This window comes from Anabrus simplex, chromosome 7 (assembly GCF_040414725.1).
Source record: "Anabrus simplex isolate iqAnaSimp1 chromosome 7, ASM4041472v1, whole genome shotgun sequence".
Taxonomy (NCBI): domain Eukaryota; kingdom Metazoa; phylum Arthropoda; class Insecta; order Orthoptera; family Tettigoniidae; genus Anabrus; species Anabrus simplex.
The window spans coordinates 19,483,375-19,555,463 of NC_090271.1; the positions used below are offsets into that span (position 1 = coordinate 19,483,375).

Sequence of the window (72,089 nt, forward strand, 5' to 3'; positions counted from 1 at the left end):
TACAATATTTTTTTGTTGTAACGAGGCTAGTTTGTAAGAATTCCGAAATGTGATATGTCTAGTTTGTGATACTACTATTATAAAATTTTTCGCATACATGAAATGAAATTCAAAGATAAATCATGTCTCAAACAATCAATTATCTTATTTCACACCCGATTGCTGCAATGTACATAAGACCCTTGCGGCCGTGTCGCGATGCAGCCCACAACAGCTCTCTTTGTTGTTGTTGTTGTTGTTGTTGTATTTTGTGTGCAGAACATTGTCATACATTTTGGGCACTTGGAGGTCACAATTCACAGAAATATCTTGTGTACTTTCTTCCTGATTAAAAAGTAATGAAATGTGTTTTAAAACTGATTTTCCAGTTTGAAATATCCTCTGATCCTGTCGAGAAGATCAGGCAATTGGACGTGGAACAGGGAGTTAAATACATTCTGGCCACTCTTTCGGGTAAGTCACGTCACTCGAAATTGCTTACTGTAATGTGTTGCAATAGATTATAACTAGGACGTTTTGTATAATATTTCATCGACTCACAAGTGGCGCTCGTGTTCTCTAAGAGAGTGAACGCCACACACATGTACCATGTTCAAAGTGGAAGAAAAGTGGGTACTTTACTGAACCCTTGAATCTACCGTTCCGTGGTCGGGTGTATACCTCGGCTGTTTCTTAGATATTGGGCTGTGTAGGACATTTTCTTGTCACTTCATCGACCAATTTTTTATGAAACTCACACCAGAGACTGCGCTTATTTTCCCGATCAAATGGTGTTGTTCGTTAATTTCTTCTGCTTCTTTCACGGGCATAATTAATTAATGAATTAATTCCGTGGGTGACCTTCCCGCTTCTTCCGGATGTATGACGCTGTCTCGTGTCGTTTCCACAGGGGAACTCCCCTCTAAGCGTTATAAATTATATTTCTCCCTGTGAAGCGAACTTTATCAAATGTTTCCAAAAATTCTAATTAATTATTTCTTCTGTAATGACCTTGCCGAAATCTCTCTCAATAGGGGTTATTAGCCACAAATTTAGTAACCAATTTTCGAAATCTTCCGAAATGATCCGTTGTTGCTCGATGCTTTGGCAACCTCCCGCCGGAACATCAGGATGGCTATTTACCCCACGATTTCTCCTCTAGCAGCTGTCGGTACATAGCCGTGTGTCGGTTCTGCTGTAACGTAGAATTATTATCTGAATATGGAAGGTGCTATATGTGTTCTTTATTTAGTAGTATTGTTCATAACGACCTGTTATTTAATTGTATACTTTATGACGGACTGTTATACGGTTGTTTTGTTCATGACGACTTACAGTATTATCATTCTAAGTTATGTTGTTCATGATGACCTCCAGTATTATTAAGTTGTGCTATTCACGTTGCTCTATTATTCAGTTATGTTGTTCATGACGACGACCAGTATTATTAGTGAGTTGTGTTGTTCATGGTGATCTGTTATTCAGTTTTATGTTCCACATGACGGTCTGTTATTGAGTTGTGTTGTTCTTGGCGATCTGTTATTTGGTCATGTTATTCATGAGATCTGTTCATGACCACGTGCTCCTGTTTGTAAACAAAGCCACGTGCTTTTAGACAGCTGTCAAACGGAATCTAACCTCATTTTTTTAAGGACAACAGAACATCGCTAACTTCAGTGCTGCTATCTTGACGGGGCTATACCTCACTCTTGCCACCTTATGCACGTGGGGGCGGGCAATGTAAAATCCACGTACTTTTTGACAGCTGTTAAACGGACACTAGCCTCACTTTGAATGACAACAGAGATTAGCGATGTTCAGGGCTGTCAACAGTATGGTTCGAACCCACTATCTCCCGGATGCGAGCTTACAGCTGTGCGCACCTAACCGCACGGCCAACATGTCCGGTTATTTAAAATATAACCTTTAAATCTTTGAATATAACGCAAAAACAAATATTGTAAAAAGAGGCTCCGTGATTGATTTTGTGACTATTATCATACTATGGATTTATTTTTGTCATTTCGACAAAATAATAATAATAATAATAATAATAATAATAATAATAATAATAATAATAATAATAATAATAATAATAATAATAATAATAATATTAATAATAATAATCATGGAATAGTTAATGTCGCATAGCCAGAACTAATGTTGCATCGACACAGTAAAGTCTTATAACAGTAAACGCGGACATTGTGTACAAGATAGGGAAACTGCATTATTTTATTGCATTATAAATCTATAATAATGCTACTAGCAATGTTATATCGGCTAGCCGTGTGGTTATAAGCGTGCAGCTGTAACTTTCTATCCGGGGGGATGGTATGTGCGATGTCTGCAGATAAATTAATACCTTGTTTCCTGTTGAACACTTCCATACTCCTCCCTAGCATTTGTCTAGAGTGATAATAGGAAACTATCTTCAGGGATGTGAACACAGAATGTTTGTTTGTACAGCCCGACTGACTCATAGATACAGCCACGAAGTGCCTTGTCCTACTGATGCTTATCCTCGACACATCCCTAACTACATAGCCAAGTTGTTAACAGGCAGGGGATACCGTGAGTGTTTACAAGTTGTAAGCCCATGGATGTACTTTTCAGTTACCATGTACGACAGCTAATTGGTTATCGTGTAAGATAATAAGATAACAGTGAGTTGAACGTGCCGTTAGGGGCGTGGTGTTCAAGATAGGGAAACTGTAACATTTCAAATCATATTTTCTTTAATTATAGATCTCAATCGTGGGGCCAGTCGTGTCGATATGTGCTGTAAGCTTCCATCCAGGAGATAGCCGTGTAAAAGGTCACCCGTTGATATGAGTGAAATTAGATATTTCGCTTCCATTGTACACTGCCGGTTGTCCAGCGAGCCAGCCACGCAGTTTACTTCCAACATATAAATTGTTAAAAGTAGATTTCTGCTGTGCCGAACCCCCTCCCCTACATATCTAACGGGATGTAAATAGATGCACATATCGGGAGAATTGAGGTGCGGACCCCGATTAGGAAGGAAGAGAGACAGCCCTGAACTGAAGATGGCCCCGTTATTAATGAACAATGATGATTATCCAAGACTAATATAAATGAAACGCTGAATAAACACATACATACATGCATACATACATACATACATACATACATACATACATACATACATACATACATACATTATCATTATAGACTGTTATGCCTTTCAGCGTTCAGTCTGCAAGCCTCTATGAATTTACTAAACGTCGCCACAATCTTCGATTTGCAACTAGTGTTGTGGCCTCATTTAGTTCTATACCTCTTATCTTTAAATCGTTAGAAACCGAGTCTAACCATCGTCGTCTTGGTCTACCTCTACTTCTCTTACCCTCCATAGCAGAGTTCATTATTCTCCTAGGTAACCTATCCTCCTCCATTCGCCTCACATGACCCCACCACCGAAGCTGGTTTATGCGTACAGCTTCATCCTCCGAGTTCATTCCTAAATTAGCCTTTATATCCTCATTCCGAGTACCCTCCTGCCATTGTTCCCACCTGTTTGTCCCAGCAATCATTCTTGCTACTTTCATGTCTGTTACTTCTAACTTATGAATAAGGTATCCTGAGTCTACCCAGCTTTCGCTCCCGTAAAGCAAAGTTGGTCTGAAAACAGACCGATGTAAAGATAGTTTCGTTTGGGAGCTCACTTCCTTCTTACAGAATACTGTTGATCGCAACTGCGAGCTCACTGCATTAGCTTTACGACATCTTGATTCATTCTCACTTACTATATAACCATCCTGGGAGAACACACAACCTAAATATTTGAAATTATCGACCTGTTCTTGCTTTGTATCACAAATCTGACATTCAATTCTGTTGAATTTCTTACCTACTGACATCAATTTAGTCTTCGAGAGGCTAATTTTCATACCATACTCATTGCACCTATATTCTAGTTCCAAAATATTAGACTGTATGCTTTCGGCACAATCTGCCATTAAGACCAAATCGCCAGCATAGGCCGGACTGCTTACTACATTTCCACCTAACTGAATCCCTCCCTGCCATTTTATACCTTTCAGCAGATGGTCCACTGAAGCCCAATTGTCCACATAAATGCCTTTGATTGCTTTTAATAATCTACCTTTAATTCCATAGTCCCCCAGTATGGCGAACATCTTTTACCTCGGTACCCTGTCATATGCTTTCTCTAGATCTACAAAACATAAACACAACTGCATATTCCTCTCGTAGCATTTTTCAATTACCTGGCGCATACTGAAAATCTGATCCTGACAGCTCTCTGTGGTCTGAAACCACACTGGTTTTCATCCAGCTTCCTCTCAACGACTGATCGCAGCCTCCCTTCCAAGATGCCAGTGAATACTTTGCCTGGTATACTAATCAATGAGATACCTCGATAGTTATTGCAATCCTTCCTGTTCCCTTGCTTATAGATAGGTGCAATTACTGCTTTTGCCCAATCTGACGGTACCTTACCAACACTCCATACTAATTTTACTACTCTAGGAAGCCATTTCATCCCTGCCTTCCCACTATACTTCACCATTTCAGGTCTATTTTCATCTATTCCTGCTGCCTTATGACAATGGAGTTTATTTACCATCCTTTCCACTTCCTCAAGCATAATTTCACCAACATCATTTTCCTCCTCCCCATGAGCTTGGCTGTTCACAACACCACCAGGATGATTTCATTTTACATTGAGAAGATGTTCAAAATATTCCCTCCACCTCTCCAGTGATTCCCTGGGATCTATTATGAGTTCACCTGAATTACTCCAAAAACTTTCATTTCCTCCCCCCCCCCCCCTTCCTAAGATTCTTCTGATAAGCCTTCTTTTTACGTTTACAGGCTGCTCTCACTTCATCATTCCACCAAGATGTTCGCCTTTTCCCATCTTTACACACAGTTGTTCCTAGGCATTCCCTTGCTGTTTCTACTATTCTACTATAGCATCCCTGTATGCCATCCATTCACTTTCTATATCCTGAGCCTGCTTACTGTCTACTGTTCGAAGCTTCTCACTAATCATATCCATGTACTTCCGTCTAATGTTCTCGTCCTGGAGACTTTCTACCCTTATTCGTTTGCGGACAGATTTCACTTTCTCTACCCTACGCCTGGAGATACTTAGTTCACTACAGATCAGATAGCGGTCTGTATCATCGAAAAATCCCCGGAAAACTCGTACATTCCTAACAGATTTCCTGAATTCGAAGTCTGTTAAGATATAGTCTATTATGGATCTGGTACCCCTAGCCTCCCATGTGTAGCGGTAAATGGCCTTATGCTTGAAGAATGTATGTGTTTCCAAGGAGTCCCTCGCCTGTCAAATGGGAGTGGGACTCCGTTACTTCCATAGGTCCGAGGCTTGCTTAAAATGTTCTGAGCTCGTTAGATTCATGAAGCAGGATGCTACCCTGCTTGCACATAGTCCAAGTGAGGATCTCTCTTCTAACGGGTTATGGACCACCGATGGATTGTATAGTCCTAGCCGCCTGAGCACAAGGAGGGCCAGGACTCAGAATATGTCCGAGATGCCCACTCCCATTCCATAGCAACTGGTATCCCGACTCTCAGGACCACTTACTAGGCCACTCAGCCGTTGCCCATGGTTCACGAACTAGGACGTGACTACAGTAACCCACAAACATAAACACAAGGACAGGGTTTATTAATAAAGTAGTATTTGAATAAAGAAGCAAGGAAAAGAAGCCAATTGTACAAGCCAAACCAATAAATGAAACATGAACATACCTTTCCAAGCGTACCTCTCGTCATCGTGGAGTGAGCTCAACATAATTAATAATGAAACACTAAAAATATATTATTATCAGCTCACTGATTCAGTAACAACCTCATTACAATTAGCATTCCTGTTCAATTGCCATATCCATTTACTAGATTACATTATTCACACCACATATCTTTCCTTTCGCTATCCACGAAACAGCAATAGATGCCTCCCACTCACAGAAATTATGTCAGCCCACACGTCCAGAGAGTTCAACATAAAAACGCAAGAAATTAAAGGAAGGTATCAACAAGGCGCTGAGTACAGCATCTCTGGTCCGGAGATATTAAACAACAGAGGATTACAGGCATGCGCGATGATTAGAAAATAAGAGTATAGACATGGCCAAATAAATAACAATGCTGTACCAAGAAAAGAAAATAAGGTACAGAAACAAGATCAAAAAATTTAAATCAAAATTTAAATAAACTAATCGATAGCCCATCTTTCACTTCATTCAGACACCAGCATTCATTCGAAACATTCACACGAAGTGCCAATACACATCACATGACTCACCTTAACAATGAAGCAGGTCTCGCATATTCAACAAGTAGCGTGCACTATGGGAGCAGAATATAAATGTATATATATATATAATTCATATAATCAGGGAAAACAGGCAGGACCACGTACCAAGGCCCATCAAGCTCGAGTTTCGTAAGGCCCAAATGAAACGTTTAGTCGACACGAAAGTCATGGCTTCATATGGCGAAGTACAACAAAACGAAGTGCACCAAAATTGCGATGAATCGGAGACCAAAATTCCAGATGAACAGTAATCATAATAACAAGCACAGGCACTCGCACAAGTCATTACACACACCGAAGTAAAAAGACGCACATCGACCCGTTATCAAGGATTGTAGAAAAATGTTAGAAACATCGTAATAATAAAGTAACGTTAAAAGCACATACCTGTTATATCCATGCTTAAGTAACGATATGAATGTAGTAAAGGCTCTTTTAAATAAGTTAAAATTCCACCTAAAACAGAGAAAGGCAATTCCGGACCGCCTTGTCTCCATTGTTAAAATATTTCGAGCAAACAAGGCAAAGATATGCGTCAAAAAGATAAAACCTGGTTGTCTCGTAAAAGATAAGATGCAGAGTGCTGCGCTCTGTAGCGCATCGATGGAAATGCATAAGTTTTTCCTTAAACAGAGGACCACACAACTCATTTGCATAGTAAAACATTGTATTTGAGAAACATGCTAATGGAGCATGGTTCACTGCTAAATGCAAATCAATTTTATCTCAGGTAATGTATCCGTGTGTTTTATTATGCAGAGCAATAGCGGTGATTATTGATGTTGTATTGATAATCTGAGGTAAGTGCGTGTGTGTAAATTAATTTTGTACTATGCAGTGCTAATGATTATACGTCAATGCCTTCGAAAACCGAGTGCATCTATAAACCTCTTATCTTGTGTATGCGCGTGTAGTTTTACGATGCAGAGTAAAAGTGGCTAGTGATTACCCCCACTGATGTAGTCGGCAACCTACAGACTCAGCTATGTGCCCTGTAGTCACATGTCTTTAGGACGTCAGTTTAGTAAACAGGTGAAATCTTATCCCATAATAACCTGCAACAACTGCACAGGGCTATGTTTTACGGACAGATAGCCTTTGCGTTACCATTTTAATGCTGTGGCTGTATGAACCACACTCTGAAGATGCGTTTCCGTGGTTTCTTATTTTCGCACCAGGAAAATCATAGATGTTGTATCTTACCGTAGCTGTAATCATGTTTTTTATAATGTAAAGTAACGTTATATGTTAATGCCAATGCAACAGCGAGCCAACTGGCTACACGGTTAGGGCTTGAGTATTAAAAGGTAAGTGAATATATACTTTCTTGAATATAATCTACGATTTAAAATGTGATCTGTGATCATAGTAATTTATTTTATGCTGTGTGCCTTTGTTAAAATTCTAGACAGTCGGGAATCAAACCCGATACTTCTATGACTAAAGACCGTCATGCAAACGGAATTTTTTATTGCAGACGACTGTAGTTGTTGTAAATAGCGGTTGCAAGCTGTAATGCTTTATATTGTGTAGTCAAAAGAGATAGGCCCATTTTCTTAGGCACACAACCTTATCTCTTTTTCGATTCTAGTTATGTAAACATTACAATAGGCTCTAGTGTTTAAATCTATATTCATAAAATGTTTCAATCAGACATTCAGTGTTCTAAACACCTGTTGTAAGTGTCGACTAAAAGGCAACTAGTCGATACCGTCCTACTACGAGGCTGGGGGTTCGATTCTTAGTAGCATACAGCTTGTGCGCGCTAATCACATCAATAGTAGTTGTGGTGATTATTGTTTTACAAGGAAGTACATCTATTCTCTATTTCTATCGTTCCGCTGACTTGGAGTTCCCCTCCTGTCAATGATTACAGCGTTGTAGTTGCACAACTAGTATGCACGTGTTCGATTCCCGGGTTTACAATATTCGTTAGAAGATGGTAAGTATATGTTGTTGGGATGTTTTTAAATTCTATATGAGTATCGACAAAAGATATAGTTGCAGAATAACGTATTGTCTTGCATTAGGGGAAAGTAAGATTAATACTGCAATCTTCATCGACATAAAGCTGTAAAGCATAACCTCGGAATACATTGCGCCGTTCCCACGTACAGGTAGGGTCTCGTAGGGTCCAGACTAGCTCGAACACAACGTCAATTTCCAAATACAGACGAATTTCCGGGCTATGGGTTCCGTATCGAGAGGAAACATCTTCGTGGTAGATTGCAGGATAAACAAAACGTACGCATCTGACGTCTCCTAGTCGCAAATCCGGTTCGTTTCCGAATATCATGGCATAATTCTTAACCTACATTCACTTAAAAACTAAGTACTTATCCTAGAAAGTCATACATACATACATTATCATTATAGATTGTTATTCCTTTCAGCGTTCAGTCTGCAAGCCTCTGAGAATTTACTAAACGTCGCCACAATCCTCGATTTGCAACTAGTGTTGTGGCCTCATTCAGTTCTATACCTCTTATCTTTAAATCGTTAGAAACTGAGTCTAACCATCGTCGTCTTGGTCTCCCTCTACTTCTCTTACCTTCCATAACAGAGTCCATTATTCTCCTAGGTAACCTATCCTCCTCCATTCGCCTCACATGACCCCACCACCGAAGCCGGTTTATGCGTACAGCTTCATCCTCCGAGTTCATTCCTAAATTAGCCTTTATATCCTAATTCCGAGTACCCTCCTGCCATTGTTCCCACCTGTTTGTCCCAGCAATTATTCTTGCTACTTTCATGTCTGTTACTTCTAACTTATGAATAAGGTATCCTGAGACTACCCAGCTTTCGCTCCCGTAAAGCAAAGTTGGTCTGAAAACAGACCGATGTAAAGATAGTTTCGTCTGGGAGCTCACTTCCTTCTTACAGAATACCGTTGATCGCAACTGCGAGCTCACTGCATTAGCTTTACGACATCTTGATTCAATCTCACTTACTATATAACCATCCTGGGAGAACACACAACCTAAATACTTGAAATTATCGACCTGTTCTTGCTTTGTATCACCAATCCGACATTTGATTCTGTTGAATTTCTTACCTACTGACATCAATTTAGTCTTCGAGAGGCTAATTTTCATACCATACTCATTGCACCTATTTTCAAGTTCCAAGATATTAGACTGCAGGCTTTCGGCACAGTCTGCCATTAAGACCAAGTCGTCAGCATAGGCCAAACTGCTTACTACATTTCCACCTAACTGAATCCCATCCTGCCATTTTATACCTTTCAGCAGATGATCCATGTAAACTGCGAACAGCAAAGGTGAAAGTTTACAGCCTTGTCTAACTCCTGTAAGTACCCTGAACCAAGAACTCATTCTACCATCAATTCTCACTGAATCCCAATTGTCAACATAAATGCCTTTCATTGATTTTAATAATCTGCCTTTAATTCCATAGTCCCCCAGTATGGCGAACATCTTTTCCCTCGGTACCCTGTCATATGCTTTCTCTAGATCTACGAAACATAAACACAACTGCCTATTCCTCTCGTAGCATTTTTCAATTACCTGGCGCATACTGAAAATCTGATCCTGACAGCCTCTCTGTGGTCTGAAACCACACTGGTTCTCATCCAACTTCCTCTCAACGAATGATCGCACCCTCCATTCCAGGATGCCAGTGAATACTTTGCCTGGTATACTAATCAATGAGATACCTCGATAGTTATTGCAATCCTTCCTGTTCCCTTGCTTATAGATAGGTGCAATTACTGCTTTTGTCCATTCTGAAGGTACCTTACCAACACTCCACGCTAATTTTACTACTCTATGAAGCCATTTCATCCCTGCCTTCCCACTGTACTTCACCATTTCAGGTCTAATTTCATCTATTCCTGCTGCCTTATGACAATGGAGTTTATTTACTATCCTTTCCACTTCCTCAAGCATAATTTCACCAACATCCTTTTCCTCCTCCCCATGAGCTTGGCTGTCTGCAACACCACCATGATGATTTCCTTTTACATTGAGAAGATGTTCAAAATATTCCCTCTACCTCTCCAGTGATTCCCTGGGATCTATTATGAGTTCACCTGAATTACTCAAAACACTGTTCATTTCCTTTTTCCCTCCTTTCCTAAGATTCTTTATTACTGTCCAGAAAGGTTTCCTTGCTGCTTGACCTAGCCTTTCCAGGTTATTACCAAAATCTTCCCATGACTTCTTTTTGGATTCAACAACTATTTGTTTCGCTCTGTTTATTTCATCTACGTACCAATCCCTATCTGCCTTGGCCCTTGTTTGGAGCCATTTCTGATAAGCCTTCTTTTTACGTTTACAGGCTGCTCTCACTTCATCATTCCACCAAGATGTTCGCCTTTTCCCATCTTTACACACAGTTGTTCCTAGGCATTCCCTTGCTGTTTCTATTACAGCATCCCTGTATGCCACCCATTCACTTTCTATATCCTGAACCTGCTTACTGTCTACTGTTCGAAACTTCTCACTAATCATATCCATGTACTTCTGTCTAATTTCCTCTTCCTGGAGACTTTCTACCTTTATTCGTTTGCAGACAGATTTCACTTTCTCTACCCTAGGCCTAGAGATACTTAGTTTACTACAGATCAGATAGTGGTATGTATCATCGAAAAATCCGCGAAAAACTCGTACTTTCCTAACAGATTTCCTGAATTCAAAGTCTGTTAAGATATAGTCTATTATGGATCTGGTACCCCTAGCCTCCCATGTGTAGCGGTGAATAGCCTTATGCTTGAAGAATGTATTCGTAACAGCTAAACCCATACAAGCACAGAAGTCCAGCAAACGCTTCCCATTCCCATTAGCTTCTATATCTTCCCCACATTTACCAATCACCCTTTCGTATCCTTCAGTTCTATTCCCAACTCTCGCATTGAAATCGCCCATTAGCATTATTCTATCCTTGCTGTTGACCCTGACCACGATGTCACTCAATGCTTCATAAAACTTGTCAACTTCATCCTCATCTGCACCCTCACATGGTGAATACAGGGACACAATTCTTGTCCTAATTCCTCCCACTGACAAATCTACCCACATCATTCGCTCATTTACGTGCCTAACAGAACCTATGTTGCGTGCAGTGGTATTCCTGATAAAGAGCCCTACCTCAGACTTTGCCCTTCCCTTTCTAACACCCGTCAAGTACACTTTATAATCTCCTATCTCTTCCTCCTTATCTCCCCTTACCCGAATATCACTTACTCCTAGCACATCCAGATGCATCCTCTTTGCTGACTCAGCAAGTTCTACCTTCTTTCTTCCATAAGCCCCATGAATATTGATAGCTCCCCATCGAATTCCATTTCGTTCGCCAAGTTGTTTCCAAGGAGGCCCTCGCCTGTCAAATGGGAGTGGGACTCCATTACTCCCATAGGTCCAAGGGTTGCTTAAAATGTTCTGAGCTCGTTAGATTCATGAAGCAGGATGCTGCCCTACTTGCACATAGTCCAACTGAGGATCTCTTTTCTAACGGGTTATGGACCACCGGTGAATTGTATAGTCCTAGCCGCCTGAGCACAAGGAGGGCCACGACTCAGAATATGTCCGCGATGCCCACCCCCATTCCATAGCAACTGGTATCCCGACTCTCAGGACCACTTACTAGGCCACTCAGCCGTTGCCCATGGTTCACGAACTAGGACGTGAATACAGTAACCCACAAACATCAAGTCATGGAAAGACTAATGAAGTTTTATAGAATACTGTTTTATTAAAATAAGAAAATCTTGAAAAAAAATAGTTTAAGTATTTCGAATATCATTAAAGAAATAAATCATTTCAATTTCGTCGCATCTCATCAATCACTTTCCAAGTATTTTAAATGAGAGGTCTCCAACTAAGTTCAACATGTTCAAAACATTTAAAATATTGTTTGGGAGCTATAGAAAATATCAGACGCAATCTATTTACATTGATTCAAAATGTAGGTGAAATGAAAATCACGCTTTTATATCTTTCATTCATTATCACATAATCTGATTCTAATAACTTTCACTTGCTTTAATTAAGTATGCCCTAATCAATTCACATTACGGTAAATTCATTTGCCAGTAGCTAACCACTCAGTCATGAGGAATATTATTTGTTACAATAGCAGACGCCCTCTTTCTGACAGTCACTTGCAAAGTATTTAATAACAATGGCAGACAAACCCTCTGTAGATCGCTAGAAATCGACGTCAATGAAAGAATACAGTCGTCATACTGAAGTATATGGATCTTTACCTTCATTTACAGAATAAATGCTGCTAAACGGTACATCAAATCGAAAAACGGATTGTACGATATGACACACTTTCTAGCCACATTTAGCGATCTAAACACGTGGTCCTATGATATGTTCAAGTATCTCATCTATTTAAAGGTAAGATTGTTTTAGAAAAATTGATTAGGGTGAAATAGGCGTTAGCTTTTCACATATAGAATTAGTTTTCAGATGTGTAACAGCATAAAACATACAAATTTGTACAAATACGGCTACTGGGTGGCCCAATATTCGTGTAGAATTTGATGATCCTATCTTTCCTATAAGTGTGTCAAACAATGAAATAAATTGTAAAAATCACTAAATTTACGAACAATTCAAAATAGGGCCAAATCTAACGTATAAGGGAGAGAGATACGACAAACGTCATAGGAACAAAGTTGTAGATCACTCCGAATTGAAGTGAGACTGTGCCATCCGTTTTGTGATACGACTTACCGTTTAGCCAACAAATAGCTCAAAAGGAATGTCTGCACAGTCATTAAAATTGCCTCCATATTTCGATATCTTTGGGGATAAAAAGTGAAAAATTTGAACATCTTGGAGTTCTTCCGTCGGTTAGGGACCAAAAGCTATAATTTAACAAAATTTCAAATGCTTTTAAATATGTAGTTGACGGATAAGCAAGAGCACGTTGAAAAGTGCTGACTTCCACTTCGAGATTCACAACGCGTAATCGGTGCACGACATTAACAAAAGGCTTGCACCATCAGACGCCCCATTTATGCTCTACATATTTCTTTCTGAACGGTTTCCTCGTATCTCACATATTTAGGGCGTAAATTGTGTTCAACATTTGAATAGGGTGAAATTTCGGTACATTTTTAACGTTTTACATTACTTTTTGCCTACTTATGTATAAGCTAGAATCATGAAATTTCGTCCACATATGGGCCTTGATCATACCATCATGCACACCCAACGTGATGATCCTATTATGCTTATAAGTGTATCAAACAATGAAATATTCTTGTAAAAACACCAAATTAACGAACAATCAAGAAATACGGCCAAATCTAACGTATAAGGGAGAGAGATACGACAAAATGTCATAGGACCAAAGTTGTAGATCACTTTGAATTGAAGTGAGATCGTGTCATCCGTTTTGTGATACGTCTTACCGTTTAGCCAACAAATAGCTCAAAAGGAATATCTGCACAGTCATTAAAATTGCCTCCATATTTCGATATCTTTGTGGGTAAAAAGTGAAATATTTGAACATCTTGAAATTTTTACGTCGGTTAGGGACCCAAAGGTATAATTTCACCAAATTCCAATTTTCTACCTCGTCCGGCAGGTTGTGCCGTCATCTTGATTTGGGGGTCCGGGGGATAAAAATTAGGAAATTCCTGAAAATGTTTAAGCCCACGAAACCTATAGGTTGTCGTTTTGGATAAATTATACGACTGCGTTCTTACGCTGAGCCCAAACTTTGTGGCCCCCAGCGTGCCCCCTTCAGGGAATTTTGAGAATTTTCGATTTTTCTAGGTATCCTGGGGTCAGCAGCTTCTCCCGTACCAAGTTTGAAATTTCTACGATTTCTGGAAGTGCCTCATTAATTCATATCTTTTTCAATTTTTAAATATTTATATGTACATCGCTCCAGACCGATTTGCTTTTATATCTATATATTATATAGATAGATGACGGATAAGCAAGAGCACGTTGAAAAGTGCAGACTTCCACTTCGAGATTCATAACTCCTATATGGTGCATGATATTAACAAACGGTTTGCGCCATCAGACGCCTCATTTATTGCTCTACACATTTGTTTGTGAACCATTTCCTCGTATCTCCCATATTTAGGTGGTAAATTGAGTTCAAACTTTGAATAGGGTGAAATTTGGGTATATTTTTAGCTGTTTTTAAAGGATTTTGGCCGTTTGGACGATTATTTTTTCCCTCTTATTACGGATCTTCATACCAAAGTGTGTTTTCCATTATCTTATTTTTTAATTTTAATTTTGTACCTTTTTGGAATAAGCGTCTCAATTCTGGTCCTTACAGATCCCCAGAGGCCAGAAACCACACTGGGTTTTAGCCAACTTACTCCAACCTCCTCCTTGTGTGGTACACTTATCAATGAAATACCTCATTAGCTGGTGCAATTCTTCCTGTTCCCTTGCTTGTAGTTAGGCGAATTTGCTGCTTTCATTTATTTCTTACTTTCTTTCTTAATATTTTTACAGTCCAGGGTTGGCTTTTCCCTCGTACCTCTATCGCCCCGAGAGCAGTGTCGTTGAGCATGAGACCTTGAGTCGGTGGGATACAACTGCGAACGAGGACCAGTAGTTCGCCCAGGTATGCTCACCTTCTATACTGAACAGGGGCCTTGTGGGGGATGGGACGATTCGAACGGATAGACAAGGAAGAGGGAAAGAAGCGGCCGTGGCCTTAATTTAAGTACCATCCCGTAATTTGCCTGGAAGGGAAGTGGGAAACCATGGAAAACCACTTCGAGGATGGCTGAGGTGGCAATCGAAACACCCTCTACTCAGCTGAGCTCTTGAGGCTGACTGAACCCCGTTCCAGCTCTCGCACCACTTTTGAAATTTCTTGACCGAGAATCGAACTCGGACCTCCGTAAACGGGAGCTAATCACACTAACCACTATACCACAGAGATGGGAAGCTACTTTCGTACAATAAAAATAGCTTAGTAACTTTCTGTGCTAATCTGAATACTCTTAGGAGTAATTTCAACTCAGCGTTGCCATAATACTTCGCCATTTCAGGTATAATTTCATCTTTTGCTGCTGCTTTATGGCAACGTATTTTTATACTATCCTTTCCACTTCCTCGAGTAATCATTTTTTTTCCCCAGGAACTCGGTTGTGCGTGATTTCACCTTTCTCTGACGCTATCGACCATTTAGCCAGCTACAATTTTGTATCTTTCTTATTATTAATTAAGAATAGACTTTGTGAACTGAACTTATACATTTAAGTAAAACACAAATCTCCAGCCCCCGAACCGGAAAAATTAACCAGACGAAGTCAAAATCCCCGACCCGGCCTGGGATCGTACCCGGGGCCCCGCCGCCGGTACGCCGACTACTCTGCCAATAAGGCAATATGACTTCATCAGAAATATCTCTTTTTTCATTCGAATGATTTCCAAAATATTCCATCCATCTGTTCAGTGATTGTCAGGGATCTCTTGTATGAAATTCTTTATAAACTGAGGCAGATAGACTGTATTTCGAAATGGAAGAAGAGGCGAATCTGCTGGTTGTTGTATGTGCAGAAAGAATTAGGTTTGTTCGTGTTGTACGTAGTTTTGAACTGGACTTTGCACACTCTTGAATCCAACTGCATAATTTATCTGATGAACTTCACCTTGACCTTTATATCAGTCAGTCACAGTGCAGACACAGCGTGCGGGGATTCTCTTTCGAAGCTACGGACGTATATTAAAATGAGGCAGCTTGGTCCATGTGTCAATCCAGAGGAAGATAGACGCCAGGTTTGCTTTCGGTAAATCGTCTGGTAAGAACTCGGGTATGTTTTGGTTTATTGAGGGTATGTCATAAGCTGGGTCGTAACGATAGGGCCCCGAGCCTCCAAGGGGCCCCGCCGACTGGTTCCTCTGCAGTTAAATGTTTACAAGATCAGATTACGGCGAAAAAGTTTATTTTACAATTAGTACGTATGGAAATTGACATGTGGATGAAGTAGTTACCATAATTGTGTTGAATGTAACACAGCAACATGCTCGTCAGAAAATTCTTTTCCAAATTATTAAAAAGTAACTAGCAGAAGTACCCGTTCTTCGTACGGGTTATCATAAACTGGCTTTAGTTACTCATACTATCGGTGTGAGTAACTTATATCACTGGTGTATTAATTAAGTACGTAGAAATTATTCGTCATGTTAGAAATTATAGTATAAGTATGCTGCCGCTGGATAGTACCACAAATATAAATATTATTGATTGTAGTTGTTTGATCTGACATTTCGTAACTATTACAAATGTGTACCAATTTTCGGTGGCAAATCTCGCACCTGTATAAATCCTTGAGCTGACGTTGCCATGGTTACGGCTGGTCGTTTCTTCATTGGATTCCTCGAGCAGGGGTAGTGTGCTGCCAATATCTCCAAAACGGTTGATTTTAGGGCCTTAAAACATGGTTTCCGGGCCCGCAGGGCTTACTGAGTTTTGTTCTTTGCGTCAATAGTTTTAAAATGAGCTTTGTCTCGTCCCAGTACGACAAATTTGGTATTTCGCCTATTATATATATATCTCCCCCTCCGTCGCCCCCCTCTAATTGTTTTGAAAATGTTAAAGTAGCCCAAGTTATTGCTTACACTATCAGTTATCTGCCAGCGAAAGTCTCGTCAATATCTCCCCAACAGTTTTGGAGATTAGCCGGAACAAACATACAGAGAGACAGACAAAAGTTGTATGAATTGGTCTTTATTTATAAGTACCTTTTATACTTTAATATAAACCTAGTAAAATGCTGTTATTTTGACATTACGAACAGACACTTCAATTTTATTTATTTGTATAACATATATAGATTACAGCAATTAAAATTGATTCCAAATTTTCATATTTTAGTTAGAAAATGATAATTTCTTGATGTGTACTGTACATGAGATCGTATTATGTACAAATTCGAATTTTTCACACATTTATTCGTTAATAAATCCAACATTATCTTGTTGTGGTTACACTCAGTCAACTCAGCTTCCAACGAGTGTACTTACACCAGGCTTATCAGTTGTGCGGTTTGATATTTTTCACACTTTATCTGAACAGTTTTTCATTTAATTTTCTTCATATATTTTTACTAGCAAATGTACCCGTGCTTCGCTACGGTACTCTACATTGTATACGGATATCGAAGAAAATTAGTGCACATGAAGTGAATAAGATTTTTAAATTGGGTTTGTCTTGGCTTTATCCGAGGATCAGTATTGTGAAATCCACAGACGTTGTTTCCAATGAAAGTGTGATTTGCGGAATTGCGATGATAACGGCAAGTCCACTTGTTTACTGCAATTCACAACGAAGAAAGTAATTTTCATTTAACGGTAGACCCCATTGCCTAGTGCGCGGCCAAAATCGATTTGGGGAGGTTTCATTACAATGGCAGACCCCAATTCCTACTTTGAGATAGATTACAGTTGAGGAACTTTTATTATATTTGCAAGGACCTTCCTTACTGCCAGTCAAAAGTGAGTTGCGTTCTTATCTTTATAATGGCAGACGCATTTTCTAATGCCAGTCAGCTTCCTGCCAGTCAAACCGAGTTGGTGAGATTCCATTATAATAGCAGGCCACTATGCCTATCGTCAGTCACATTTTAGATGGGTCAATTTGTTTATAATGGAATACACCCTTGCCTACTGACAAACAGGATCGGGTAAAATAGCTTTGAAAAAAAAATGCACGCTCCCTAGAGTTCTGCTAGTCGAATCGAGAAGGGAATTATGCATTAAAATAGTGCACAAGAGATGGAGGATGACCCCATTCTTACTGCCTGTCAAAGTCGATGTGGGGAGGACGGAAAATAATAGCAGAAGCCCTCCTTCTGACAGTCACTATCGATTTGCAATGTATTTAATACCAATGGCAGACAAACTCTTTCTAGATAGCTACAAATCGACGTCAATGAAAGAATATAGTCGTCATACGGAAGTATAAGGATGTTAACCATCATTAACAGAATAACTGCTGCTAAACGGTACATCAAATCGAAAAACGGATTGTACGATAAGACGCACTTTCTGGTCATATCTTGGGGTCATCAGGTACTCCCGTACAAGTTTCAAATTTCTGAGATTTCTCGTAGTGCCTCATTAATTCACGTCTTTTTTCATTTTGAAATATTTATACATCGCTCCAGACCGACTTGCTTTTATATATATAGATGACGGATAAGCATGAGCACGTTGAAAAGTGCTAACTTCCACTTCGAGATTCATATCTCCTAAAAGGTGCATGATATTAACAAACGGTTTGAGCCATTAGACGCCTCATTTATCGCTCTACATGTTGCTTTCTATACCATTTATTCGTATCGCCCCTATTTAATGGGTAAATTGAGTTCAAAATTTGAATAGGGTGAAATTTGGGTACATTTGTAACGTTTTACATTACTTTTTGGCCACTTATGTATAAGCTAGAATCATGAAATTTGGTCCACATATGGCCCTTGGTTGTGCCAATGGGCGATCCCAACTTGATGATCCTATCGTTCATATAAGTGTCTCAAACCATGAAATATACTTGTAAAAATCACCAAATTTACGAAGAATCCAGAAATACGTCCAAATCTAACGTATAAGGCAGAGAGATACGACAAAATGTCATAGGACCAAAGTTGTAGATCACTCCGAATTGAAGAAACATTGTGCCATCCCTTTTGTGATACGACTTAACGTTTAGCCAAAAAATAGCTCAAAAAGAATGTCTGCACAGGCATTAAAATTGCCTCCATATTTCGATATCTTTGGGGGTAAAAAGTGAACAATTTGAACATCTTGGAATTTTTCCGTCGGGTAGGGACCAAAAGCTATATTTCTACCTCGTCTGGCAGGTTGTGCCGCCATCTTGATTTCGGGGGACGGGGGATAAAGATTAGGAAATTCCCGAAAATTTTTAAGCCCACGAAACCTATAGGTTGTCGTTTTGGATAAATTAGACTACTGCGTTCTTATGCTGAGCCCAAAATTTGAGGCCCCCAGCGTGCCCCCTTGAGGGAATTTTGAGAATTTTCGAATTTTCTAGGGATCCTGGGGTCATCAGCTTCTCCCATACCAAGTTTGAAATTTCTGAGATTTCTGGAAGTGCCTCATTAATTCACGTCTTTTTTAATTTTTAAATATTTATATATACATTGCTCAGGACCGACTTGCTTTTTATATATATAGACTAGCGAATGTACCCGTGCTTCGCTACGGTATTCTACATTGTATTTGAATATCGACGTAAATAGTGTACATGCAGTAAATAAGATTTTTTTTTTTAAATTGTATGTCTCTTAGCGTTATCCGAGAAAGAGCATGGGGAGGTCCCCGTACGTTGTTTCCAATGTAAAAAGTTTGTTATGTATTTGTGATATAACGGCAGGCTCACTTGTCTACTGCCATTCACAATCGAGTTGGGAAGTTTACATTATAATTGCAGGCCCCATTGCCTACTACGCGGACAGAATCGATTTGGGGAGTATCGTTAAAATGGCAGCCCCCTTTCCTACTTCCAGACAGATTACAGTTGAGGAGTTTTTATTATAATGGCAGGCAATTACCCTACTATCACTCGAAGTTGAGTTGTGCAGTTATCATTATAATGCCAGGTCCATTTTCCTACTTCCAGCTACCTTACTGCCAGTCACACCAAGTTGGTGAGTTTCCATCAAAATAGCGGGCCACTATGCCTAATGAAAGTCACATTTTAGATGAGGACATTTCTTTATAATGGCGGGCACCCTTGCCTACTGCCAAACACAATCGGGTATGGGAGTTATAAACAAAACTGCATGCTCACTTGCCTTCTGCAAGTCAAATCGAGAAGGGAACTATTCATTACAATTGTAGGCCTTCCTTACACAGGAGTTGGAGAAGGAACCCTTTCCTACTGCCAGTCAAAGTCGGTGTGGGGAGTACTGATTACAATATCAGACCCACCCTTTCTCGATAGCTAAAAATCGACATCAGTGAATATATATAGATCGACATACGAAAGTATATGCGTGTTTACAATATTGAAGACCTTCATTTACAGATTAACTGCTACTAAACGTACGTCATATCGACAAAGGATTATACCATAAGACACGCCGGATTTAGTGGCCTAAATGGCTGGTCATATGATATGTCATCTATTCTTGGGTCAGATTGAGTTAGAAACGTGGAACAGGGTAAAGGTTTGGTAAGATTATCTCACATTACATTACCTTTCGGATAATTATGTGACAGCTACATACATGGCATTTGGCTCACATATGCCTACTGGGTGGGCCGATTTTCGTGAAGAGTATGATGATTCTGTATTTCATATATGTAACTGAAAGTATGAATTATGCATGTGAAAATTCCAAATTGACTTAACATCGATTAATAGAGAAAAATCAAACGTAAAAGGGATACAGATACGGCAAAAGTCAAAAGACCAAGGTTGTAGATCATTCCAAATTGAACGGAGATTGTGCAATCCGTTATGTGATAGGAATTTCCGAAGGTCTGCACCATCATTAAAATTGCCTGCATATTTCGATATTCTTCGGGGATAAAAAGTGAAAAATGTAATGATCTGGGATGTATTCCGTTCGTTACAGGCGAAAAGGTATAATTTTGTCAAATTTCAATTATCTTCTTTTTCTTCTGGCAGATTATGCCGCAATCTGGATTTTGGGCGAGGCGGATAAAAATTAGGACTTTCAGGAAACTAAACCAAAAATTATGGAGATGATCATTATTACCCCTTATAACGGAATGCTGTACGAAAATTTCGCCAAAATAGTCAGTGTAGAGGCACACAGTCGTTACGATTTGATTTATATAGATAAGGAATCTGCTCCATGTAAAACACCTTTTGGGCTATGTCCGCTGGACTTAACCTGCAAAAGTGACCATTTATGAAAAATGCACATGAAGAAAAAGGTTTAGAGGTGGAATTCCATCACGTTTGGTCGATTTACAGTTAGGTTGGTCTTGTTCTGTATATATTGTGGAAGAGTAAAATCACCATTTCGGTTCCCTATAAACCGCCAGTCCATTCCGGAACATGAAATGTTATTTACGTTTAAAACCTACCTTTGGACAGGGGGATGCTAAATATAAATTTTGGTTCGAATGTCTTCAGTAGTTTTCAAGTTGTAAGGAATACGCTTTACACGCACCCGCTCGTGAGTTAAGTCCGATGGGACTTGTACAGAAAAACGGTCCGTTAATGATATCTCCCTTATTAATCCTGGTATCGAAATGATGCACATGAGAAAAAAAGTTTATAAATTAATTTCTACCAAGACAGGTAGATTTAAATTAACGTTGGTTGTGTATATTTTGTGGAAGTTCAAAATTACTGTTTCGGTTTCGTATAAACCCCCAGTCAGTTCAGGGATTTTGAAACAATATTTTCCCTAAAACCTATCAAGGACAGGTGTATTCTAAATATGAATCTTGGTGGAAATACATCCAGTAGTTTGTAGCATTCGCGTACATACGGCGTAATTAAGGAAGAAAATAATACAGTTAAGAAAGTTGAAAGTAATAGAAAATGGATTATAACTGAGGACAGCCGGATAACGACAAATATGTAAATGCCAAGTTAACGTATTGGAAAATCAAATCCCCTCAATAAATTATGCTAGTGTGTGTTATGGATATAATAAAGCGGTAACAGAGGAGAAATTTAGATCCAGTGATTCCTAGGTAAACAAATAATAAGAAGATGACTAATGGTGTTATTACCTAATCTATTCGAGGGCGGTTATAACATCCAACGATATTCCGCCAATATCCCGCAGATAGGCCGATTGACGCCTCTCTTGCCTTCTACCCGAGGAACAACCACGAATTTAAAAGCATGATGAGGAAAATGGCAATACGTTACTTCCCTGCTGGCATGCAGTCAGAGACGTTGCCATGGTAACCTGTAGGTTCGTTGTCGTTCTGTCGGTCACTCAATGCAGAGCATGATACCAGCGGAAAATTGTAAATTTCTCCGTCATGTGAAGAGTAAGGTAAATTATGAACATAACGAAAGTTGTTTATAATGAAGAGACGTTTCACGTACGGTATACTAAGTTTACAGAAAATCAATAGTATAAGAGAAAATGGAGGAAAAGCATTCTGTTTTTCCTGTAAAACCCCGTCTATTCAAATATTTTAAAATAATATGCATATCGAAACCTTCCCCGGGAGGAGTATACTCTAAATATGAAGTTTAGTTGAGATCTATCCAGCCGTTTCGAAGTGATGGTGGAAAAACCACTCAGGTTTTCCTATAAACCCCCCGTCTATTCAAACATTTTAAAATGATATGCATATCGAATCCTTCCGCGGGATGAGTGTACTCTAAATATGAAGTTTGGTTGTGATCTATCCAGCCGTTTCGACGTGATGGTGGAGAAACCATTCTGGTTTTCCTATAAACCCCCCGTGTATTCAAAGATTTTAAAATGATATGCATATCGAAACCTTGCCCGGGTTGAGTATACTCTAAATATGTAGTTTGGTTGAGATCTATCCAGCCGTTTCGACGTGATGGTGGAAAAACCATTCTGGTTTTCCTATAAACCCCCCGTGTATTCAAAGATTTTAAAATGATATGCATATCGAAACCTTCCCCGGGATGAGTATACTCTAAATATGAAGTTTGGTTGGGATCTATCCAGCCGTTTAGACGTGATGGTGGAATAGACAAACAGACAGACAAACATACAAACAAACAGACACGAAACGTAAAAACCACCGATTCGGTCTTGAGTTGACCTAAAACGGATAAATATCTGAAAAATTGGCAAAACAAAAGAAATTACAGACAGCGGACCCCCTACAATTTTATTTATATAGATGAGGGATAAGCATGACCACGTTGCAAAGTGCAGACCTCCACTTCGAGACTCATAACTCCTAAACGGTGCAAGATATTATCAAACGGTTTGCGCCATCAGGCGCCACATTTATCGCTCTACATGTTTGTTTCTAAACCATTTCCTCGTATCTCCCATATTAAGGGGGTAACTTGAGTTCAAATTTTGAATAGGGTGAAATTTGGGTACATTTTTAACAATTTACAATACTTTTTGCCTACTTATGTATAAGCTAGAATCATGAAATTTGGTCCACATATGGCCCTTAATCGTGCCAATGTGCGCGTCCAACTTGATGATCCTATCGTTCTTATAAGTGTGTCAAACAATGAAATATACTTGTAAACATCACCAAATTTACAAACAATCTAGAAATACGGCCAAATTTAACGTATAAGGGAGAGAGATACGACAAAATGTCACAGGACCAAAGTTGTAGATCACTCCGAATTGAAGCGACATTGTGCCATCCGTTTTGTGATACTACTTACCGTTTAGCCAAAAAATAGCTCAAAAGGAATGTCTGCACAGGCATTAAAATTGCCTCCATATTTCGAAATCTTGGGGGGTAAAAAGTGAAAAATTTAAACATCTTGGAATTTTCCCGTCTGTTAGGGACCAAAAGCTATAATTTCACCAAATTTCAATTGTCTACCTCGTCTGGCAGGTTGTGCCGCCATCTTGATTTGGGGGGATGGGGGATAAATATGAGGAAATTCCCGAAATTTTTTAAGAACACGAAACCTATAGGTTGTCGATTTGGATATATTATACGACTGCGTTCTTATGCTGAGCCAAAAATTTGACCCCTTCCAGCGTGCCCCCTTCGGGGAATCTTGAGAATTTCCGATTTTTCTAGGGATCCTGGGGTCATCAGTTTCTCCCGTACCAAGTTTCAAATTTCTGAGATTTCTGGAAGTGCCTCATTAATTCACGTCTTTTTTCATTTTAAAATATTTATACATACATCGCTCGAGTCCGACTTGCTTTTATAAATAGGCCCTATAGATAGATGGATAAAAATGAGCACGTTGAAAAGTGCAGACTTCCACTTCGAGATTCATATTTCCTAAACGGTGCATGATATTTAGAAACGGTTTACGCCATCAGACGCCTCATTTATCGTTCTACATGTTTGTTTCTAAACCATTTCCTCGTATCTCCCATATTAAGGGGGTAACTTGAGTTCAAATTTTGAATAGGGTGAAATTTGGGTACATTTTTAACAATTTACATTACTTTTTGCCTACTTATGTATAAGCTAGAATCATGAAATTTGGTCCCCATATGGCCCTTAATCGTGCCAATGTGCGCATCCAACTTGATGATCCTATCGTTCTTATAAGTGTGTCAAACAATGAAATATACTTGTAAAAATCACCAAATTTACGAACAATCCAGAAATACGGCCAAATCTAACGTATAAGGGAGAGAGATACGACAAAATGTCACAGGACCAAAGTTGTAGATCACTCCGAATTGAAGCGACATTGTGCCTTCCGTTTTGTGATACGACTTACCGTTTAGCCAAAACATATCTCAAAAAGAATGTCTGCACAGGCATTAAAATTGCCTCCATATTTCGATATCTTTGGGGGAAAAAGTGAAAAATTTGAACATCTTGGAATTTTCCCGTCGGTTAGGGACCAAAAGCCATAATTTCACCAAATTTCAATTGTCTACCTCGTCTGGCAGGTTGTGCCGCCATCTTGATTTGGGGGGATGGGGGATAAAAATGAGGAAATTCTCGAAAATTATTAAGCCCACGAAACCTATAGGTTATCGTTTTGGATATACTATACGACTGTGTTCTTATGCTGAGCCCAAAATTTGAGCCCCCCCAGCGTGCCCCCTTCAGGGAATTTTAAGAATTTCCGATTTTTCAAGGGATCCTGGGGTCAGCAGTTTCTCCCGTACCAAGTTTCAAATTTCTGAGATTTTTGGAAGTGCCTCATTAATTCACGTCTTTTTTCATTTTTAAATATTTATATATACATCGCTCCAGCCCGACTTGCTTTTATATATATAGATACGTTGTAATCGAATAATTGATTATAACTGGGACTTCAGTATCGGTTTGCAGGGTATAGTTCTATAGTTACTGTAAAATGAAACGAATTTTAAGTACGAATATTTAAGTGGTGTATGGTTGCATTGGCACGGGGGAAGTGCAATAAAACTTATTAAAATATTATTTTTAAATAATCTTACAGTCATGAATAATCCCCTTGTTAATATAATTTGACATTATACTGCAGCAGTTCTACTTTCCTACTTTTTATTTTGACAGGCACATTCGTCACGTCCATTTTAAGTAACGGTACTCTTCTCTAATACACGTGGAAAGATTCCTCGACATAGCGTAACGTATCAGAGTTACTACCGTAGGCCTACTTCGTGACAGGTATATTCTTTCTCTCTTTCTTTCTTAATCTGTTTAACCTCCAGGGTTGGTTTTTCCCTCGGACTCAGGGTGGGATCTCATTTCTACCGCCTCAAGGGCAATGTCCTGGAGCGTGAGACATTGGGTCTGGGGAGATACAACTGGAGAGGAGGATTAGTATCTCGCCCAGGTGGCCTCACCTGCTATGTTGAACAGGGGCCTTGTCAGGGCATGGGAAGATTCGAAAGGATGGAAAAGGAAGAGGGAAGGAAGCGGGCATGGCCTTAATTTAGGTACCATTCAGGCATTTGTCTAGAGGAGAAATGGGAAAACACGGAAATCCACTTTGAGGATGGCTGAGGCGGGAATGGAGCCCCCCTTTTCTCAGTTGACCTACCAAGGCTGAGAGGACCCCGTGCCAGCCCTCGTACCACTTTTCAAATTTTGTGGCAGCTAATCACACTAACCACTACACCACAGAAGCGGACACCAACTATGATATCGTTGTAATATTGTTCTGGGATTAGAGCTTTGGCAGCTTTATAACATTATATTTTAAATATTCGACTGTCGGGGAGGTTTTGTACGCTAAAATATTATATTCTCACAGGCCATGTCCTAATTCTTTTAGATAACATCAGATTGTCAAAAGCCAATGCCCAGGTTAAATATTGAAACAGTTACACAAGCCCTGGTCAGCGAGTTCTTGATTCGTGCTCTTGAAGAATGGATGACGCGGGATACCTGAGATAACAACACGTTAATACCTTACGTTTTGACATCGCTAATGGGATTTATTATGCACTTATTGCAGTGTAATAGTAAGCAGCTTCAACAACCTATCAGTGACATTACGTTGACTAAGTTCAAAAGATTTCTGTTAATTAACATTGCGTTGTAAATACAAAGAAAGTTAACCTAGCCTCTATGGTTCAGTGGTAGAGTGTCGACCTCTGGATCCCAAGATAGCCTCTGGGGTTGGCAGCTAATCATGCTAACCAATACACCACAGAGACGGACATTTTCAAAAAGTACTGCAGTATTATCGGTCTAATTTCCACTTAACTACCCGACATGATGGTGAGCGGTTGGGTACTGTGCATTGAGAACAATATGCGGCACAAATTGCGGGTATTTTTGGATGTTCGTATTAGCAAAACTTTACGTAGAGAAAACAGTATAAGACGACGGAGAAGGCGGTGGGTAAGGTCTTCAACGTGTTGGGCACATCTCCCGCTACGCGATTAATTGATCCAGGTGGGAGGATTATGGTGCATACAAATGTGCAATACAAAGCAGTCAACTTTGAGCACACGCTGCGTTTTACTGCAATATAGATGAAATAAATGGCCTTAGTTTGCAACATACTCCTATTTACACGGAGGAACATTCTTATCTAGCCAGAAGTTTCGGCGTGGTTATTTTGAACGTGTGTGGAAAATGAGTGGAATCGCGACACAGTGGTCGATTAACTCAAGTCAAAATTGAGGGAAAGTGTTTAGATCTATAGAGCGGATACAAGAACCCACAAAATGTCCACTGCAATTGGACTGAATTGCAGGGAACGAGCACGTGGAGACCGCTCAGATGTTGAACAGAGATCATCTCACGTAGAACCCGAAAAGGTGCCACTCACTAATGTTGAGAAGCAAAGGAGGACCGGCGGACGCGAAAAGGCGGCGGACAGAAAAGATTGCCATCTCTGTTACAATATCCGATTTCTTCGCAAGGGTATTTTAATTTGCAATTAGTTATATGTAACTTAACTACGGTTTTCTTACACCGAGAAATGACCAATTTATAATTTTCGAATTGCACAGTTAAAATATTACAAAACTGTAATACTAGTGTGACACGAAAAAATAATATTTATTGGAGGTAATAGGATTATGAAAAGAATAATTTAGTTTTGTCAATAGTCGTTTTCAAACTCAAGTTTTAAAGATACTGCTGCTAAACTTCGTATTATTGAGGTGCAAGCCACGCGTTACTCATATTTTTGTGGTGTTACCATCAACGTGCTTTGAAGTAAAGAAAATGTGCAATTAGAGAGAGAGAGAGAGAGAGAGAGAGAGAGAGAGAGAGAGAGAGAGAGACCAGAAAAACTTGATGATGATGATGCTTGTTGTTTAAAGGGGCCTGACATCGAGGTCATCGGCCCACCAGAAAAACTGGTGAAGGTTCTTCCTCATAGAAAGTGAAAGCTTTTCAAATTTGGAGTACAGGTCTATGTTTCACTCCAGGCCACGTTTGGCCTCAGAATTTTGACATGGACCAAGGATCATTCGTATGACTTTCCTCTCCCTTATTTTCATGCTTTATTATTATTGATGTTTGTTGTTGTTTGTTCGTATCGAGCTGCTAAGGGATACATGCCTTCTCTGGGGTTTGATCTTTGTCCAGTGCTCCGCCATTCGTGGCCGTTGTTGTTCTTATATTTCCTCCACCCACGTCTTTCTCGTTTCTCGCCACTTCTTGGAAACCACGGTGGTCTCCTGAGTGGGTTGCGTGCTTGTATATGTTCATAAGTGATCCCTATCTCCTGTAGGTCCCGTTTTACCTCCTTGAACCACTTTGTCTGGGTATTCTTATCTTTTCAGATCTGGTTGGTTTCATTCTTACCAAACGGCTCTAAAATGCAATTCTTCTCCTCCACATGATATCAGAGATCTTCTGTACATGATTATTCAGCCACTGGTTATGCGGACGTCCATGTTCATCTCTGCCCTTAATTGAGTGAGGAATATTTTTAAAGATCTTTCTTTAATTTCCAATTTTTCTATCAGATCTTTCTTGTTCAAATCAAGCCATTCCGCTTCCTATAAAGTCTCTGACCTTATGACAGTGCAGTAATGTCATAATTTTGCGTTCAATAATATGGATGTTTGGTTGTAAAAGTATTTTTATAATAATAATAATAATAATAATAATAATAATAATAATAATAATAATAATAATAATAATAATAATATATATATAATATAATATAATATTATATGATATTATAATATTAAATAATAATAATAATATTATTATTATTATTAATTAATGTTATTATTATTATTATGATTACGGACTTTCCGTGGAGCAGAAAGAGGGGAAATAAGGTGCTGGTTGGAATGGGTCTATCTACTATATCAAAGATTAACTTAAAACTTTGAAAATGAAGGTTGTGTTTCTTTTCAAATCACAATGTTCGCTAGGTGAAGAAAAGAAAGATCAGGTACAATAACAATCTATATACAAGAATTGGAAAACTCAAGAATAGGGAATTTAACAGACTTTAGGCTTCAAGCCCCTAGTTTCCAACTTTACAATATCGCCAATTAGCGTTTACATGGACAAGGAGAAACCTCCCAAAACAAGAGCACCTTGCTCCAAAGGTTACAGATACGGCCTTCCAGTATTCCAATGACACCCCTCAATATTACAGGAATCTCAGAAAAGAGCTTGCATGCTCTCCAACATTAACCAAGGAGACTGCGCTCCTAATTTCTTACAAAAACTTACAAATTTCTGGCCTCTCTAGGCCCAACCTATAATTTACAAATTTTACACAGTGGTATTATTATCCAAACTACTGGGCCTACGTGGAAAGAAGAACAGGTTAAATTACTGGCCCGAACACAAAATTAATGGAGGCGTACATTTGCGCGCCTAGAAAATTAAATACTGAACCCTAATTGGGCCCTCGGCCCGATGATGCAAAGGCTACTGAGGTGACTAGAATGAAGGTTAATTGAATGCTTGACAGAAAAGAGAAACAGTTACAAAATCGTAGTCACCTCACACTAAGTTGAAGGGGAACTCGAGAGGGTAACGCACTCTCTATCCCCCATTTACAGTTTAAGATTTTATGAAATTTTACATTAGCCGGAATAAAGTTTACATTTTAGAAAACAGGTGGTTACATAGTTAGAAATTTGAACCTTCCCATGGTGTAAGTCTGCGGAGGTAGCTACGGGGAGATATGACTGGTGGCCATTACCTAGGCTGATGAACTGCGTGGCGAAGAGTGAGGCGCCTCGCCTCCTGTCTTAACACACACAATCTCAGACATTCGGCGATCTAAAGACATGGTAGCCTGAAAAGGCCGCAGCTTATATAACCGAGGAGACGGTTCGACTGGGTTCTGGACTAAATCCGGACACACCCTCTCAATATTATTTGTTAAACCAAAAACCTACAAGAAGCCAGTGATTGGCTGAAAAATATGTACAGAAAATTAGTGATTGGCCAGATTAAAAAACTGGCGGACTGAGACAGAAGTAATGTAAACCTTGAAATAACAAAATAAATGAAATTTAATTTAGTTGAGAAAACATAATAACACAAAACTTCCTTAAATCAATAATTCTTTTAACTTGCACCAGAGTGTGTTACCTCAATTTTTATGTAACGACATCTATGCAGAAAAGTTTAAACTTCTTGACGAAAACCAAAACAAAACAAATAAGTCCAGTCAGTTTAGGCAACTTCAAAAGAACACATTACTCAATAATTCACTGATGACATCTTCTGGTCAATGTCCCAACTTCATGCCGTATCTGTTTCACGTTTTGTTAGAGAGATAGCGTTCCTTAAGGCGCTTCTTTTAAACGTACGGGGTTGAGGTGTACCTCCCGATATTATTATTATTATTATTATTATTATTATTATTATTATTATTATTATTATTATTATTATTCAGCTCTGTCACGAATTATTCAGGGCAGAGAGCGGTTTTGCATTCTTTTCCAGATATGAGAGTTCTCGTGGTGCTTAGTATGGTGCTAGCTGCCGTCACAATAGCAGAGGCTACTGAGGTCTCCAATACGGTGAGCGTATCCATCAGAGGTCGCACGAACCAGACGGGTCACCGAATAACAGAGGTAAGTACTGTCATGTTACAGTTCAGTGAGAGTTGGAGTTCATTGATTGAGTCTCTTCAGGAAGATTTACATTAATTGAGACCTGGGTATCAGAAAAGTAACACAGGAAGCTAATAAGTACAAGTTCCGCAGTTCACTGTGTTGCTTCTCCATGAAAACACGTGTGGTGACTGTTCTCGGCCCGTTACAGCATGACTTTGTTCCAAAAAAAAAAAAAAATGAAAACTTTGCAGGCAAGGAATATACCTTATTTTATTTTAAAATAATCCTTTCATACAGTGTACGGAATAGTAACCTAACCATAATTTAAGTTGCCAGTCTTTATCTAAAAATTTAAAGGCCACTTCATCCAAAAATGAAGTACGGCATGCGGCAAAGGAAACGACACAAAATTTTATTATTGCTCATCTTCTGTCCAAGTTTACCCAACAACGAACTATTTATTTCTTTCTTTTTCTTTCTGCCTTATTTTATTCATATATTTATTTTTAGGCATCAGCTGGTGGTCCCGGGTTAGATTCCTGGTAGGGTCCGGGATTTTAAACTTCATTGTATAAAAACCGATGGCTCCATGTCTGTGTGTGTGTGTGTGCGTGTGTGGGTGCGTGTGTGTACCGTCTTCATCATTAGAATTCACCACAGGTAGGCCCCAATCCAAACAGACGCGCAGGTCGCTTATAAAGCGTCAGCTCGAAGAACCTTCTTCAGGCCCCTTCGGAGGCCACATGGCATTATTTATTTATTTATTTATTAACTGTACATAATACCTCGACGTATCGTCAATTCAGTGTCGTGTTCATTTCTGTACTTTTGGTTCTCATATCAGACTAGAATGTGTTTATCGTGGAACATATGATGGGGCGTCAGTTAGCTTTACATTAAAGAACACTACGAGGAGTGATTTAATTAGGATGAACCAGGTAATAGAGCAATATTAGCTGTCGCTGACAAGTTCCGTTATATGGGATCGGTCTTCTAACCACGAAAGTGAACAACAGGACGCCCGAGAACTGTCGCTACAAACGAGAATCATGAACGACTTCTCCATTAAGTGTTACAGTCCGCATAACATAGCCCCGATGATCATCACTGAAACGGGATTTGTGCGAGAGATCTGTGCGGAGGATGTTTTGAGAGCTGGACGGATTTTCATACCGGGTTCAAGTTTCTCAGCGTATAATAGAAAGTCAAGAACAAACACGATAACAATAGTGTTGTCAATTTCTTGTGCAATTTATGGTTTTACCTCTTTGAGTTTTTATCTTCCTGCTGCTGACTTCATTACTTTTAATCTATCCTTTCTCTTTTTTATTGTGTTACCTTCTTCTTTAATTCTCGGTATATCTAATGCTGAGGATAATTAGTGGCTTGCACCGCAGTCCTATAATAACTAATCCACAGTTTTAGCCATTCAGGCAAGCAACACAATGTTGAAAATATCCTAGGGATATGACTTTTGAATTTTAGGTAAATAAAATATAGTAAAGTATGGAAACAAATTCTTTATTTATTCCGAAAAATTACAATCATTCTCTTAATCATCGATTAGATTAGTTTTCTGCTTTTTATGTACCACTACGAGCGATAATGTATGTGAATACGTTACTTCACTTAAGCACCACTACGAGCGCTAATGTGAGTCAAAGCTCTCATAACTACATTCGGTGTGGACATTATTAAAAAAAATCAGAAAAGTCAGATGGTATTGAACCAAGGAACAAATTACAGAAATAATTATGTAAATAAGTTAATTTAGCTAGGTTTTGAGTAAAAAAGAAAACGAGTGGAAAATAAGTGGTTTTAGGCTGTTTTTACGGAACTGCATTTAGCCTCGAAATGATTAGTGAAATTTGTTTCTTTATTTGTTAAAGATATCCAGGACTAACAATTTCAAACCTTTACGGGTCCTTTATCCCTCCAGTTTTCGGTACAATTGCGGAAATCGCTTAATTAAACGGTTTTCGTGGTACGGGGACCCTACTTTGTATGCTAAGAAATGTTTTTAACATTAAAATGTTGTTGTAATTTATATCTTTCTCACAGACACTTCCAATATTAATAGTTAGTGAATTATTTAATACAATTTGATCTTCCCTCGTTGTCATTATATCTAAGTTTTTATCTCCGTTTCCTTGCTTAATATCAGTTATTTACCTTTCATGTCAGTTTACATAGGTTTCTGGGTGTTTTCCTTCAATTTTATTCTTTCTTTTGAGCTGATCTAAAAACTTTGAATCTTGTACGAATAGAGGGATATTGTGAACGTTTAAATTATGCCTATTATTATTATTATTATTATTATTAGTAGTAGTAGTATAAGTGGATGGATCTGCGTCCTCCACCTCCACCGCCCCTCCCCAGAGGCATCTTCCTCCTCCTCCTCCTCAGGCCGTCGGGAGAGTCCTCCTTCTCCTCCTCCTCCTCAGGCTCTCCGCAGAGGCCCTTCTCCTCAGCCTCCTCAGGGCCTCGGGAGAGCCACCCTCCTCCTCCTACTGCGGCCCTCCTCAGAGGCCACCTCCACCACCTCCTCCTCACGCTCTCGTTAGAGCCCTCCTCCGCCACCACCGCCATACACGTTCTCGGAAGAGGCCCCCTCCTCACGCTAGCTAAGAGCGCGACCCTAACCTCACTTCCGCCATCTTGGAGGGGCTTAACCTAACTTTTTATGCGTAAGAGAGCTAGCCTAACCTCACGGAAGGGTCTAACCTCAGTTTTACAGCCGGAAGCCCTTCCTGACGCCTAAGAGCGCGACCCTGACCTTACATGCACTATCTTGGAGGGGCTTAACCTAACAAGGAGAGCTAGCCTAACCTCACGGAGGGGACTGAACCTCAGTTTTACGGCCGTCTGCCCTTCCTGATGCCTAAGAGAGTGAGCTTAACCTTACATCTGCTATCTTGGAGGGGCTTAACCTAACAAAGACAGCAAGCCTAATCTCATGGAAGGACCTAACCTCAGTTTTACGGCCGGATGTCCTTCTCGACACAAATTGCACAAGATGGCAGCTATACATGACTCCTTATGAGACTCCTTAGGGGTGCTTGCGCAAGATGGTGGCTGCAAGATGGCTGCTATACATAGGCTCTTATGAGACGACCTTGGGATGCTTGCGCAAGATGGCGGCTACAAGAAGGCAGCTAAACATGGGTCTTTATAAGATGCCTTAAGGGCGCTTACGCAAGATGGCGGCTGCTCTAATGAGACGGCTTAAGGGTGCTTGCACAAGATGGCTTGAGACGCCGTAAGGATGCTTGCGCAGGATGGCGGACACAAAATGGCGGTTATACATAGCTTCTTATGACACTACATAAGGCTGCTTGCACAAGATGACTGCTGCTCTTATGAGACTCCCTAGGGATGCTTGCACAAGATGGCTGCGACAAGATGGCGGCTATACACAGCTCCTTATGAGACGCCCCAGGGGTGCTCACACAAGATGGCTGTTATACACAGGCTCTTATGAGACGGCCTAGGGTTGCTCGCACAAGATGGCGGTTATAAACAGGCTCTTATGAAGTAAGCTAGCTTAGAGACTACTGCGCAAGATGGCAGCTTCCGTTATGTATGCGGTAGAGGGCAATTTGAAATTCCTCGTGCTCTTTAAAGCTACATTCTTTTTGACAAGCTGCCATCTTTAATCAACAGAGCACCGTGCTGCTATCTTTATCGTAGTAGTGGGCAATTTCCACGTCACAGCTGTCATCCGACATCTTGCATCGCTAACATTAGTGCCGCCCTCTTGAGCTACTTACCTTTGAAATGTAGTGGCGGACAATTTGAAAAATTCCACATGCTTTTTGACAGCAACCATCTTTAATCAACTGACCACCGTGCTGCTCTCTTTAGCTATTACTTTTGAAATGTGGTGGCGGCAATTTCTACGTGCACTTGTTTGGAAACAAACCCACGTGCTTTTTCTGACAAGCTGACAGCAGCCATCTTTAATCAACAAAGCAACGTGCTGCCATCTTTATCGTAGTAGCGATAAATGTAAAAAATTCTAGACACCTGTCATCCGCCATCGTTAATTAACAGAGCACCATGCTGCCATCTTTAGCTACTGTCTTTGAAAAGTGGTGGCAGTAATTTGAAATTGTATCCAGCTGCGATCGTTAATCAACAGTGCACCGTGCTGCTATCTTTAGCTACATACCTTTGAAATGGGGTGTTGGGTAATTTGGAAAAATCCGTTCGCTATCATTAACTTTAGTGCATACGTGAACCTAACCTCTCATCTACCACCTTGAAGGAGAATATCCTTAGTTTACGACAGGATGCCCTTCCCGACGCTAATTAGCATTTACAGGTTATTACACAAGATGGTGGTTGCTGTTATGACCTTCTCCTCTGTTAAGGTACAAGTTTAAACATGCATCGTGAAGGCTAGAGTGAGCACGTGCTGCAGTAATGACGTTATTGTATATGTTTAGACTTGATCGTTTTCTCAAGAGTAAGGAGGCAAAGGAATGCAATAAATATGCATCATGAAAGCAAGAGTGTGCATGTGCTGCAGCGAATACGTCATCATAGTTGTGCACATTTAGATTTGCAGATTACAAAAGAAGTGAATGAAACATAACAAAACTAGAATCGAACACTGTGCTCTATGTCGTTAACTTTAACTTGCGTGTAGAACATTGTTTTATGTGTTCAGATCACCAAATAAGTAATAACAAGACTAGAATCGAACACTGCACTCGACACAACATGTGTTTAGAACATGTCAGGGATACCATTGTTCTAAGAAGATCAGATTTCCGCACATTCCTTGTAGGTCTAAAGGGCTAATAGGCTAATAGGCTAAAGGGCTACTGGGCAAAAGGGCTAAAGGAGATAAATTGCTACAGGGCTAATGGGATAAAGGGCTAAAGGGCTAACGGGCTAATGGGCTAGGGTGCCTCTCCTCTCTTTATCCGGGCTTGAGACCCGCTCTACATCTACAGGCGGAGTTAAGACCCTAAGGAAGGGAGAATATTGGAAAATAATCTATACGAATATAGCTACTCGATCGACTACATACTACGGAAGGATGATTTAGTTGAGGGTAAGCGCTAGGATTGTAGGTAGGTGTTTAAGCTGTTGTACTGTCGAGAGAGAGCTATTACTTAATAATACCTACACGACGTAATTCATGCTCTATTACAAAAATATCTGCTTCGTACTCTGTGTAACCAGCATCATGATAGGCTCTTAGCAGTTGCAAACGTTTTACAAGTACGTTGGGGTCTTTACAGTATCCTATGTCGACATAGAGTAACAGAGGCTTGTTATGAACTTTGAACCTATATGCTGACCGTTCATGTGTAGGGACTTGTTTTGATGCAATACGTGCTTTAGCAGTAGCGTTTCTAGGTGCAAACTTAACTTGTTTCGATAGCAATGAAGCGTTCAAATTTTCTTCTTTATCTTGCATCTCTTCTTGAGATGTTTGCACTGCGACAGAACGTGTAGTAGGCTTAGAAATTGAAGTAAAATCATTAAGCTGTAATGGCAATGAAAAACTGAGATCTTCGTTTTCGTCATCTCCTTCTTCTCCTTCTTCTACGACTTTCCCTTTACTACTCTTTTCATCAACATCATGACCCTTATTATCATAATCATGACCTTGCTTCTCTTTATCTTGAAGTTTGTGCTTAGCAACAGAACTTGTAGCAGGCCTAGACAAGAAGGGAGAATTAAAAGTCTCTCGCAGAGGTGTTCGCTTGAATACTGTTGAGCTCTTTGTATTTTGTTCTCGATGAAGCTACATTACACGTGGCTTCATGGCGTTGAGCGTTGCATGCCTTCTTGAACACTCTTCTACAATGTTTACATTGAAAAATTGTCCTACATGATATCTCATGACGTGTCTTGTGTTAGCTTCGGGAAAATGCTTTTCCACACTCTTTGCAAATATACCTAGATATAGGGTTTTCCATGACGGACTTATATCTTCTGCTAACAGATTCTTCTTTAAATCTGCAAGACACTTGTTACTCGCTACTTCGATGATGCGAACAGCTTAGTGATTAACTGTAAACTAACACAAAAACGCATAACCAAGATAGCAACAGTGAGGTTTAACCCCGTCAGTAAGGCAGATGTGAGGTTAGCGATGTTCTGTTGTTTGATTTTAAATTCCGCACTACGACATGCATAAGGTAGCAGCCTTGAGGTTTAGTGCCGTAAAGATGGTAGCAGTGAGGTTAGCCATGCTCTATTCTTAAAAGTGAGGTTAGGGTCCGTCAAGATGACAGCTGTCAAAACGCACGAGCCTTTGTTAACCAACTAGAGCACGTTGTTTATGATTTATTTAAAAGAGTACACATCTGCGAGGGATTTTTAATTCTCCCTTGTTGTCTAAGCCTGCTACAAGTTCTGTTACTAAGCACAAACTTCAAGATAAAGAGAGGCAAGATCATGATTATGATAATAAGGATAATGATGTTGAATAAAACAGTCGTAAAGAGACAGTAGTAGAAGAAGTAGAATAAGAAGAAGAAGATGACGAAGAAAACGAAGATCTCAATGTTTCATTGCCATTACACCTTGATGATTTTACTTCATTTTCTATACCTACTACACGTTCCGTCGCAGTGCAAACATCCCAAGAAGAGATGCAAGATAAAGAAGAAAATTTGAACGCTTCATTGCTATCGAAACAAGTTAAGTTTGCACCTAGAAACGCTACTGCTAAAGCACGTATTGCATCAAAACAAGTCCCTACACATCAACTGTCTGCATATAGGTTCAAAGTTCATAACAAGCCCCTGTTATCCTATGTAGACATAGGATACTCTAAAGACCCCAACGTACTCGTAAAACGTTTGCAACTGCTAAGAGCCTAACATGATGCTGGTTACACAGAGTACGAAGCAGATATTTTGTAATAGAGCATGAATTACGTCGTGTAGGTATTATTAAGTAATAGCTCTCTCTCGACAGTACAACAGCTTAAACACCTTCCTACAATCCTAGCGCTTACCCTCACCTAAGTCATCCTTCTGTAGTATATATTCGATCGAGTAGCTATATTCGTATAGATTATTTTCCAACATTCTCCCTTCCTTAGGGTGTTAACTCCGCCTCTAGATGTAGAGCGGGTCTCAAGCCCGGGTAAAGAGAGGAGAGGCACCCTAGCCTATTAGCCCGTTAGCCCATTAGCCCCTTAGCCCTTTAGCTTCTTTAGAACTTTAGCCCTTTAGCCCATTAGCCCTTTAGCACTTTAGTTTCTTTAGCCCTTTAGCCCTTTTGCCCATTCACCCTATAGCCTAATAGCCTATTAGCCCTTTAGACCTACAAGGAATGTGAGGAAATCTTTTCTTCTTAGAGCAAAGGTATTCCGGACATGTTCTAAACACATGTTGTGTCGAGTGCAGTGTTCGATTCTAGTTTTGTTATTACTTATTTGGTGATCTGAACACATAAAACAATGTTCTACACGCAAGTTAAAGTTAACGACATAGAGCACAGTGTTCGATTCTAGTTTTGTTATGTTTCATTCACTTCTTTTGTAATCTGCAAATCTAAATGTGCACAACTATGATGACGTATTCGCTGCAGCACATGCACACTCTTGCTTTCATGATGCCTACTTATTGCATTCCTTTGCCTCCTTACTCTCGAGAAAATGATCAAGTCTAAACATATACAATAAAGTCATTACTGCAGCACGTGCTCACTCTACCCTTCACGATGCATGTTTAAACTTGTACCTTAACAGAGGAGAAGGTCATAACAGCATCCACCATCTTGTGTAATAACCTGTAAATGCTAATTAGCGTCGGGAAAGGCATCGTGTCGTAAACTAAGGATAGTCTCCTTCAAGATGTTAGATGAGAGGTTAGGTTCATGTATGCACTAAAGTTAATGATAGCGAACGGATTTTTCCAAATTACCCAACACCACATTTCAAAGGTATGCAGCTAAAGATAGCAGCACGGTGCCCAGTTGATTAACGATCGCAGCTGGATACAATTTCAAATTACTGCAACCACTTTTCAAAGATAGTAGCTAAAGATGGCAGCATGGTGCTCTGTTAATTAAAGATGGCGGATGACAGGTGTTTAGAAATTTTACATTTATCGCTACTACGATAAAGATGGCAGCACGTTGCTTTGTTGATGAAAGATGGCTGCTGTCATCTTGTCAGAAAAAACACGTGGGTTTGTTTCCAAACAAGTGCACGTAGAAATTGCCGCCACCACATTTCCAAAGTAATAGCTAAAGAGAGCAGCACGGTGCTCTGTTGATTAAAGATGGTTGCTGTCAAAAAGCATGCGGAATTTTTCAAATTTTCCGCCACCACATTTCAAAGGTAAGTAGCTTAAGAGGGCAGCACTAATGTTAGCGATGCAAGATGTCGGATGACAGCTGTGACGTGGAAATTGCCCACTACTACGATAAAGATAGCAGCACGGTGCTCTGTGGATTAAAGATGGCAGCTTGTCAAAAAGAATGTAGCTTTAAAGAGCACGAGGAATTTCAAATTGCCCTCTACCGCATACATAACAGCAGCCCCCATTTTGCGCAGTAGCCTCTAAGCTAGCTTACTTCATAAGAGCCTGTTTATAACCGCCATCTTGTGCGAGCAACCCTAGGCCGTCTCATAAGAGCCTGTGTATAACAGCCATCTTGTGTGAGCACCCCTGGGGCGTCTCATAAGGAGCTGTGTATAGCCACCATTTTGTCGCAGCCATCTTGCGCAAGCATCCCTAGGGGGTCTCATGAGAGCAGCAGTCATCTTGTGCAAGCAGCCTTATGTAGTGTCATGAGAAGCTATGTATAACCGCCATTTTGTGTCCGCTATCTTGCGCAATCATCCTTGGGGCCTCTCACGCCATCTTGTGCAAGCACCCTTAAGCAGTCTCATAAGAAGCTATGTATAGCCGTCATCTTGTAAAATAATTAGCTGTCAATGCCCAAGGGTTTAAGTAGGAACCGAACCGTTGTTCTCATCACTAGACTACTTTTTTTATGCTATCACGTTCCTGATACTGCGAACCTGCGTATTAGGCAGAACAATTTTTTCCGTTTTGCTCTACGACGCACCGTTTTCGAGATATTTAACATTTAGCATTTAAGCCCCAAATTTAATGAATCGAACCAGCACAGCATGCTATAATCTCTACCATAGCAATACCTAATCGAGTTACGAAAACTTACTTCAATACAAGCTGAAACTGACAAAATACCATAGGGCTTAAGTAGGAATCGAACCGTTGATCTCATCAGTAGACTTCTGGTTTCTTATGCTATCATGTTCCTTATACTGCGAACCTAGGTATTGGGCAGAAATATTTTGTCCGTTTTGCTCTATGACGCACCGTTTTCGATATATTAACATTTTGCTTTTAACCCCCAAATTTATTGAATCGAACCAGCACGGTACTTTAGCCACTAAGCTAGCCTTCTTGATAAGAACAGCAGTTATCTTGCGCAAGCACCCTTAAGGTGTCTCATAAGGAGCCGTGCGTAGTCGCCATCTTTATTCCGCCATCTTGCGCAAGCAACCTTACGGCATCTCAAGCCATCTTGTGCAAGCACCCTTAAGCCGTCTCATTAGAGCAGCCGCCATCTTGCGTAAGCGCCCTCAGGGCGCCTCATAGGGAGCCATGTATAGCCGCCATCTTGTAGCCGCAATCTTGCGCAAGCATGCCAAGGGAGTCTCATAAGAGCCTATGTATAGCAGCCATCTTGTAGCCACCATCTTGCACAAGCACCCTTAAGGCATAAGGAGTAATGTATAGCTGCCATCTTGTGCAATTTGTGTCAAGAAGGGCATCCGGCCGTAAAACAGATTAGGCCCTTCCATGGGGTTAGGCTTGCTCTCTTGTGTTTGGTTAAGCCCCATAAGATAGCGGATGTGAGGTTAGGCGGTGTCTCATAAGGAGTCATGTATAGCCGCCATCTTGTGCAATTGACGTCGGGAAGGTCATCCAGTCTTAAAACTGAGGTTAGGTCCTTCCATGAAGTTAGGCTTGCTGTCTTTGTTAGGTTAAGCTCCACCAAGATAGCGGATGTAACGTTAAGCTCACTCTCTTTGGTGTCAGGAAGGGTAACCGGCGGTAAAACTGAGGTTTTTGCCCCCTCCGTGAGGTTAGGCTAGCTCTGTTTGTTAGGTTAAGCTCCTCCAAGATAGTGCATGTTAGGTTAGGGTCGCGCTCGTAGGCGTCAGGAGGGGCATCCGGGTTTAAAACAGAGGGTAGGCACTTCCGTGAGGTTAGGCTAGCTCTCTTACGCATAAAAAGTTAGGTTAAGCCCCTCCAAGGTGGCGGAAGTGATGTTAGGGTCGCGCTCTTAGCCAGCGTGAGGAGAAGGCCTCTCCCGGGAGCGTGTGGCGCTGGTGCGGAGGAGGGCTCTCCCGAGAGCGAGAGGAGGAGGTGGCACAGGAGGACTCTGTGGAGGGCCGTAGGAGGAGAAGGTGGAGGATTGCCCTCCCGAGGGCCTGAGGAGGAGGAGGAGTAGGGCCTCTGAGGAGGGCCTGAGTAGGAGGAGGTGGAGGAGGGCCTCTCCCGGGGGCCTGAGGAGGAGGAGGATGCCTCTGCGGAGGGCTTTGGAGGTGGAGGCCGCAGAACCATCCACTTATACTATTATTATTATTATTATTATTATTATTATTATTATTATTATTATTATTATTATTCCAGGTTATAGGCAAATTCGTACTATTGTAATCCTCATGAAGTTTGAAGCCTAATGATTTGCTTAACTGATAGAGCTGCTCCTTTTATATCGTTTATTTACTGTCGTTGGCCATATTTATTAACATTATTGGCTTGTTTTTCTTAGTGTGGGTGTATTAGTATGTTTTCACCATCACTGATTGTGTAGGTGGACTTTTGTTTTTTATGGGATTTAATGAGTTTTTGTGGTTATAATATGGAGATTTAAGGAAAGTCCTCCGAAATTAACTGACGAGCGAACACATACATGTGTTACACTAGGATTCGGTTGAAATTTGGTACGAATATTCATGGGAAGCAGTAGAATACTGAGGTGAAAACTGCATGTGCCCAGTTCAAGTATAAACGCCAATATTGAACAAATAATAGCCGTAAAATTTGAAGTGCCGCGGGAGTATCGGGGTGTGGTGGAGAGGAAGGGAGGAGCGATGCAGCCTGTAACGAGCCACGCAGCGTATAGTTAGCGCGTTCCCCTTAACTTCCCGATCAGATGTGCAAAACGTAAATATGAAAACAGCACGTGAAACAAGTGTACAAAGGACGATGTTTGAACAACGGTGCCAATAAGGTTTGAAAAATTACAATGAGTAACAAGAACTCGGGCGTGAATTTTTCAAACCTTATTGGCATTGTTGTTCAAATTTCGTCCTTTGTACACTTGTTTCATGTGTTGTTTTCATATTTACGTTTTGCACATCTGATCGGGAAGTTAAGAGGAACGCGCTAACTGTACGCTGCCTGGATGCTGGCGCAGTTCGTTACAGCCTGGTTGGTTCACGTCCGCTGCTTCGCTCCTCCCTACCTCTCCGCCACACCCCGATACTCCCGCTGCACTTCAAATTTTACGACCATTTATTTGTTCAATTTTGGCGTTTAAACTTGAGCTAGGCACATACAGTTTTCACCTTAGCATTCTACTGCCTCCCACGAATATTTCTACCAAATTTCAACCGAATCCGAGTGTAACACATGTATGTGTTCCCTTGTGAGTAATTAATTGATTTTCATCATTTGAAGTGACTGAGCATTTTCGAAAGTTGTTCTGCGTAAGTAATTCAAGCCTGTATTGAAATGTTCTGGATTTATGCAGTATTTGTTATATTATATCAACCAAATGACTATTGTAATATTTGAAACACGCCGTAAACCCGTTCTTATTTTAGACTTATTTACAGATTATGAGTTCTCTAAGGCAACTTTTAATTACATATTAAGCGTAGAAACCGCAGATCCTCAACTTTCGTTGCATTCTAAGGGCCATATGTTCTCATCTCCAAACACGTTTAAGAACTACTCTCCCGCCGGGCTGCGTGGCTCAGACGGTTAAGGCGCTGGCCTTCTAACCCCAACTTGGCAGGTTCGATCCTGGCTCAGTCCGGTGGTATTTGAAGGTGCTCAAATACGACAGCCCCGTGTCGGTAGATTTACTGGCACGTAAAAAGAACTCCTGCGGGACTAAATTCCGGCACCTCGGCGTCTCCGAAGACCTTAAAAAGTAGTTAGTGGGACGTAAAGCAAATATTATTATTATTAAGAACTACTCTAGTTGCGAATGGAGGAAGTGTAAGTGATTATTTCCTTGTCTATGATTCTTTTTGTGTGTGTTTTGAGATTTTTTTCATTCCTGGCGTGTTTTCACTGCCTCTTTAAGTATTTTTCGGTGACGCTCGAAGTGTCATATGATCTTTGCTTTTCTTTATAGGCGATTCACTTTGTAGAGTGAAGTGTATTGAGACAAATATCAACTGACAGTCCACGAACCACAGAGATTTAATCCTTGGCCCATCCTAGAATTGAAACCTTGCTCTCTGAACCGAAATATAGTACACTATATTACGTAATAATAATAATAATAATAATAATAATAATAATAATAATAATAATAATAATAATAATAATAATAATATAAGAAGGAAAGATAATACGGTATAACTAGGAATATCTACAAAAAATGTTTATCTAAAAATATCAAAATACAACACAGTAGTCAAACCGGAATACCCACACGCGAGTGAATGTCTAGTACTGAATTACAAGCTGAACAAAATAGAAGTACTGGAAATAAATATTATACGGAACATATTCGGTCCGCTGAGAACTACAGAACTTTGGAAATCAAGAAGTAATGATGAGGTATACCGGAACATTGAAAACATACCGGAAACAATTCAGAAGTGGTGATCGATATTTTTGGACATTTGATGTATACAGAATGGACGACAAGGGGTTAACCAAACAGATCTTCAAATGTCTTCGGAACATGAAGTCAACAATAACCTGCATTCATGAACTCAAGAGAGATTTGGAAAGAAACGATGTAAGAGAAGAAGCAGAGGGAAATTTTTAAAACAAAACTGTTAAAAATAGAAGAATTTCGATGTCGTAAGGGATATAAATCAGGCTCAAAATGGTCCGAGCAGAGGAAGACGAAACATAGTGAGCAATTGAAGGAATATTGGGAAGGGAGAAGCAACAACAAAGGCGGAAGCTTTGAAATTGTCACTTGGTTCCTAAAAGACCCTAACGGAGAAAGAATATTAACAAGAGTAATAATACTAATGAAACTTTATAATGTCTTGCGGCTATTACAATCACAACTACTCAGTTCTTGCAAGGTAGACCCTCCGATTAGGCTGGGGATCGTCTGCTGTGTATAGGAGGAGGGCAGTCTTGTGCGTCGGTTTCAGAAGTGTTTGAGACAGCAGAAATATAAAGTCCTTGAAGCATGGGACTTAACATCTTACGATTAAATCCCACGATGCAGACAGGAATCAAACCCTGAACTCCGAGGACCAAAAACCAAGACACTGACCACTCACCCATGAAGCTGAATATATTATTATTATTATTATTATTATTATTATTATTATTATTATTATTATTATATTTAGCCACTGTCCGAAGGGCATTGCACATATTCTACCACTGCTGTTGATGTCTGTGCACTTCACACTCTTTCAACACTGGAAGATCACGCCGGACACAGACTCTTCAAGAGAAATAGGCTATGAAAAAAAACCGCATTTGTAAAATCTTTGTTCCAGTTTGAAATCTCCTACGATCGTGTCGATGGCATCAGAGGCAAGACGGTGCCCTGGCAATTGGATATGGAACAAGGAGTTCAGGCGGGTTCCAGATACCTTCTGGCCAGGCTTTCGGGTAAGATAATTCACATATGTCACTTCACATTACGCTGCGATAGTTTAGACGAGCTTATTTGCTTCCCTGCAGCTCTAGAAAGAAATATTCCGTGGCTGACAAATGTGTGGGAATGTGCGCTGAGGACGTGAGAACATTAACCACTTTTACGGGCGAATGTACTTCTTTTATTCAGGTCAAATATTGATTAATATTTGCCAAAAATAAGCTCGTTGGATATTAAAAGTATTATACCAGTAGTATAATACAGGGATTCGGCCCCCACCTCCACCTCCGGTTCCCAGGGGCCTCCTCCACCGCCACCGAACTCGGGGGCCTCCCAGGGGCCTCCTCCACCGCAGCCAGGGGCCTCTTCCAGTGCTGCCAACTTAACCTTACTAGCGCGAAATTCGAATTGGTAAAAAAAGCCACGTGCTTTTTTTGACAGGCACGTGCTTTTTGACAGACAACAACCCATCGCTAACCTCACGGCTGCCATCTTGACTGGCCTAAACCTCAGTGCTACCAACTTAACCTAACTAGCGCGAGATATAAGTCGGTAAACAAATCCACGTGCTTTCCTGATAACCACGTGCTTTTTGACAGCTATCATAGACAACAACCCATTGCTAAACTCACTGATGCCATCTTGATGGGCCTAAACCTCAGTGCTACCAACTTAACCTAACTAGCGCGAGATTTGAATCGGTAAACAAATCCACGTGTTTTCTTGATACCCACGTGCTTTTTGACAGCTATCATAGACAACAACGCACCGCTAACTTCAGCGCTACCATCTTGACGAGTCTAAACCTTAGTGGTGCCAACTTAACCTCACTAGCGCGAGGTTTGAATCAGTAAACAAATCCACGCGCTTTTTGGACAGCTGCCATCCGCCAGCTTTAATCAACAGAACACCGTGCTGTCCTCTTTAGCTACATATCTTTGAAATGTGGTGGCGGATATTTTGAAAAATTCTTTTTGATAGCAGCCATCTTTAATCGACAGGGATCCGTGCTGTACTCTGGTGGCAGGCAATTCCACGTGGCAACAGTCATCTCTAATCAAGGGAGCACAGTGCTGCACTCTTTAGTTGAAATGTGATGGCGGCAATTTGAAAACTTCTACGTGCTCTTGTTTGGAAACAAAGCCACGTGCTTTTTTGACACCTGACATCTGCCATCTTTAATCAAGTGAGCACAGTGCTGCACTCCTTAGCTACATATCTTTGAAATATGGTGGAGGCAATTTGAAAAAATCTACTCGCTTTTGTTTGGAAACAAACCCACGTGCTTTTTTCATAGATGTCATCCGCCATCTTTAGTCAACAGAGCACCGTGCTGCCCTCTTTAGCAACAAACATTTAACATGTGGTGGCGGACAATTTGAAAAATTCTTTTTGACGGCAGCCATCTTTAATCAACAGAGCACCGTGCTGCTATCTTTATCGTAGTAGTAGACAATTTCTACGTCACAGCTGTCATCCGCCATCTTGCATCGCAAACATCAGTGCTGCACTCTTTAGCTACTACCTTTGAAATATGCTCGTGGATAATTTACAAATTCTACAGCAACCATCTTTCGACGCTAATTGCACAAGATGGTGGCTATACATGACTCTTTAAGGGTGCTCACGCAAGATGGCTGCTATACATGGGTCCTTACTAGACTCCCTTGGGATGCTTGCGCAAGATGGCGGCTATACATGGCTCCTTATGAGACACCCTAGGGATGCTTGCTCAAGATGGCGACTGCTCTTATGAGACGGCTTAAGGGTGCTCGCACAAGGTGACTTGAGACGCCCTAGGGATGCTTGCGCAAGTTGACGGAAACAAGATGCCGGCTATACATTGCTCCTTATGAAACGACTTAAGAGCGCTTGTGCAAGATGGCTACTGCTCTTATGAGACTCCCCAGGGGTGCTTGCGCAAGATAGCAGCGACAAGATGGTGACTATACATAGCTCCTTTTAAGACAGCCTAGGGGTGCTCGCACAAGATGGCGGCTGCTGTTATGCATGCGGTGGAGGGCCATTTGTGACAGCTCTCATCTTTAATCAACAGAGCATCGTGCTGCTATCTTTAGCTACTACTTTTGAACTGTGGTGGTGGGTATTTAAAAAAATTCTTTGTGCTTTTTTGACAGCTAACAACGGTCATCTTTAAACAATAGCGGTTATACGTAAGCTGTTAAGGCCTCTTCCTATGTCAAAGCATTGCTCTATCGAATAAGTTTAAACCTGCATCGCGAAGGCAAGAGTATGCAGCGATAACATCGTCGTGCATATTTAGACTTGCGAAACATAACAAGACTAGAATCGATGTTGTTAACCTCAACATATGATCAGAATATTGATTGACGTGTTCAGAACACTACATAAGTGATTAAGACTAGAATCGAACACTGTACCCGATACAACATGCGTTTAGAACATGTTAGGGGATACCTTTGTTCTAAGAAGATTAGATTGAAACATAACAAGTCTAGAATCGTTGCTGTTAACTTTAACATGTAATCAGAACATTGTTTGATGTGTTCAGAGCAAAAGTACAACTTCAATGATTTGCTTAGTGTAAAAATCGAAAACACACTGTGTACAAATTTCGTAGCTAACTGGCTCAGTAAACGATATTGCAAAAGTAAAACTTCAATGATTTGTCTAATGTAAAAATCCAAAAACACACTGTGTACATATCACGTAGCTAACTCGCTCAGTAAACGATATTGCAAAAGTACAACTTCAATGATTTGCCTAGTGTAAAAATCCAAAAACACACTGTGTACATATCGCGTAGCTAACTCGCTCAGTAAACGATATTGAAAAGGACAACTTCAATGATTTGCCTGGTGTAAAAATAAAAAAACGCACACTGTGCACATACTGCGTAGCCAACTTTCTCGGTAAAAGATATAGTAAAAGTACAACTTATGATATTTGTCTGGAGCGAAAATTTAAACTACTGAAAAAACTATATTGCGTAGCCAACTCGCTCTGTAAACAATAATCTGATTTAGTTACAATAGGAAAAACGTAGATTCAAACCCAGTTCTATTATCGCAAACACGGAGAGTAGAAATTAAACAGTACGATTGGTGCTATAAGAAATACATCGGTTACATTTAAGTCCGTAGCAGTCGAACAAGTTATCGCATAAACATGTAACATGAAATATCAGCCAATCTGTTGGCATAGGTTACAAGCATGTAGCTCATGCGGAACGATACAACATGTGTTTAGAACATTGCTTGGTGTGTTCAGAACACTAAATAAGTTATAAAGACTAGAATAGAAAACTGTACTCGATACAACATGTGTTTAGAACATATTACGGGATGCTTTGTTGTAAGAAGATCAGATTACAAAAGAAGTGATTAAGACTAGAATCGAACACTATACTCGATGTCGTTAACTTCAACATGTGATTTGAACATTGATTGATGTGTTCAAAACAAAAGGACTTTTCCTCCACCTCCTCCTCCTCATGTCTGCGTCCTTCTACTCGTCCTCCTCATCCTCCTAGGGCTAAATGGCTAAAAATCTAATTTGCTAAATGGCTGAAGGGCTAAAGGGCTGAAGGGCTAATAGGCTAAAGGGCTAATGGGCTGAAGGGCTAATGGGCTAAAGGGCAAAAGGGTTCCTCCACTACCTTACTACACCCTCCTCCTTCCGGAAGGAGTTAGCTGTATTAGGTACATTTGAACGCCCTCATCGATTTTAAATTTCGCGCTACTACATGAATAAGATGGCAGCCTTGAAGTTTAGCGACGTAAAGATGACAGCAGTGAGGTTTGCGATGTTCTGTTGTTGGATTTTAAATTACGCGCTACAATATGCATAAGTTGGCAGCCTTGAGGTTTAGCGCTGTAATGATAGCAACAGTGAGGTTAGCGATCTTCTATTGTCCTTCAAAGTGAGGTTAGGGTCCGTCAAGATGACAGCTGTCAAAAAAAAAGCACGTGGCTTTTTTTACCCACAAGAGCACGTGGTCGTGAGGTCACGGTCACGTAATCAATTCTTAGCTCTACGTCGTTAAGAGCAGCATTAGGATTAGCTATGTTTAAATATCTTAGGGACAGAACAGCAATAAGAATAGCTATGTTTCAAAGCGTGTACACATTACCTATCGATTTTGCATGCATGGAATATCGTACTAAACTTCTTCCGTTAGATTGTACTGCTGTCCTCGCATATCTTATACGTATGAACTTAAAGTACAAAGAATAGTCATATTTCAAAGCGTGTACACATCACCTATCGATTTTGCGTGCATCGACATTCGTACTAAACTTCTTCTGCTAGATGGTGCTGCTATCTTAGCATAACTTATACGCATGAACTTAAAGTACAAAGAATAGCCATGTTTCAAAGCGTGTACACATTACCTATCGATTTTACATGCATCGACTCTCGTACTAAACTTCTTCCGCTAGATTGTACTGCCATCTTAACATAACCTATACGCATGAACTTAAAGTACAAAGAATAGCCATGTTTCAAAGCGTGTACACATTTCCTAATGATTTTCATGCATCGACTATCATAGGGCCTACTAACCTTCTTCCGCTAGATTGTGCTGCTATCTAAGCATAACCTATACGCATAAACTTAAAGTACAAGGAATAGCTATAGCGTGTACACCTCGCCTATCGATTTTGCATGCATCGACTATCACACTAAACTTTTTCTGTTAGATGGTGCTGCTATCTTAGCATAACTTATACGCATGAACTTAAAGTACAAAGAATAGCTTTAGCGTGTACATATCCCGTATCAATTTTGCATGAATCGACTATCATACTAAACTTTTCTCACTAGATTTTGCTAAAATCGTATAAGTGTGCTGTTATCTTAGCATAACTTATACGTACGAACTTAAAGCACAAAGAGTAACGATATTTAACACCGTGTACGCATCACCCATGGATTTTGCATGCATCGACTATTTTTTCCGCTAGAGTGTACAACGATCGCAATTGTGTGCTACTAATCTATGTACATAAATTTAAAACACAAGGAGTATCTGGTACACATCACCTATCGATTTTGCATGCATCGACTCTCGTACTAAACATCTTCCGCTATCTTAGCATAACCTATGTGCACGAACTTAAAGCACAAAGTATAGCCATGTTTTAAAGCGTGTACACATCACCTATCGATTTTTCATGCATCGACTATTTCTCCCGCTAGAGTGTGCTGCTTTCTTAGCATAACTTATATGCATGAACTTAAAGCACTAAGAATAGCGATGTATAAAAAATCTTGTGAACATAGCAGCAGCAGTAAGAATAGCTATGTTTAAAAGCGTGTACGCATACCTATCGATAATAAATGCATCGACTATGAAACTAAATTTATTCTACTAGATTGTACAACGATCGTATAACTGTACTACTATCTTAGCATAACATATGTAAGCGAACTTAAAGCACAAAGAATAGCTATGTTTAAAAAATCTTGTAAACGCAGCAGCAGTAAGAATAGCAAGGTTTAAAAGCGTGTACACATCACCTATCAATGATGCATGCATCGACTATCGTACTAAACTTATACCGCTAGAATGTACAACCTTCAAATGTGTTTGTGCTGCTATTGTAGCACGACCTATGTGTACGAACTTAAAGCACAACGAAGAGATATGTTTAGAAATCTTGTGAACATGGCAGCGGTAAGAATAGCAAGGTTTAGCAGCGTGTACACAACACCTATGAATGATGTATGCATCTTCTACTAGAGCGTGTGACTATCGCTTGTATCTGCAGCTATCTTAACATAACCTATGTGCACGAACTTAAAGCATAAAGAATAGTTATGTGTAAAAATCGTGTGAACATAGCAGAGTGTTAACTACGTAGGTGTAGACATTGAACTTCGCATGCTGACGTAGCATACAGCGTAACCGTGACTTCACAGCCACGTACTCTTGTTGGTAAACAAAGCCACGTGCTTTTTTAGACAGCTGTCTCCTTGACGACCCTAAACTCACTTTGAAGGACAATATAGCATCGCTAACCTCACTGTTGCTATCTTTACAGCGCTAAACATCAAGGCTGCCACCTTATGCATGTTGTAGTGCGGAATTTAAAATCCAACAACAGAACATCGCTAACCTCACTGCTATTACCTTTACGGCGCTAAACGTCAAGGCTGCCACCTTATGCATGTCGTAGCGCGGAATTTAAAATCGAACAACAGAACATCGCTAACCTCACTGTTGCCTTCTTGAAAACTTCAGTGGTCCAAACACTTAAAACGATCAAGCAGATACTGATTTATGTTAGAAAAACGCAACTGATCACACCTCGGGGATTTTATTAGGTAATTCTGATAAGGCGTGACCCCTAGGTTCCATTCCTTGTTCTGAACATAAAACCATTTACCAATAGAGATTAATTTTCTACACTTAACAAAGTAGAAGCATTCTTGCGGTTAGCGATCGATTAGGGCGTTAAAAATGTACCTAATCCAGCTAACTCTTTCCGGAAGGAGGAGGGTGTAGTAAGGTAGTGGAGGAGCCCTTTTGCCCTTTAGCCCATTAGCCCTTCAGCCCATTAGCCCTTTAGCCTATTAGCCCTTTAGCCTATAAGCCCTTCAGCCCTTTAACCCATTAGCCCTTTATCCCTTTAGCTCTAAGAGAATGAGGAGGAGGAGTAGGAGGAGGACGCAGTCAGGAGGAGGACGAGGTGGAGGAAAGGACTTCTTGTTCTGAACACATCAATCAATGTTCTGATCACATGTTGAAGTTAACGACATCGAGTATAGTGTTCGATTCTAGTCTTAATCACTTCTTTTGTAATCTGATCTTCTTACAACAAAGTATCTCGTAATATGTTCTAAACACATGTTGTATCGAGTACAGTTTTCTATTCTAGTCTTGATCACTTATTTAGTGTTCTGAACACACCAAGCAATGTTCTAAACACATGTTGTACCGTGCCACATGAGCTACTTGCTTGTAACCTATGCCAACAGATTGGCTGATATTTCACGTTACATGCTTATGCGATAACTTGTTCGACTGCTAGGGACTTAAATGTAACTAATGTATTTCTTATAGCACAATGGTTCTGTTTAATTTTTATTCTCCGTGTTTGCGATAATAGAACTGGGTTTGAATCTATGTTTTTTCTAATGTAACTAAATCAGATTATTGTTTACCGAGCGAGTTGGCTACGCAATATAGTTTTTTCTGTAGTTTATTATTTTAGCACAAGACGGATATCATAAGTTGTACTTTTGCTATATCGTTTATCGAGGAAGTTGGCTACGCAGTGTGTGCACATTGTGTGTTTTTTGATTTGTACACTAGGCAAATCATTGAAGTTGTACTTTTGCAATATCGTTTACTGAGCGAGTTAGCTACGCGATATGTACACAGTGTGTTTTTGGATTTTTACACTAGGCAAATCATTGAAGTTGTACTTTAGCAATATCGTTTACCGAGCGAATTAGCCACGCAATATGTACACAGTGTGTTTTCGATTTTTACACTAGGCAAATCATTGAAGTTGTACTTTTGCTCTGAACACATCAAACAATGTTCTGATTACATGTTAAAGTTAACAGCAACGATTCTAGTCTTGTTATGTTTGTATCTAATCTTCTTAGAACAAAGTTATCCCCTAACATGTTCTAAACGAATGTTGTATCGGTGTCGTGACACAGGGTTTGCCACGACGAGAAATGATGAATAATCAGATTGACTTTCCTTCGAGCGGTAAAGAGGGGTTGTTCAATGGGCCTGGGTGATTTGCTACGTGTGAAGAGACGAAGTCCTCTGTTCCCCAAACCTTCCTTTAATAATATAATAATGAGTATGTATAATTATATACAGCATTTACAATCTCGTTCCCAACTTCAAATGTCGCTAACATGGAAGACTTGGCGTGGTCGAAGTATTGAAGTGAATACTCTAAGTCCACACTTGGACCTTATTATTATTATTATTATCGGATACCTGACTGACAAGGCTTCCGCCCGCACTCCTAGAAGACTTGTTCCAAAAAAAGCCTCGACCAGGGTGTGTACCCCTGTTTTATACCTTCACTAACTTTCGCCTCCCTTCGAGAAGGCCATCGAAGTTCTCATCCCATGGAGACTGTCCACAGACACACAAAAACGGAATTGCCTCCTTCCGTTCACTTTCCACCCACCTTTTCTAACGACATACTACGCATCTTTAGCAGGGTGCAGCATGTGATTCACCCTACTTCGACCAAGCCTTACTTCTAATTGCACATCCTGTTGCTTACAGCTTTTGTGTGCCTTCAAACTCTTAAATCTTATATGATTCTTAATTTACTTATATTCTTCTCCCAGCATTATAATTATGATTCCTTGGCCTTACTGCCATTACATAGTCATTAATATTAGCTTATAATTTCCCCATAATATCACTGTATGTCTCAGTGACACCATTCCTCCTACGTTCCCGGTCAAGGGTTCGATCCTCGGAAGAATGAGTCCTGAGCTCCAACTGGGGCGGAAACGACATCGGGTACAGTGTTCGATTCTAGTCTTAATCATTATGTAGTGTTCTGAACACGTCAATCAATATTCTGATCACATGTTGAGTTTAACAACATCGATTCTATTCTTGTTATGTTTCGCAAGTCTAAACATGCACGATGATGTTATCGCTGCACACTCTTGCCTTCGCGAATCAGGTTTAAACTTGTTCGATAGAGCAATGCCTTGACATAGGACGAGGCCTTAACAGCTTGCGTATAACCGCTATTATTTAAGGATGACCGCTGTTAGCTGTCAAAAAAGCACGAAGAATTTTTTAATTACCCACCACCACATTTCAAAGGTAGTAGCTAAAGATAGCAGCACGATGCTCTGTTGATTAAAGATGAGAGCTGTCACAAATTGCCCTCCACCGCAAGCATAACAGCAGCCGCCATCTTGCGCAGTAGCCTCTAAGCTAGCTTTCTTCATAAGAGTTGCCACCATCTTGTGCGAGCACACCTAGGCTGTCTCATAAGGAGCTATGTATAGTCACCATCTTGTCGCTGCTACCTTGCGCAAGCACCCCTAGGGAGTCTCATAAGAGCAGCAGCCATCTTGTACAAGCGCTCTTAAACCGTCTCGTAAGGAGCTATGTATAGCAGCAATCTTGTGTCTCAAGTCATCTTGTGCGAGCACCCTTAAGCTGTCTCATAAGAGCAGCCGCCTTCTTGTAGAATTAGATAGCCGTTAATGCCAAAGTGCCTAAGTAGTAACCGAACCGTTGATCTCATCATTAGACTATGTTTTTCTTATGCTATCATATTCCTGATATTGCGAAACTAGGTATTAGGCAGAGACATTTTGTCCGTTTCGCTCTACGACATACCGTTTTGAAGATATTTAACATTTTGCACTTGAGCACCAAATTTAATGAATCGAACCAGCATAGCACGTAATACTCTCTACCATAGCTAGACCCGATCATGTTACAAAAACTTGCTTCAATACAAGCTAAAACAGAGCAAATGTTAATGGGCCTAAGTAGGACCCGAACAGTTGATCTCATCATTAGACTATGTTTTTCTTATGCTATCATGTTCCTCATACTGCGAACCTACGTATGAGACATAAAAACTTTGTCCGTTTTGCTCTACGATGCACCGTTTTCGAAATATTAAAATTATGCATTTAAGCCCCAAATTTAATGAATCGAACTAGCACGGCACGTTAGCCTGTAAGCCAGCTTTCTTGATAAGAGCAGCACTCATCTTGCGCAAGCACCCTTAAGGAGTCTCATAAGGAGTCGTGTATAGCCGCCATCTTGTGTCCGCCATCTTGCACAAGCATCCTTAGGGCGTCTCAAACCATCTTGTGCAAGTACCCTTAAGCCATCTCATAAGAGCAGTCGCCATCTTGAGCGTCTCTAGGGCGTTTCATAAGGAGCCATGTATAGCCGCCATCTTGCGCAAGCATCCCAAGAGCGTCTCATAAGAACCTATGTATAGCAGCCGTCTTGCGTAAGCACCATTAAGGAGTCATGTATAGCCACCATCTTGCGCAATTAGCGTCGAGAAATGGTAGCTGTAGAATTTTTTAATTATCCAGCAGCATATTTCAAAGGTTGTATCTAAAGAGTGCAGCACCGAGTTTTGCGAAGCAAGATGGCGGTTGACAGCTGTGACGTAGAAATTGTCTACTACTACGATATTAATAGCAACACGGTGCTCTGTTGATTAAAGATGGCTGCTGTCAAAAAGAATTTTTCAATTTGTCCGCCACCACATGTTAAAGGTTTGTAGCTAAAGAGGGCAGCACGGTGCTCTGTTGATTAAAGATGGCAGATGACAGCTGTCAAAAAAGCACGTGGGTTTGTTTCCAAACAAGAGCGAGTAGAATTTTTCAAATTGCCGCCACCACATTTCAAAGGTATGAAGCTAAAGAGAGCAGCACTGTGCTCTCTTGATTATAGATGGCGGACGACAGCTGTCAAAAAAGCACGTGAGTTTGTAAAGCACTTCGAATTTGCCGCCACCACATTTCAACTATAGAGTGCAGCACGGTGCTCCCTTGATTATGGATGGCGGATGATAGGTGTCAGAAAAGCATGTGGCATTGTTTCCAAACAAGAGCACGTGGATTTTTTTCAAATTGCCGCCACCACATTTCAACTAAAGAGTGCAGCACTGTGCTCTCTTGATTAAAGATGGCTGCTGTCACGTGGAATTGCCTGCCAACACATTTCAACTAAAGAGTGCAGCACAGCGCTCTGTCGATTAAAGATGGTTGCTATCAAAAAGCATTTTTCAAATTATCCGCCACAACATTTCAAAGATATGTAGCTAAAGAGGACAGCACGGTGCTCTGTTGATTAAAGATGGCGGATGACAGCTGTCAAAAAAGCACGTGGATTTGTTTACCGATTCAAATCTCGAGCTAGTTAGGTCAGTTTATACTACTGAGGTTTAGGCCCGTCGAGATGGCAGTACTGAGGTTAGCGATGCGTTGTTGTCGATCATAGCTGTCAAAAAGCACGTGGTTGTCAAAAAGGCACGTGGATTTGTTTACCATTTCAAATTTCGCGCTAGTTAGTTTATGTTGGTAGCACTGAGGTTTAGGCCCGTCAAGATGGCAGCAGTGAGGTTAGCGATGGGTTGTTGTCTGTCAAAGGCGCGTGGCTGTCAAAAAAGCGCTAGTAAGGTTAAGTTGGCAGCACCGGAAGAGGCCCCTGGCTGCGGTGGAGGAGGCCCCTGGGAGTCCCCCCAGTGCGGTGGCGGTGGAGGAGACCCCTGGGAGCTGGAGGTGGAGGTGGCGGCCTAATCCCTGTATTATACTACTTATTCCCTCTCAAGTCACAGTACAAAGTACACACATTCGCAGACCAAACGAGCAGTAGGACCCTATTCAGGCTAGGAAACCTATCTTTGCTTGTATCACTGATGGGAGAACAAATGTTCTTGTCGATATGTTTGTTCTAAACTAGTGATGTTAATGACGGTATGTTTGTTCTACACTAGTGATGTTCATGACGGTATGTTTGTTCTAAACTAGTGATGTTCATGACGGTATGTTTGTTCTACACTAGTGATGTTCATGACGGTATGTTTGTTCTCCACCAGTGATGTTCATGACGGTATGTTTGTTCTACACTGGTGATGTTCATGACGGTATGTTTGTTCTCCACTACTGATGTTAATGACGGTATGTTTGTTCTACACTAGTGATGTTAATGACGGTATGTTTGTTCTACACTGGTGATGTTCATGACGGTATGTTTGTTCTACACTAGTGATGTTCATGACGGTATGTTTGTTCTCCACTAGTGATGTTAATGACGGTATGTTTGTTCTACACTGGTGATGTTCATGACGGTGTTTGTTCTACACTAGTGATGTTCATGACGATATGTTTGTTTTACACTAGTGATGTTCATGACGGTATGTTTGTTCTACACTAGTGATGTTCATGACGGTATGTTTGGTCTACACTAGTGATGTTCATGACGATATGTTTGTTCTACACTAGTGATGTTAATGACGGTGTTTGTTCTAAGCTAGTGATGTTCATGACGGTATGTTTGTTCTACACTAGTGATGTTCGTGACGATATGTTTGTTCTACACTAGTGATGTTCATGACGGTATATTTGTTCTACACTAGTGATGTTCATGACGGTATGTTTGTTCTACACTAGTGATGTTCATGACGGTATGTTTGTTCTACACTAGTGATGTTCATGACGGTATGTTTGTTCTACACTAGTGATGTTCATGACGGTGTTTGTTCTACACTAGTGATGTTCATGACGGTATGTTTGTTCTACACTAGTGCTGTTCTTGTCGGTATGTTTGTTCTACACTAGTGATGTTCGTGACGATATGTTTGTTCTACAATAGTGATGTTCGTGACGATATGTTTGTTCTCCACTGGTGATGTTCATGACGGTATGTTTGTTCTACACTAGTGATGTTAACGACGGTATGTTTGTTCTATGCTAGTGATGTTAATGACGGTATGTTTGTTCTATGCTAGTGATGTTAATGACGGTATGATTCTTCTACACTAGTAATGTTAATAACGATATGTTTGTTCTATGCTAGTGATGTTAATGACGGTATGTTTGTTCTATGCTAGTGATGTTAATGACGGTATGTTTGTTCTACACTAGTGATGTTAATGACGGTATGTTTGTTCTACACTAGTGATGTTAATGACGGTGTTTGTTCTATGCTAGTGATGTTCATGACCGTATGTTTGTTCTACACTAGTAATGTTCATGACGATATGTTTGTTCTACACTAGTGATGTTCATGATGGTGTTTGTTCTACACTAGTGATGTTCATGACGATATGTTTGTTCTACACTAGTAATGTTCATGACGATATGTTTGTTCTACACTAGTGATGTTCATGACGGTATGTTTGTTCTACACTAGTGATGTTCATGACGGTATGTTTGTTCTTCACTAGTGATGTTCATGACGGTATGTTTGTTCTACACTAGTGATGTTCATGACGGTATGTTTGTTCTACACTAGTGATGTTCATGACGATATGTTTGTTCTACACTAGTGATGTTCATGACGGTATGTTTGTTCTATGCTAGTGATGTTCATGACGGTTTGTTTGTTCTATACTAGTGATGTTAATGACGGTATGTTTGTTCTACACTAGTGATGTTCATGACGGTATGTTTGTTCCATGCTAGTGATGTTCATGACGGTATGTTTGTTCTACACTAGTGATGTTCATGACGGTGTTTGTTCTACACTAGTGATGTTCCTGACGGTATGTTTGTTCTACACTAGTGATGTTCATGACGGTATGTTTGTTCTACACTAGTGATGTTCATGACGGTATGTTTGTTCTACACTAGTGATGTTCATGACGGTGTTTGTTCTACACTAGTGATGTTCCTGACGATATGTTTGTTCTACACTAGTGATGTTCATGACGGTATGTTTGTTCTACACTGGTGATGTTCATGACGGTATGTTTGTTCTACACTAGTGATGTTCATGACGGTATGTTTGTTTTACACTAGTGATGTTCATGACGGTATGTTTCTTCTACACTAGTGATGTTCATGACGATATGTTTGTTCTATGCTAGTGATGTTCATGACGGTATGTTTGTTCTACACTAGTGATGTTCATGACGATATGTTTGTTCTATGCTAGTGATGTTCATGACGGTATGTTTGTTCTACACCAGTGATGTTCATGACGATATGTTTGTTCTACACTAGTGATGTTCATGACGGTGTTTGTTCTACACTAGTGATGTTCATGACGGTATGTTTGTTTTACACTAGTGATGTTCATGACGGTATGTTTCTTCTACACTAGTGATGTTCATGACGATATGTTTGTTCTATGCTAGTGATGTTCATGACGGTATGTTTGTTCTACACTAGTGATGTTCATGACGATATGTTTGTTCTATGCTAGTGATGTTCATGACGGTATGTTTGTTCTACACCAGTGATGTTCATGACGATATGTTTGTTCTACACTAGTGATGTTCATGACGGTATGTTTGTTCTACACTAGTGATGTTCATGACGATATGTTTGTTCTATGCTAGTGATGTTCATGACGGTATGTTTGTTCTACACTAGTGATGTTCATGACGGTATGTTTGTTCTCCACTGGTGATGTTCATGACGGTATGTTTGTTCTACACTAGTGATGTTAACGACGGTATGTTTGTTCTATGCTAGTGATGTTAATGACGGTATGTTTGTTCTATGCTAGTGATGTTAATGACGGTATGATTCTTCTACACTAGTAATGTTAATAACGATATGTTTGTTCTATGCTAGTGATGTTAATGACGGTATGTTTGTTCTATGCTAGTGATGTTAATGACGGTATGTTTGTTCTACACTAGTGATGTTAATGACGGTATGTTTGTTCTACACTAGTGATGTTAATGACGGTGTTTGTTCTATGCTAGTGATGTTCATGACCGTATGTTTGTTCTACACTAGTAATGTTCATGACGGAATGTTTGTTCTACACTAGTGATGTTCATGACGGTATGTTTGTTCTACACTAGTGATGTTCATGACGATATGTTTGTTCTATGCTAGTGATGTTCATGACGGTATGTTTGTTCTACACTAGTGATGTTCATGACGGTATGTTTGTTCTACACTAGTGATGTTCATGACGGTATGTTTGTTCTACACTAGTGATGTTCATGACGGTATGTTTGTTCTCCACTAGTGATGTTCATGACGGTATGTTTGTTCTATGCTAGTGATGTTCATGACGATATGTTTGTTCTACACCAGTGATGTTCATGACGATATGTTTGTTCTACACTAGTGATGTTCATGACGGTATGTTTGTTCTACACTAGTGATGTTCATGACGGTATGTTTGTTTTACACTAGTGATGTTCATGACGGTATGTTTCTTCTACACTAGTGATGTTCATGACGATATGTTTGTTCTATGCTAGTGATGTTCATGACGGTATGTTTGTTCTACACTAGTGATGTTCATGACGATATGTTTGTTCTATGCTAGTGATGTTCATGACGGAATGTTTGTTCTACACTAGTGATGTTCATGACGGTATGTTTGTTCGAAACTAGTGATGTTCATGACGGTATGCTTGTTCTACACTAGTGATGTTCATGACGGTATGTTTGTTCTACACTGGTGATGTTCATGACGGTATGTTTGTTCTACACTAGCGATGTTCATGACGGTATGTTTGTTTTACACTAGTGATGTTCATGACGGTATGTTTCTTCTACACTAGTGATGTTTATGACGATATGTTTGTTCTATGCTAGTGATGTTCATGACGGTATGTTTGTTCTACACTAGTGATGTTCATGACGATATGTTTGTTATATGCTAGTGATGTTCATGACGGTATGTTTGTTCTACACCAGTGATGTTCATGACGATATGTTTGTTCTATGCTAGTGATGTTCATGACGGTATGTTTGTTCTATGCTAGTGATGTTCATGACGATATGTTTGTTCTATGCTAGTGATGTTCATGACGGTATGTTTGTTCTACACCAGTGATGTTCATGACGATATGTTTGTTCTATGCTAGTGATGTTCATGACGGTATGTTTGTTCTATGCTAGTGATGTTCATGACGGTATGTTTGTTCTATACTAGTGATGTTCATGACGGTCTGTTCGTTCCACAGTTAAGCCTGTGCCCACTCTGGACTACCTGTTCTTCCCTCTGCTCGGCCGTTACAAGTTCCACACCTTGGTGAAGACATGGTCGGAAGCTTATGACATCTGTGAACAGGAAGGGGCTCATCTCGCTGTCATCAACTCGGACACGGAGGCGAACGTACTGATGGAATTGTACAAACACAGTCCTAAAGCAAAAGGAGCTTCCCAAGGCGACAATATATACGTTGGATGCAACGACATTGTTACAGAAGGAAAATTTGTTACCGTCTTTGGTGAGTACAGTTGTTTAGATTCTCGTTAGTATTTCACTGGTTCTAGTTTTACGAGCCAGCTACTTTCTTGTGACGTCTGTCATCTGTTATGTAGCGTGCATAACAACAATAATTTCGTCACAATGAATGTGAAATGGCCAAGGGGACACGAGGGAGCAAACGCTGGAGAAGGCGCCCACGATGACCCGGAGTTGGGAACGGCGGGCCTGTGTAAAGAGCGCTGATTCAGTCTTGCGGTCACTTGCAAAAAACAACAACAATAGCGAGGAGAAATATGAAATTAATATGCAAATCCATAGCTCGTTTTCACTCATTCGACCTGGCCAGGAATGGAATGAATGTAGCCGCCATCTTTGCCAGCTGCCAAAGCCTGTCACACTTCTCTGGTACAATGGTTAATGACTGACAGACGAAATAAAATGATATTGGAGAGTGTTGATGGGATGAAATATTGCAGGGAAAACAGGAGTACCTTCAGGAGATCCTGCCCGCGTCTTCGCTTTATCCATCACAAATCTGAATTAGAGTGGCCGGGATTTGAACCACGGAACCCAGGTTTAAGAGGCCAGCGCGCTGCAATCTGAACCCAGTTATCCATTTCAGTGTCTCAATGCGTTTGTCTGAAACTCAGTTTTCTCAACTCCTTGACTTTGGACTTAATAAATGTCTTCTATGTCTGGAGGAACTTATGTCTGCGAACTGCCCTTTAAGATATGAAATACACAAAGTAGAGAATCTCCCTTTAATAACCATTTGAAGCATATATTGAGGCTAGGCAGCACAACAAGTGTCACTGTAAAATTTGCAGCACTAGTAGCAGAGATAGGAAAGCCACAAAGTTCACAATCATGAGTACCGGTATTTTGATCGTTCTTTATCGGAACAGTTCATTTCAGTTATTATATTTCAATACTAGCGAATGTACCCGTGCTTCGCTACGGTATTCTACATTGTATTCGAATATCGAAGTAAATAGTGTGCATGCAGTAAATAAGATTGTTTTAAAATTGCATGTCTCTTAGCGTTATCCGAGAAAGAGCATGGGGAGGTCCCCGTACGTTGTTTCCAATGTAAAGCGTTTGTTATGGATTTGTGATATAACGGCAGGCTCACTGCCTACTGCCATTCACAATCGAGTTGGGACGTTTACGTTATAATTGCAGGCCCCATTGCCTACTATGCGGACAGAATCGATTTGGGGAGTTTTCGTTAAAATGGCAGCCCCCCTTTCCTACTTCCAGACAGATTAGAGTTTTTATTATAATGGCATGCAATTACCCTACTACCACTCGAAATTAAGTTGTGCAGTTATCATTATAATGTCAGGCCCATTTTCCTACTTTCAGCCAGCTTACTGCCAGTCACACCAAGTTGGTGAGTTTCCATCAAAATAGCAGGCCACTATGCCTAATGCCAGTCACATTTTAGATGAGGACATTTCTTTATAATGGCGGGCACCCTTGCCTACTGCCAAACACAATCGGGTAGGGGAGTTTTAAACAAAACTGCATGCTCACTTGCCTTCTGCAAGTCAAATCGAGAAGTGAACTATTCATTACAATTGTAGACCTTCCTTACTAATGACAGTTACACAGGAGTTGGAGAAGGAACCCTTTCATACTGCCAGTCAAAGTCGGTGTGGGGAGTACTGATTACAATAGCAGACCCACCCTTTCTCGATCGCTACAAATCGACATCAGTGAATATATATAGATCGACATACGAAACTATATGCGTGTTTACAATACTGAAGACCTTCATTTACAGATTAACAGCTACTAAACGTACGTCATATCGACAAAGGATTATACCATAAGACACGCCGGATTTAGTGGCCTAAATGGCTGGTCCTATGATATGTAATCTATTCTTGGGTCAGATTGAGTTAGAAACGTGGAACAGGGTAACGTTCTTGTAAGATTATCTCACATTACATTACTTTTCGGATAATTATGTGACAGCTATATACATAGCATTTGGCTCATATATGGCTACTGGGTGGGCCAATTTTCGTGAAGAGTTTGATGATTCTGTATTTCATATAAGTAATCGAAGGTGTAAATTATGCATGTGAAAATTCCAAATTGACTTAACATCCATTAATAGAGAAAAATAAAACGTAAAATTGATACAGATACGGCAAAGAGTAATAAGACCAAGGTTGTAGATCATTCCAAATTGAACGGAGATTGTGCAATCTGTTATGCGATAGGAATTTCAGAAGGTCTGCACCATTATTAAAATTGCCTGCATATTTCGATATTCTTCGGGGATAAAAAGTGAAGAATTTAATGATCTTGGATGTTTTCCGTTCGTTACAGGCTAAAACGTATAATTTTGTCAAATTTCAATTATCTTCTTTTTCTTCTGGCAGATTATGCCGCAATCTGGATTTTCGGCGAGGCGGGTAAAAATTAGGACTTTCAGAAACTAAACCAAAAATTATGCAGATGGTCATTATTACCCCTTAAACGGAAAGCTGTACGAAAATTTCGCCAAAATAGTCAGTGTAGAGGCACACAGTCGTTACGATTTGATTTATATAGATAAGGAATCTGCTCCATGTAAAACACCTTTTTGGTTATGGCCGCTGGACTTAACCTGCAAAACTGACCATTCATGATATCTCCCTTATTAATCCTCCTGACGAAAAAATGCACATGAAAAAAAGGTTTAGAGGTGGAATTCCATCACGTTTGGTCGATTTCCAGTCAGGTTGGTCTTGTTCTCTATATATTGTGCAAGAGTAAAATCACCATTTCGGTTCCCTATAAACCGCCAGTCCATTCCGGAATATGAAATGTTATTTACGTTTAAAACCTACCTTTGGACAGGTGGATGCTAAATATGAATTTTGGTTCGAATGTCTTCAGTAGTTTTCAAGTTGTAACGAATACGCTTTACACGCACCCGCTCGTGAGTTAAGTCCGATGGGACTTGTACAAAAAACGGTCCGTTAATGATATCTCCCTTATTAATCCTCGTATCGAAATGATGCACATGAGAAAAAAGGTTTAGAAATTAATTTCTACCAAGGCAGGTAGATTTAAATTAACGTTGGTTGTGTATATTTTGTGGAAGTGCAAAATCACTGTTTCGGTTTCGTATAAACCCCCAGTCAGTTCAGGGATTTAGAAACAATATTTGCCCTAAAATCTATCAAGGACAGGTGTATTCTAAATATGAGTATTGGTGGAAATACATCCAGTAGTTTGTAGCACTCGCGTACATACGGCGTAATTAAGGAAGAAAATAATACAGTTAAGATAGTTGAAAGTAATAGAAAATGGATTATAACTGAGGACAGCCGGAAAACGACAAATATGTAAATGCCAAGTTAATGTATTGGAAAAACAAATGCCCCTCCATAAATTATGCTAGTGTGAGTTATGGATATAATAAAACGGTAACAGAGGAGCAATTTAGGTCCATTGATTCCTAGGTAAACAAATAATAAGAAGATGACTAATGGTGTTATTATTTAATCTATTCGAAGGCGGTTATAACATCCAACGATATTCCGCCAATATCCCGCAGATAGGCCGATTGACGCCTTTCTTGCATTCTACCCAAGGAACAACCAAGAATTTAAAAGCATAATGAGGAAAATGGCAATACGTTACTTCCCTGCTGGCATGCAGTCAGAGACGTTGCCATGGTAACCTGTAGGTTCGTTGTCGGTCTGTCGGTCACTCAATGCAGAGCATGGTACCAGCAGAAAATTGTAAATTTCTCCGTCATGTAAAGAGTAAGGTAAATTATAAACATAACGAAAGTTGTTTATAATGAAGAGACGTTTCACGTACGGTAAACGAAGTTTACAGAAAATCAATAGTATAAGAGAAAATGGAGGAAAACCATTCTGGTTTTCCAATAAACACCCCGTCTATTCAAAGATTTTAAAATGATATGCATATCGAAACCTTCCCCGGGAGGAGTATGCTCTAAATGTGAAGTTTGGTTGAGATCTATCCAGCCGTTTCGACGTGATAGTGGAAAAACCATTCTGGTTTTCCTATAAACCCCCCCGTGTATTAAAGATTTTAAAATGATATGCATATCGAAACCTTCCCCGGGATGAGTATACTCTAAATATGAAATTTGGTTGAGATCCATCCAGCCGTTTCGACGTGATGGTGGAAAAACCATTCTGGTTTTCCTATAAACCCCCCGTGTATTCAAGGATTTTAAAATGATATGCATATCGAAACCTTCCCCGGGATGAGTATACTCTAAATATGAAGTTTGGTTGAGATATATCCAGCCGTTTCGACGTGATGGTGGAAAAACCATTCTGGTTTTCCTATAAACGCCCCGTGTATTCAAAGATTTTAAAATAATATGCATATCGAAACCTTCCCCGGGAGGAGTATACTCTAAATATGAAATTTGGTTGAGATCTATCCAGCCGTTTCGACGTGATGGTGGATAAACTATTCTGGTTTTCCTATAAACCACCGTGTATTCAAAGATTATAAAATGATATGCATATCGAAACCTTCCCCGGGATGAGTATACTCTAAATATGAAATTTGGTTGAGATCTATCCAGCCGTTTCGACGTGATGGTGGAAAAACCATTCTGGTTTTCTTATAAACCCCCCGTGTACTCAAAGGTTTTAAAATGATATGCATATCGAAACCTTCCCCGGGATGAGTATACTCTAAATATGAAATTTGGTTGAGATCTATCCAGCCGTTTCGACGTGATGGTGGAAAAACCATTCTGGTTTTCCTATAAACCCCCCGTGTATTCAAAGATTTTAAAATGATATGCATATCGAAACCTTCCCCGGGAGGAGTATACTCTAAATATGAAGATTGGTTGAGATATATCCAGCCGTTTCGACGTGATGGTGGAAAAACCATTCTGGTTTTCCTATAAACACCCCGTGTATTCAAATTTTTTTAAATAATATGCATATCGAAACCTTCCCCGGGATGAGTATACTCTAAATATGAAATTTGGTTGAGATCCATCCAGCCGTTTCGACGTGATGGTGGAAAAACCATTCTGGTTTTCCTATAAACCCCCGTGTATTCAAGGATTTTAAAATGATATGCATATCGAAATCTTCCCCGGGAGGAGTATGCTCTAAATATTAAGTTTAGTTGAGATCTATCCAGCTGTTTCGACGTGATGGTAGAAAAACCATACTGGTTTTCTTATAAACCTCCGTGTAATCAAAGATTTTAAAATGATATGCATATCGAAACCTTCCCCGGGATGAGTATACTCTAAATAAAATTTTCTTGAGATCCAGCCAGCCGTTTCGACGTGATGGTGGAAAAACCATTCTGGTTTTCCTATAAACCCCCCGTGTATTCAAAGATTTTAAAATGATATGCATATCAAAACCTTCCCCGGGAGGAGTATACTCTACATATGAAGTTTGGTTGAGATCTATCCAGCCGTTTCGACGTAATGGTGGATAAACTATTCTGGTTTTCCTATAAACCCCCGTGTATTCAAAGATTTTAAAATGATATGCATATCGAAACCTTCCCCGGGAGGAGTATACTCTAAATATGAAGTTTGGTTGAGATCTATCCAGCTGTTTCGACGTGATGGTGGAAAAACCATTCTGGTTTTCTTATCAACCCCCGTGTAATCAAAGATTTTAAAATGATATGCATATCGAAACCTTCCCCGGGATGAGTATACTCTAAATATGAAATTTTGTTGAGATCTATCCAGCCGTTTCGACGTGATGGTGGAAAAACCATTCTGGTTTTCCTATAAACCCCCCGTGTATTCAATGATTTTGAAATGATATGCGTATCGAAACCTTCCCCGGGAGGAGTATACTCTAAATATGAAGTTTGGTTGAGATCTACCCAGCCGCTTCGACGTGATGGTGGAAAAACCATTCTGGTTTTCCTATAAACCCCCCGTGTATTCAAAGATTTTAAAATAATATGCATATCGAAACCTTCCCCGGGATGAGTATACTCTAAATATGGAGTTTGGTTGAGATCTATCCAGTCGTTTCGACGTGATGGTGGAAAAACCGTTCTGATTTTCCTATAAACCCCCGTGTATTCAATGATTTTAAAATGATATGCATATCGAAACCTTCCCCGGGATGAGTATACTCTAAATATGAAATTTGGTTGAGATCTATCCAGCCGTTTCGACGTGATGGTGGAAAAACCATTCTGGTTTTCCTATAACCCCCCCCCCGTGTATTCAAAGATTTTAAAATGATATGCATATCTAATCCTTCCCCGGGAGGAGTATACTCTAAGTATGAAGTTTGGTTGAGATCTATCCAGCCGTTTCGACGTGATGGTGGAAAAACCATTCTGGTTTTCCTATAAACCCCCCGTGTATTCAAATATTTTAAAATGATATGCATATCGAAACCTTCCCCGGGAGGAGTATACTCTAAATATGAAGTTTGCTTGAGATCTATCCAGCCGTTTCGACGTGATAGTAGAAAAACCATTCTGGTTTTCTTATAAACCCCCCGTGTATTCAAAGATTTTAAAATGATATGCGTATCTAAACCTTCCCCGGGATGAGTATACTCTAAATATGAAGTTTGGTTGAGATCTATCCAGCCGTTTCGACGTGATGGTGGAACAGACAAACAGACAAACAGACAAACAGACAAACAGAAACGAACAACTTTATTTATAAGATTATTTTTATACCACTCCCCTCGCCCCCTGCCAAAAGGGTGCTAGGGGTGTCTTACCCTCACGCGGTTTGTCTCCTGATACTAATTGATAAGTGTACCACGTTTGGTGAAATTGCTCCAGTGGTTTAGGAGGAGATGTGTCATATACACACCCACACCCACACACCCACGCACACACATACATCAATTTTTATATATAGTAAGAAGAAGAAGATAATATTTTTATATGTAGTTTTTCGATTAATTTTATATCTCACCCCCTTCGCTCCCCACTTGGATTTGCAAAAAATCCGGAGTAATACTATTCATCTCAGAGACCCTGAAATCTATGGATTCGAAACTGTTTTTAATTATTTCTATATCTCACCCCACCCCCCCCACCCTTTGCTCCCAACCTAAAAGGGGGCTGGATTTTAAAAAAATTCTAGAGTATCACTTTTCAACTCAGCGACCCCGAAAACTATGAATTCGACACTATTCTCGATTATTATTGTAACTACCACCCCCCTGACCCTCTCCCTTAAGGGCGCTAGGGATGGCTTACCCCCCACAGTGATCGTCTCCCGATAGTAAGTGATTCGTGTACCAAGTTTGGTTGAAATTGCTCCAGTGGTTTAGTTGGAGATGTGTCATTTACACACACACTTCCATTTCTATATATAGTAAGATTTTTACACTCGTTCTTCACCCCCTTTCCATCCCCGCCCAAAGGAGTCCTATGAGTGCCTTACACAACAGTATATTTTTTCCCCAGATATTAAGTCTTATTTGTACCTATTTTGGTTGACAGCTATGCCCAAAGGTACATGCATAATCTCACTGCTCTAGAATCCTGGAGCTGACGTTGCCATGGTTACGGCAGTTCATTTCTTTATCCGATTCCTAGAGCAGGGGTAGTGTGGTGCCAATATCTCCGTAACGGTTGGTTTTAGGGCCTTAAAACATGGTTTTCGGGCCCGTAGGGCTTACCGAGTTTTGTTCTTTGCGTCAAGAGGATTAAATTGAGCTTTGTCTCGTCCTTATACGACAAATTCGATATTTTGCCTATAATAGTATATGAGAAAATGGAGGAAAACCGTTTTTCCTATAAAACCCCCGTCTTTTCAAAGATTTTAAAATGATATGCATATCGAAACCTTCCCCGGGGTCAGTATACTCTAAATATGAAGTTTGGTTGAGATCTATCCAGCCGTTTCGACGTGATGGTGGAACAGACAAACAGACAGACAAACAGACAAACAGAAACAATTTTATTTATATAGATACAGAACTGTGTCTTTTCAAAACAATTGGAAATTAATACCACTGGTTTGTATGCCTTTATACTAACTGTAGGCCTATTTTTAACACTTCTCCTTGGTATTCAATACGCTTATCCGTTCTACGAAGAGCAGTGACCCATATCGAATGACGGGTAGTCAAAAAATCAAAAACGAAATTAATAGGATTTCTTTGACATGCAGCATTTTTAAGAAAGCCCTAAAATACCATATTAATAATTTCCCGGCTGATCCATTAACCTCTTTCTCCAAGTACCGAATGGTGCTTCCAGAGGGCTGGTAGTCGCTCGTGCAGTAATAATATTTAGCATCGGCCACATGTAAAGGGACTGAATACCTTAGATATCTCGCACCTCAATATCTGAGATGTCTCTCACCTCACTATCTGAGATGTCTCTCACCTCACTACCTGAGATGTCTCTCACCTCACTACCTGAGATGTCTCTCACCTCACTACCTGAGATGTCTCTCACCTCACTATCTGAGATGTCTCTCACCTCACTACCTGAGATGTCTCTCACCTTACTACCTGAGATGTCTCTCACCTCACTACCTGAGATGTCTCTCACCTCACTACCTGAGATGTCTCTCAACTCACTACCTGAGATGTCTCTCACCTCACTACCTGAGATGTCTCTCACCTCACTATCTGAGATGTATCTCACCTCACTACCTGAGATGTATCTCACCTCACTACCTGAGATGTCTCTCACCTTACTACCTGAGATGTCTCTCAAGTCACTACCTGAGATGTCTCTCAACTCACTACCTGAGATGTCTCTCACCTCACTACCTGAGATGTCTCTCACCTCACTATCTGAGATGTATCTCACCTCACTACCTGAGATGTATCTCACCTCACTACCTGAGATGTCTCTCACCTTACTACCTGAGATGTCTCTCACCTCACTACCTGAGATGTCTCTCACCTCACTACCTGAGATGTCTCTCAACTCACTACCTGAGATGTCTCTCACCTCACTACCTGAGATGTCTCTCACCTCACTACCTGAGATGTCTCTCAACTCACTACCTGAGATGTCTCTCACCTTACTACCTGAGATGTCTCTCACCTCACTACCTGAGATGTCTCTCACCTCACTACCTGAGATGTCTCTCACCTCACTACCTGAGATGTCTCTCACCTTACTACCTGAGATGTCTCTCACCTCACTACCTGAGATGTCTCTCACCTCACTACCTGAGATGTCTCTCAACTCACTACCTGAGATGTCTCTCACCTCACTACCTGAGATGTCTCTCACCTCACTATCTGAGATGTATCTCACCTCACTGTCCTGAGATATCTCTCACCTCACTATCTGAGATGTCTCTCACCTCACCATCTGAGATATCTCTCACCTCACCATCTGAGGTGTATCTCACATCACTATATGAGATGTCTCTCACCTCACTACCTGAGATGTCTCTCACCTCACTACCTGAGATGTCTCTCACCTCACTACCTGAGATGTCTCTCACCTTACTACCTGAGATGTCTCTCACCTCACTACCTGAGATGTCTCTCACCTCACTACCTGAGATGTCTCTCAACTCACTACCTGAGATGTCTCTCACCTCACTACCTGAGATGTCTCTCACCTCACTACCTGAGATGTCTCTCACCTTACTACCTGAGATGTCTCTCACCTCACTACCTGAGATGTCTCTCACCTCACTACCTGAGATGTCTCTCAACTCACTACCTGAGATGTCTCTCACCTCACTACCTGAGATGTCTCTCACCTCACTATCTGAGATGTATCTCACCTCACTGTCCTGAGATATCTCTCACCTCACTATCTGAGATGTCTCTCACCTCACCATCTGAGATATCTCTCACCTCACCATCTGAGGTGTATCTCACATCACTATATGAGATGTCTCTCACCTCACTACCTGAGATGTCTCTCACCTCACTATCTGAGATGTATCTCACCTCACTGTCCTGAGATATCTCTCACCTCACTATCTGAGATGTCTCTCACCTCACCATCTGAGATGTCTCTCACCTCACCATCTGAGATATCTCTCACCTCACCATCTGAGGTGTATCTCACATCACTATATGAAATGTTTCACCGGGCGAGTTGGCCGTGCGCGTAGAGGCGCGCGGCTGTGAGCTTGCATCCGGGAGATAGTAGGTTCGAATCCCACTATCGGCAGCCCTGAAGATGGTTTTCCGTGGTTTCCCATTTTCACACCAGGCAAATGCTGGGGCTGTACCTTAATTAAGGCCACGGCCGCTTCCTTCCAACTCCTAGGCCTTTCCTATCCCATCGTCGCCATAAGACCTATCTGTGTCGGTGCGACGTAAAGCCCCTAGCAAAAAAAAAAAAAAAAATGAGATGTTTCTCTGCTCACCATCTGAAATGTCTCTCACCTCACTGTCTGACATGTCTCTCACCTCACTATCCGAAATATCTCTCACCTCACTACCGAGACCTCTGTCACCCCACACTATGTCAGAGTTGCGCCGAGCGACCCTGTCAGGAAACACAGCGGGACAGTCCCTCACCTGTCACCACCCACCCGTACTTCTTTTAGTGAGTCCCTAACTGATTCACTACTTGCTTCTTCCTTTCTACGACCCGTGTAAGGAACCGTAACCGCTTTCCTCATAGTCAAATAGTTCCCTTATCCTGTAAAATTTACAAGTATTCCTAGAAATTGTCTAAAAAATTTTACTTCCATTTTTTTCAGGTGAAGACATATCAAAGACGGGGTACGTCAAGTGGCATTCGGGCCAACCGAACAACGCTGGCGGTAGTGACACAAATGCTGGTCAGGATTGCGTTGCGTTCACTATAACCTCTGGGCTATTCCATGACACCGAGTGCAGTGGCAAACTTCCTTTCATTTGTGAACAAGAACTGTAGAGAACTTCAAGCTGAATCTCTTACTTGAGAGCACCAACACCTCACTTGAGCAAAATGGTGAATGTTTCAAGGAGCTGAGGTCTGCGAATGTACCTCGGATCATTTTGGGACGCATTAGTCACCTTACTAGAGCATTAAAATTCTGTACTCAAAAATATTTGCTGATTTCATATAATAAATGTTGATTTTATGACTGTCTAATGTCTTTTGTTACTTACTGCTGTGTACCCCTCGTTGATGGGCGGTAGCGCATATCAACTAACACCAATTGTCAGTGAGTTCACTGCTATTGTTGGTAAGATTTATGACTTTGGGATTCCCGCTCGTGTTATTAATACTTCCAACCCCCACCCCTTTTTGTCATTCCTCATTCTCTAAATTCTTAAGTCGTCTTAGCTATCTTCCTGCTGAATTTGGGGCTACTGATCACGCTGTATTTCAGTTTATAAAAAATCGTGACACCACCACCGCCGGGTAGATCGTTATCATGACAACCTAATAGAATAACCGCCATATGTAAGTAATGAAAATTGATAGAGAATTTACACGAAAATTCGGGGACTTGACCATTTAAACAATAATCCCGATTCTCGATGTGTTTGGAATCTGTCTCTAATCCCGACATGATGGTACCACTATGGCCCTTGGGGACTGAGTTATATGGACATGATGGTACCACTATGGCCCTTGGGGACTGAGTTATACGGACATGACGGTACCACTACGGCTCTTGGGGACTCAGTTATACGGAAATGATGGAACCACTATGGCCCTTGGGGATTGAGTTATACGGACATGATGGCACCACTATGGCCCTTGGGGATTGAGTTATACGGACATGATGGCACCACTATGGCCCTTGAGGACTGAGTTATACGGACATGATGGTACCACTATGGCCCTTGAGGACTGAGTTATACGGACATGATGGCACCACTAAGGCCCTTGAGGACTGAGTTATACGGACATGATGGTACCACTACGGCCCTTGAGGACTGAGTTATACGGACATGATGGCACCACTATGGCCCTTGAGGACTGAGTTATACGGACATGATGGTACCACTATGGCCCTTGAGGACTGAGTTATCCGGACATGATGGCAGCACTAAGGCCCTTGAGGACAGAGTTATATGGACATGATGGTACCACTATGGCTCTTGGGGACTGAGTTATACGGACATGATGGCACCACTATGGCCCTTGGGGAT

General features: G+C 40.5%; 1 protein-coding gene across 1 annotated transcript; it reads left to right on the forward strand.

Annotated features, from left to right (window-relative positions):
• The first annotated feature begins 15,949 nt into the window (after nucleotides 1–15,949).
• LOC136877656 (hemolymph lipopolysaccharide-binding protein-like) lies at nucleotides 15,950–60,105 on the forward strand. Its single transcript, XM_068228692.1, has 4 exons — nucleotides 15,950–16,079; nucleotides 30,250–30,380; nucleotides 44,089–44,203; nucleotides 59,810–60,105. Exons 2-4 carry the CDS (start codon nucleotides 30,252–30,254, stop codon nucleotides 60,103–60,105), a joined length of 540 nt encoding a protein of 179 aa, XP_068084793.1. The 5' UTR covers nucleotides 15,950–16,079; nucleotides 30,250–30,251.
• Nucleotides 60,106–72,089: the final 11,984 nt, after the last annotated feature.

Excerpts from the sequence above, each read along its gene's own strand:
- LOC136877656 (XM_068228692.1), top strand. The coding sequence starts at position 30,252 with ATGAGAGTTCTCGTGGTGCTTAGTATGGTGCTAGCTGCCGTCACAATA. Across the intron at positions 30,381-44,088 it reads CGGGTCACCGAATAACAGAG|TTTGAAATCTCCTACGATCG; the intron begins GTAAGTACTGTC and ends TCTTTGTTCCAG. Across the intron at positions 44,204-59,809 it reads CCTTCTGGCCAGGCTTTCGG|TTAAGCCTGTGCCCACTCTG; the intron begins GTAAGATAATTC and ends TTCGTTCCACAG.